The sequence below is a fragment of the Dromiciops gliroides genome, chromosome 1, assembly GCF_019393635.1.
Source record: "Dromiciops gliroides isolate mDroGli1 chromosome 1, mDroGli1.pri, whole genome shotgun sequence".
NCBI classification, from domain to species: domain Eukaryota; kingdom Metazoa; phylum Chordata; class Mammalia; order Microbiotheria; family Microbiotheriidae; genus Dromiciops; species Dromiciops gliroides.
In genome coordinates, this window is record NC_057861.1 from 240,879,337 (window position 1) to 240,951,425 (window position 72,089).

General features: G+C 38.8%; 1 non-coding gene across 1 annotated transcript; it reads left to right on the forward strand.

Annotated features, from left to right (window-relative positions):
* The first annotated feature begins 35,285 nt into the window (after positions 1–35,285).
* LOC122737611 lies at positions 35,286–35,392 on the forward strand. The gene has a single exon (XR_006354430.1). It is a non-coding gene; the product is annotated as a U6 spliceosomal RNA (small nuclear RNA).
* The last annotated feature ends 36,697 nt before the right edge of the window (positions 35,393–72,089 follow it).

The following is a 72,089-nucleotide window of genomic DNA, read 5'->3' on the forward strand; positions in this document are numbered from 1 at the left end:
AATGAAATCCCTGTGAGCATTTCCATTTTCATATTCTTCTCTTTTTTGTCCTCCTCTGTCTAGGGTCTACCCGATATGCCAGATGCCTTCTTCGGTTCCCTCATTACTGTTATCTTAAGGATAACAATGTACAGAGGTCATTCATCTTGCTACTTGACAGATCTGCTTCCTTTTCCAAATACATACACTTGCACTGAAGTCTTCCACATTACTTCCCCAGCAGAAGACATCATTTCTAATATGCTGCAGGTGGCCACACCCACTATGTGTCTTTCCATTGTCCTTTGGGTCACCTACAATTTGTATTCTTCCATGGTTGGGCTGTCCCTTCATCCACAACCCCATAGCATTACCAAAAAAATCCAATGCTATGGAGTTATAGAGGTGGCTTGTTGTGAACTTAGGCTTACTGAAGGCTTGGCAGTCTCCCAAATATTCCATTCCCAATATAATCCAGTATCCTTTTCCAACTCCTTTCTGGGCCCGGGTCAGTATCCATCTATAGAACTTGTCTAAGATACACAGATCTTCTAATACAATGAGCTATGTGCCTAGCTGTATGTCAGAATCATAGAATACCAGAATTTAAGAATGATAAGGGACATCAGCAATCATCCACTCCAACCCACACCTGAAAATAATCCCCACCATCACATCCCCAAGAAGTGTTCATCTAATCTCTGTCTGAAGACTTTTAAGGAAGAAGGACACCCCCCTGATCCAATGGCAGTCCATTAGACTGTTGACGGCTCTAAACTTTAAGAAGTTTTTCCTAATGAGTCTAAATTTAACCTCTTTTGCCAGTTTCCATCGATTGTCTTTGATTCTGCCTCCTGAAGCCAAATAAAACAAGTCTGGCTCTTCTTTTTGACAGCATCTTTGAAGATAGCTCTCACATCTCCATGAGTCTTATCTTCAGACCAAAGAGCCCTAGTTCCTGCAACTGGTCTTCTATGGAGTGAGCTCAAGACTATTCACTATCCTGGTTGTGCCTCTCCATATACTCTCTAGCTTATTTGGGCAATGTGCAGCTTTTGCCCTGTTTTTTTCCTAGTGTATATAAGGTGAAAATGGTGTTTTTTGAATGACTATGCAAGGCCGATAGACTCAGATGGACTCTGAGTCAGGAAGATTTGGCTTAGAAATCTGACCTTTCATACATCCTAGCTCATTTCACCTTTGGAATACCAATTTCTTCAACAGTAAAGTGAAGAAAATGACTATAGTATCTCCCTCATAGAGGGAGGCTCAAAGGAGATAATGTAAAGTTCTTTGTGGACATTAAAGACCTATACAAATGTCAACTATTTCACTTAGGAGGCTTTGTAGTGTACTGAGGCACAATGCAATTAGTACAATGTCAGCTGCAATTAGGGCATTTGGAGACCAACAATCTCTATGGGGAATCTTTCCCTCTGAATCTACACAGGATCATAATGCTGATGACCCCATTCAGTGGGCATGAATCCCAACTTTGTGGCTCACTTGATGTTATGCTCAGTGATTACCTCTGTGGTCACAGAATCTGTAGAGGACTTAGTCCAAAGGGGTCCTACACCCATTAGAAATCCTGAGAATATGCTTAAGAGATCCTAGGCCACAGGGATCAAAAGAGAAGGCCTGTGCTTCCAGGGACTCAGATACTATGAGCATAGTGTTTACTCCACATGCTGATGATTTCTGGGTATGCCTCATCCCCCACCATCTTGGGTAGAAGCTATAGGGTCAGCATTGAGCAATAGTTCAGTCTGGTCCAGAGCAATTGAACCCCAAATGAATATTTTTACCCATAGTTGTCCAGTGGTTGAGGCAAAAAGCCATGAAATTGAATGTCTTTCCTGACCCAGGGGTACTTTGCTCAGTCATTACTGGCACTGTAGGGTAGGAGCCCCAATCACTTCATTCCTCCCCCAACCTATGGTTAGCAAATACCTGTCTCCTGTTTCCATTATCCCTGTGGTCCCAAATGCCCTTCAAAGTGAAGGTCTTTTTCCTCTGCTTGATCTCCCTATATGTTCATCCCTATCCAACTCATTCTTATCCCTTAAGATCCTTGGCTGCCCTTTCATTCAGTTTTGTTCTCTGAAACCTCTACTTTATTGTTCATACATTTCCCTTCATCTCAGATATCTTCATTTGATAGTTTCCATCTTCAGATTCTCACAAAAACCTGGGTCCTTCTAGAAGATGCTACATGCCTTCTTACCTTCTTAGGTAGTGGGTGCTCCTTTTTGCAGGGCCCCTAATACTCCTCATCAAGAAGTCATCAAATCAAGTCAACAAGCATTCTGCTAAGTGCCCACCACAGTCAGGCACTGTGCTAAATGTTGGGGATCAAAAGAAAGGCAGAAGCTCTCAAGGAACTCACAGTCAAATGGGGGAAACAGCATGCTAACAATTTATGTACAAACAAGACATATACAGGATAAATTAGAGATAATCTGAGGGATGGCACTGAGATTAAGAACTGGGGAAAGCAGTTTTAACTCACCAGTGGGAAAGGCAACAAAGCAAGGATATAGGACAAAGGAAGAGGGATGAAGTTATTCCTTCCTAATAAAAGTCCATCATCCTAGGGCATCAAGACTCACTGCTCAATCACAGTTGACCTATTGGAGAAGATGAGACAAATGCTTAAATTAAGAACCATGGAAAGAATGTAGTATAAATTTGTCCATAGAGGAATATACAAAGATTCAGTACAAACTCACTTCCCAGAAATGTTTATAGTCAGATGTAGTATCTGCAGTTATTTCTATGTAAAGAGCCAACTGGGATATGGTGAGCTACTTTTTCACATACACACGGAGATCAGGAACATTCTGCTCTGCTGATCACCATAGATGATGATGATCTGATAAAACATGAAATGATGTTTATATTTTTAAATAACAGGTATAAGGTAGATTCCCTAGAAACTCAGGGAGAGGAAGAACTCAGATCCATATTAAATCAAAGTATAACCAATTTCTTTACTGCAATGTGTCTCAAACCACCCAGAACTGATTCATGCGTAAGCTGCCATTAAAGGGCCAGATTCCTATGGAGTACCAGCTCTGGGTATATTCTCCCGACCACTATTTACAATAGCAGGTTGGGACTTCAGAGGGAAGCTGACTGCCTCTCTCCTCAGAGGTCTGGGGTAACTCCAAGGAATGGGAGTCTCTTCCACTATCACACACAAGCCTCCATATGGTATATCCCTCCTGATTTATTAACCAGTTGATAAATCCACAATATCAATACCCAGCTATTATCAGTTCACTTTACTAAAGGGTATTTACTGAGAAGGCTAAGACTGTTGGGAACTCTGTACCTTTTTCACATACTCAGTCTCTGGGAAGGGGGCTCAAACTTGAAGCAGAAAGGAATGTTAGCACACATGTGGTCAAGGGATACCTCCTGGCCTCAGGAATCATTTCCTTCCTCCAAGTAATCTCCACCAAGTTCACTTTGGGGCATGGTACAACCAGTAGAGCAGTCACTCCCATGATTGCAGGGTACAGTGTCTCAGCTATTTATCTGTTGAGTCTGTTCACTAATGTTCACTTCTTAGGGCTGGCTCCCAACAACCCCTTCATAACCTGACCCCTTCCATTCTTCTTTCAACTTGCTCCTCTTTCCATTCTCTCATTCCAGTGACACTGAGTTCCTTGTTGTTATTTATACAAGACACCTAATCTCCTGAATCCTGGTATTTTCATTGACTATCACCCATACCAATAACTCTCCCCCTTCTCATCTCTACTTTTTGGCTTCCCAATTTCCCTTCATTTCTCAGCTAACGTCTTACCTTCTGCAAGATGTCTTTCCAGATTATCATCCTCACATGCCTTCCCTCTGAGATTATGTCTAATTTGTCCTGTATATATCTTATTTGTTTACAAGTTCTTTGTACATTATCTCCCTCACTAGACTGTGAGCTCCTTGAGAGAAAGGATTTGCTTTTTTTCTTTTTTTTTGTTGACTTTCCTTCATGTCGACTGTTCTTAACACAGTAGTAGGTATTTAAAAATGCTTGTTGACTTGGCTTGGCTGCAGTAGCTACTGTAGCAACTCCAGTTGCTAGCCTCTGATGGTTCTTCCAGTCTTTCAGAGCTCACAAATTCAAAACCTGGTACGTTTCATCTCACTTAACTAAGATCAGGGGGGAAAATAAACACAAATGACACTGGTACAAATGACCATACACTCAGAGATACACACCAGGTGGCTAGAAAATGGCCAGCTGTCTCTCTCTTCACCTAGTGGTTAACAGAAGTTCGTCTTCCTTACTCAAAAGTCACCAGGGAAGAGAGAAAGATTATCCACTCAAACCTTTTGGATGGCTTTTTATCATTATGTAGTAAAGTGACACAAAGATAGTACCTGAACTGAAGCTCTAAAGTGAGAAGAAGGGTATCTGCATTATGCAGAATGTTCTTGATCTCCATGTGTGTGAATAAGTAGCTCACCATGGTCCAGTGGGCTCTTTACATAGAAAGAATGACATAAACTATATCTGACAATAAAACATTTCTCAGAAGTGAGGTTATACTGAACCTTTGTATATTCCTCTAAAACAAATTTATCCTATATTCTTTCCGTGGCTCTTATGTTTTTGTCTCATCTTCTCCAACAGGTCAATTGTGATTGAGCCATAAATGTTGAAGCCATGGGGACTGGAACCAGGAAAGGCATAGTTTGCATGTTCTGGATAACTTACCAAGAAGGGCAAGTGTGTGTATGCTCTAAATAATGGACCCTAGTTAGTCAGTCCTCCATCATACTCTTCTACCCATTAAAATTATCCATCCCTAGTAAATCATTTGGGGTTCATTTTGAACTCATGTATAGGCAGAAATCGCAATTTGTTCCAAATCCAGAGTTATAAAAATTCAACAAACCCAAGATATTTTACACAGTTGATCAGAAGCAACTGCTTGCTTGGTACTTAACTGGGGCTTGTCCTGGTACTTAAAAGTTGTCTCAACTCAAAGGCAAATAGAAAAGGAAAAGAAAACCAGGTTGCCTATCTCTGAAGAAAACACATTCCCTTCAGAGCTTCCTAGAACACATGGGACTCTCCCTTTAGGGACTTAGTACCTGGGGTCAATTAACAGTCATCCCCTTACCGTAAGGTTAAGAACCAAACTATTCTGTGAAAATTTATCCATGATGCCCTCAGCACAAAGAGCCATCCAACTGCAATCCAGACAAAATCTCTAGGTGTTCTTTTTCACACTAGGCACATCAAATTTTCTCCTTACCATAAGTGATCCTCTTGGAGGTTTAGAAAATTTTCCTCTGGTTCCCTATGCCAAAGGGCACCCAAAATTTTCCCAATGGATTTCTGTCACTGGAAGGGCAATCTGTGTAGCATTCCAAACACACCTAACAATAGGATAAGCAGATTCAGTTTGAGAAGAAAGAAAAGAGGATTGGGGTGATGGTGGTGTGGTAAAATATGAAAGTTTTTAACAGTCGGTTAGGATAACTGAAAGACGCCAGTTTTTCAAGGACCACCCTTTTGGGGAGGAGATGAACAGTCCGCCTGCTGCGCATGTCAGACTGCCTGCCGGGTTTTTTGACTTCCGGGGTGGAGAGAACGAGAGTAGCCTTTTTGCCTGCTTGGCGGGACTCCTGGCGGTGCGGCACAGACGGTCTCCCTCACTCCAAAGGTGGCCTTTTCGGTTTGGTGAGTTTTTATAAGGAATATAGACTAAGCCTAGATTTAAGACGATTTGTACTGTATTTCTATTTTCCTATCCTTCTAATCAACAACACCTTATATACAATAAAGGCTCTATCTAGAAAACCAGAAGCTTCTTCCATTTACTAGTCTGGGAGATAAATTAAGGGAAAAGTTAAGTAGGGGAGATTTATGATCTAATATCCAATTTTAAATCTCACAGTTGAAAGGGGGATTTTTTTTTTAAATCACTAAGTTCGAACCTCTTGGAGGAGGGAGGGGTAGGACACCATAGCCACCTTTCTCCCTTCCCTCACCCCAGTTGCCATGTAACCATAAATGCATGGTCCCTTTGTTTCTTTTCTCTCCTGTGTTTATTCTTTCCAGATCATGTGTAAGTGAATATTCAGAAATGGAAATGTCCCATTTGTGACATGAACTTCAAAAGGTTCGAAGGGCCATCAGAGGTCCAGCAACGAGAGTTGGTAACAAAGTCTGCTGTCAATAGCAGCGCTAACCATACCAGCAAGGAACCAGTCCAGCCAAGCAAGGGTGCATCTTGTCCTTGGGCTATACCACTCCGAGAAGTGAAACTGGTGGGTAATGAAAAGGGAAAAGGACTTCCAAGATCAGGAGGTGGCCCATAGACACATGTATGCCTTACATGGATGATTCCATACCTTTCTTCTTCAAATGAGCCTGTTATTTGTAGGGGAGAGCACACCTCTCCAGTTGGGGGTGGGGGGGGTGGAGTATGTTTTGTAATAGTTGCCCTTGTTATATACCTTCTCAATCATTTGTTTAAACTAATTTATCTAGTGCTTAACACAGTGCCTGGCATTAATAACTGTGTTGACTTGACAATTTCCACTGGTCAGTTCATATTGTAGAACACAAAAGATGACAGCTTCATGAGCAATAATAACAAAAACTGCAACCTCTCAGGGTTAGCCCCTAGGACCCTGAGGAGAGAAAGAGAAATAGTTAGCTGCCTTCTGGGGACCTAAGGAACCTGGGCCAAAAGGAGTAGAGAGAGTGAGGTCAGAGAGGAAAGCTGAACCTACAACTGCAAATGGGAGAGAAAGAGATAAGCAAAAATGATTTCATACTGATAGGAAAAAAGTAATAGAATGATCACATTTTCTCAGTATCTGACTTCTTTAAAACAATAAATTTGAGGCTTAGAATTTGTTTATATTTGCCCTTAGTCTAATTTCTTTTCTCTTATTTTTCCCATTTTATTTTTGTTTCCTATTTTTTTCACTTTTATCCTTTTTCCTTTCATCTTTCCTTTGATTCATCTTTCTCCACCTCACTTTTTCTCTTCTTTCTTCATCTTTGTTCCTTTTTAATTTCCTTTTCTACTCTTTCTTTCTTTTCTGTTTCCAACCCCCACAAATATATTTCTTAACATCCATTTTACTCTCTCTGTCTTCCAATTGCCAACCAAATCCTCACCAGCTGTGTAACATGTCTAGCCCCTAGCTAAATGTCCTTTTTTCTCTATTAGAGATCATTTAACCATAATGTTGAGGTCTCTTTACTTCCTTCTTCACAATACCATAGCTGACAGTTTCTCAGAGGCAATGTTTCAAAATAAAGGTGTATAATATAATCAAACTGAAGGAAAGTGGTATCTCCCAAGTGGTCAGGTAAAATCTTAATGAACTGACAAGTGTATGGAATGCATTGACAAATTTGTACCAATAATCAACACTTAACAAGCATTTCCCTATTACATAATCATTTCCCTACCATATAATAATTATGTTACATATTATATATAATTATATTATTATAATGGTAAATAATAATTATTTCCATACATAATAATAATAATCCCCTACTACATACCAGACTCTGTGTTAGATCCTAGGGATGCAATAACAAAAATGAAACAGTTCCTGAAGGAGATTACATGCTATCAGGAGAGACCACATGTATATACATATACACACATATGTGTGTGTGTATATATATATGTGTGTGTATGTGTGTGTATACATTGATATATGTATGTAAATATATACATATAACTCCCAAATATATTCAAATTAATTTGGAGGGGAGCACACTAGCATCCAGGTGGATTAGGACTTTATGTAGAAGGTGGCAATTGAGCTGAGATTTGAAGGAAATTAGGAATTCTAAGAAGCAGAGGTGAAGAGACAGTGCAATCCAGGCATGGAAGACAGTCTATAAAAAGGCACATAAACCAAAGATAGAATGACATGCATGAGGAACAGTAAGAAGACTAATTTGGAAGCAGCAAAGTAGATAGGGCCTTGAGTCAAGAAGACCTGAGTTCAAATCCAGCCTCAGATACTTACTAGCTATGTAACCCTGGGTAAGTCACTTAACCTCTATTTGCCTCAGTTTCCTCATCTGTAAAATGGATATTCATAATAGCCCCTACTTCCCGGGGTTGTTGTGAGGATCAAGTGAGATCATAATTATATAGTACTTATCACAATACCTGGCACATAGTAAATGCTATATAAATGTTAGCTGTTACTACTGATTTGACTAGCCCATAGAGTATATGAAGTGGAATAGTGTATAAGAAGATTAGAAAAGCAGGTTAGAACCAGGTTGTGTGACAAAACTAATTAACACAGTGGTAAATATAGGAAAATCTTTCTGCAAAACTTCATTTCTTATGGATGAAACACACCTACCCACATACCCATACACACACACACACACACACACACACACACACACACACAAGGACCTGAAATGGCCACTAAATAGATTTCTTTCTTGTAAGGTATGAATTCATTGGACAAATTTTTGTGCAATGAGGAAGATGCCAATCAGTTGTGTAGGCACAAAGATGTGTGTGCGATTTACCTCCTATTCTTCCATTTCCTGCCCTTCTTTTCCACTCCTCTTTGATATATTCATGAGGACCAGCTTATGCCACAAAGGATTATGATTTTATGGCATGCTTCACTTATTCCATAAACTTGTTCATCAATAACTTTGTGCATTATAATAGGAACACTTACAAATATCTTGGGGATGACGCGGAAATTCTGAACACTTCAGCCATTCTGTCAATGTTTGGGGGAGAGAAAATTCCTGACCCAGCTCCAGCTGAAAAAGCAACTTGCTGAAACATCACCTCAAACAGGAGGTTCCAATTCATTGAAACTCAACTTATTACATGCTTGAGCAGCTCTTGGAACAAGAAAAAGCTGTACAAAATTTTGCAGGCCAGTGTGTGAGGAAGGAAAAGTAGATATTCTTCTAACCTGTACTCTATGGAGTCTGACAGCTGTTTGGGAAGTCATTGCTGACAAGGCAGGTGTGACAGAGGTGTTTGCCACTGATCAGGTATTGGCAGGCCTCACTCAAATAAATGTCAGCTTAATTTGAAGTAAAAGAAACTCAGGAGGTATGGAGCTGAGGAACTCCACTGATACCAGATTGGGATGGTATCAGGAGGAAAGTAGTGTTTCAGTAGGGTAACATTACTTGAGGTATGTGTGGATGGCAGGACAATATTCCAACCCTATTTGGTCATGTGAAAATACGTCTGAGACTCAAATGTCTGTTTTCTATGAGTTACTTTATCAGGTTGGTGCACTGAACACAGAATAAACCTATTTTCTGGAAGGAATCAATCAGGAGCCTTCAATGAACCAAAAGTCTTGCTCACTCCCAAATGTCTTTGCTGGTGACCTTGCTGAGATGAGCACCCCAAATCAGCCTAAACAGCCTTGAGGTCAACTGTTCCTGCAAAACATCTGCTTTTGTGTCCCACCCGCTCCTCGGAAAGACTGTCCCTTCTTGTCACTCCCCTACAAGCAAAAATTGCCCCATCTCCCTTATGCTCTGGGCTCCTTTGTACTTTGTACTGGGGTGCCTCAGCACTGGTGTATGATTTTCTTTCCAATAAAACATTTCTACTTTCAACTCAGGTGGGACTCCTCCGCATTTTGAGAGGTGGGTTTTGCCCAATTGACAGCCACTATAGGAAAACTGAGGGGAGCAAAGGTATGCAGGGTCTTCAAGTTAAATAATTTACTCTCAGTGAGGTAACTGACTTTGAGGTCATTTTCATCCTCACTGAATGTGTTGAAGACATCATATTTAAAAGCTTGGGAGCAAACACACAGCTCTGTTTCATTCCATTAGTGACTGGGAAAGTGTGCAAGCATGCCATCATGAAACTTATGTACAGTACTGATGAACTTCTCCAGGAAACCACATTTTTCCATAATTTTCCACAAGGCCTCACAAATGACAGTATCAAAGGCCCTGGTTAGATCGACAGACATTGTATACCTCTGTTCTGCTCCTGACAATTCTCCTGGAATCATTGGGCGGCAAACACCATGTCAACCATTCCTTAGCCCTTTCTGAAGCCACACTGGTTCTAAGGTAGATGTCCATCTTCCAGGTGAAGGATTAGTCAATTAAGGAGAACTCTGGCAAGAATCTTGCTGGCAGTGACCAAGAAAGAAATCCCACTGTGATTGTCAGAGGTTAATATATTTTCTGTTCCTTTATGGATATGGACAATGGAGCTATCCTTGAATTCCTAGGGGATAACCTCCTCTTGCCATATAAGTTCAGCTAGAGAGGAATGAACTTCTACCTGAGGTATAAGGTCAACAGCTTCAGTATTAGTTTATAATGGTCTGTTGAGGGGCAGCTAGGTGGCACAGCAGATAGAGCACCAGCCCTGGAGTCAGGAGGACCTGAGTTGAAACCTGGCCTCAGACACTTGACACTTACTAGCTGTGTGACCCTGGGCAAGTCACTTAACCCCAATTGCCTCACCAAAAAAAAAAAAAAGATAATGGTCTGATGGTCTGTTGAGCCCATCTCTCCAGGATCATGTCCATATCATTAATCGATGTGGCTCCATCAGCACTGAGTAGTTGAGGTGCACCATAGATTTTGGCCTATAAATAGCTTTCAGGACATCATAAAAGTGCTTTATATTATTACTATCAGGGTATACTAGGTGTTCAAGGAGAACTATCCCTTTTCAGGGCTGCTCACTCACCTTTGGTGTCTACCTGATACCCAACTCTCACTTGTGGCACCAGGAAACTGTAACATACACAGTGTCCACACCCTGGTAAAATTATTGGGGCAGATGGGCCAAACCAGGTTGAGGGTAAGCAGTAAGCCACAAATCCACTGATGAGTAAAGGAGATATCTACCCCAAGCATGTGAAGACTTCCCCCGAGTGGAATAGGCAGATGAAAACAATTTGTTCCAATGGCCATGAAGATGCCTGAAGCAGGTGCTAGAGAGTGCTTAGAGTTTGGTGGGCATTGAATACAGCAAGGTCATCCACTGCATCCTAGGCCATTGCTGGTCAGCTTGACTTTTGTCTGGCCACTGGATTTCAATGACTGGAAGAGAGTGAGGCTGACAACTTTGTGCAATTCCACCTCATTGAAAGCCAATCCATTACAAGTCAAGACATCATCCTATAATGTTATTGGTCCTCCTCAAAAAAAAGGACAAACAACATCAGCATAAAACTGAATTTCATCTGCCTTCTTACTGAGCCAAGAATCCTGCATCTCTCTAAGCTTTGCTTGCACTTTGCTTTTGTTGGGGTTTTTTGTTGTTTTGGGGGGGTTTTGGGGGGGAAATTGCGGTTAAGTGACTTGCCCAGGGTCACACAGCTAGTAAGTGTCAAGTGTCTGAGGTCAGATTTGAACTCAGGTCCTCCTGAATCCAGGGCCAGTGCTCTATCCACTGAACCACCTAGCTGCCCCTGCACTTTACTTTTGATGGAGCTAAATGCTAACTTTTTAGAGACGGATGAACTCTCCTGCTGGGAAATGCTGTGGAGCTCTCGGTTTTCATTTAGTAATTTCTGAATTTCCTCATCATTTTCACCAAAACAGGGACTACATGGAGTATGTGAAGATTTGTCCTATCCTGAGCATAGGTGGATATGGATCATGAGATGGGCATGTCTTGACATGAATGCAACTTTGTGAGCTTGAGATGTCCAGATATATTGTGTCTATCATAGCAAAGCTGAGTTAAAATGTGAAATGTCAATGTAACAATCCAACATGTTTTGTTTTTATATTTTTAACTTCCTTGAACAGTATAATAGTAATTCTATATTATTATAAATTGTTTTAAGACTTTCTATCAATGAGTTTATGGATTGTGTATATAATAAGCATTTTTCTTTGTAGAGGAAATAAATAGGCATCCTATATATAGTTCATATTGTAAATTGGTTGTGTAATAGCGGGTAATGGGGAGATTGATCAATGGTCCCAAGTCTAACGATTGTGCTCAGCTGATGATTATAGAATATCTGCATATGCTCCAAAATCGTTATCTGCATATGCTCCAAAATCTACGATTTTGGAGCATATGCAGATATTCTATAATCAGTTCTGGTTCACTAATTATATGGGAAAGCATTTCATATGGGGGAGCCTTTATAATTACCTGTATAGCTGGATCTGGGATACATTCAAAAAGCCAAACTGAGCCTCTTGGTCTACCTCTTTTTGACTTGGATGCCCTTTGAACAAAAAGGAGAGTCAGCTGTAATTTGTATCTGATTGGGAGAGGGACCATAGGACCTTTCTCCTCTAATGCCTACATAGAAGCAAAAATATAGAGCCCTGACATTGTTTCTGTCTTTGTTATATCAATTTTTCTTGCTATTGTATCTGTTGTGTTGTATTATTCATCCTTTGTTTTCAAAGAGGACCAATGACATCATGGATGAAATATTTTTAAAATTTTTATTTATTTTCAATTTATGAAATAAAACAAGCATTTCAATAACATAGTAGAATTTTTAAAAAGATGATTGCACATGAAACTGAAAATTCATCATGTACAACTTGTTATTCCTTTTAAATATATAATAGTTATCATGTACATTTTTTTCTCTTTTTTTTCTTCCCTCCCCTCCCCCCTGAGATGTCCTGACCTGTGCCTAAATTGCATTTAAGTGAAACAGAGTTACACAAAATTGTCAGCCTCACTCTTTCTTCCACAGTCACTGAAGTCCATTGGCAGGACAAAAGTCAATATGACTGGCGATGGCCCAAGATGAGCTTGGTGTCTTCAATGTCTGACCAAGCTCTAAGCACTCCACAGTGCTTGCTTCAACCTCCTGCGTGGCTACTAGAACAAATTGTTCTCATCTGCCCTTTCCACTGGGGGAAGTCTTCACATGATTGGGTATACATCCCCCTAATTCACCAATGGGTTTGAGGTCTGTTGGTTCCCCTCAACCTGGTTTAGTCCATCTCCCCAGATGGTTGGTGGGTTGCTGTGTAGGTCACAGCTTCTTGGAGTCACAGGCAGTGTCAGGTAGACACCAAAGGTGAATTAGCAGCCCTAAAAAGGGCTCTCTTGGATAAAGGAGTATTACAATTAGCTGGGACCCTGTGAGTTGATCAGGAGAGTGAATCATCAAAAGTCTGGAAGCTAGAGTCCATTCTGAGACCTGCTAGTTGCCAGATAATGAGAACCTGCTTGACCCAGACTAGTAGTAGCAGAGATTTGGACTCACCCTTCCATGGTAAACATGTTGGGATCAATTCTACATAGAAAGTGCCCACTCTCTACAGGGACTGAGACCATTTAAAAGAGAATGTGCCCCCAGGTGTTGAGAAGGAAGAGAAGACTTTCATATTTCTGTTCTATGTCTTCACAGTAAATATCTCTTTGTAAAAACTAATTGAATTTAATCCTTAAATGGAACTGAAGAAGTAATCACAATTTGTTAACCCTGGAGGGAACAACACACTGGGTTAGAAGATTGAACCAATACCATTAGAGAAAGCCACCCCAGTGCCCCTCAGGGGTACTCCAGAATCCTGAAGAGAAGATGGATCCAGACTTGCTCTGAGAGTTTGAATGTAGAGTGTCACTAGAACTATCTTTCTACAAACCCCTCCCCCACTACTTTGGGGAGAACCTAAATATAAGCCAAATCTATGCTGCAAGTAATTTTCCCTGGACACAGGTAAGTTATTAAAAAAAAAAAACGGGGCAGCTAGGTGGTGCAGTGGATAGAGCACTGAGCACTGACCCTGGAGTCAGGAGTACCTGAGTTCAAATCTGGCCTCAGACACTTAACACTTACTAGCTGTGTGACCCTGGGCAAGTCACTTAACCCCAACTGCCTCACTAAAAACAAAACAAAACAAAAAAACCCAAAGAACCTAAGAAAAGGAGGCTAAGCCCTCTGACCAGAAGTCAAGCTCCCCAGGAACCACAAACCCTGTCACACCTGGAAAGAAGGTGTTTCCAGCACATGGGCCCTTTAATAAAGAAAAAGCACAGGGGACAGCTAGGTGGTGAAGTGCATAAAGCACCTTCCCTGGATTCAGGAGGATCTGAGTTTAAATCCAACCTCAGACACTTGACACTTACTAGCTGTGTGAACTTGGGGAAGTCACTTAACCCATATAACCTCACAAAAAAAAAAAGAAAGAAAAAGAAAAAGTACAGATAGTACTCCAGAGCCTATTGGATCCAGCAGCAATCATAATTATTAGGCTCATTTAGGAATTTGTGTAGAATCAAAGGATTGTTGTTAGGAACTCTGAAGCAGCAGCTAAGATAAAATCATCACCACCTCCATGATCTCCAAAGCTTCGCACTTCCTAAAACCCCATGACCCCCCTCAGAATAAGCGAGGGTAATGTCACAAACTGTAGGCACTTCCAAGGCTTGGATTGAACTGAGGATTGCTTTTGACCAAAATAACTTTTTGCAAAGGCACTTGATTTCACATATATTCCTTAGCTAGCTTTTGGAAAGATGAATCAGAAAGAAAAGGGCACTACTTCACATCAGGGGTTCTTAACCTTTTTTGGTGTCTGGACCCCTTTGGTCACCTGGAAAAGTCTATGGGTCCTTCTCAAACTAATGTTTTTAAATACATAAAATAAAATACATATAATTACACTACTTCAGGCTTAGAACCCCTGCTTAAAAGCAATTTTTAAGGTAATTTACTATCACAATCATTCAAAATCATTTCTAAGAGTTGTATTTATTTTTAATATTTTATTTTATTTTGTCTTTGGACCACTGAATATTTATTTGCAGCATGATATTTCAGTAGACTAAGCCCTCTAGATCAATGGTATTTGCATAATTATTAGGATTATTGGATTATTGGCAATTATGATGATTAAAATGAGCTGTCCAAAAATGAAATGGGCTGGCTTGGGTTGTAATGAGTTTCCCATCACTGGAGGTCTTTGAACTGAGGCTGGATAATGACTGGGATATTGTAGGCTAGATTAATGCATTAGGTGAGGGTTGGAATAGGTGACCTTTGAGGTCCCCTTTCTATTCTAAATTTCTATAAGGCTATGTTTACTAAGCTCCCACAATGTCTAAGCCACTCTATAGCAATACTAAAACATCTTTTTTTTTTTCTTTTCTTCTCTTTTTTTTTTTTTGTGAAGCAATGAGGGTTAAGTAACTTGCCCAGGGTCACACAGCTAGTAAGTATCAAGTGTCTGAATCCGGATTTGAACTCAGGTCCTCTTGAATCCAGAGCCAGTCCTTTATCCACTGTGCCACCTAGCTGCCCCCTTTTACTAAAACTCCTAATTCAAAAGTGTCCATGAGCTCCCAGTGTATTTCACCAGTTTCTCTTAGGAATTTTTAACTGATCCCATCTTTTAAAGTCTTAATATCATAGATTAAGAATAGAAAGGACATTAGAGTTCATCTAAACCAAAACCATCATTTTACAGAAGAAATTATTAATTGTAAGCTTTGCCTTTTCTTTCCTTTTTTCTTTTGCCTTTTTCTCTTTCAGGAAAAAAATAATTTTTGTTACTGTAGTCTAATTTCATTTGGGAAGGGTGGGAATAATCATTATTCAGGTTAAAGAAATTTGTTAATGAATGACCACACACTTAAAAAGAGTGTGGTCATTTATTTAATTTTAGAAATTTAGTCTTTTCGAGTTGATCAAATGTACACATATAACACATAATGAAAACTTCAAAAATTAATGTTGTGGTTGGTATCTATTTTTAATATGCTTGTTTGAATATTTATGGCAATATATGCTAGGCTATCTGAACAAGAATACTACTTTTATCCATATATAATAAATTTTTGATGAGTCAAACACTATTTAGTTTGCAAACTAGCCAGATCCCTTGGGCCTAAAACTCTTAAAAGAGAAGTAAGGGGGCAGCTAGGTGGTGCAGTGGATAGAGCACTGACCTTGGATTCAGGAGGACCCGAGTTCAAATCCAGCCTCAGACACTTGACACTTACTAGCTGTGTGACCCTGGACAAGTCACTTAACCATCATTGCCCTGCAAAAAGAGAGAGAGAGAGAGAGAGAGAGAGAGAGAGAGAGAGAGAGAGAGAGAGAGAGAGAGAAGTAAGCTCAAACAGATAGGAGGGTCCCAAAAATGAAATTCTAATAGTCCTATTTCAAATGGCTCCATTGAAGGAGAGAAAAAGAACAATGTGGCTGCACAAGATGCTCATAAAGGATCCAAATTTGTAAAATAACACATACAAAAAAAGGCAGATAACCAAGGACAAATACAAAGAATGAACCTGTGTCATCAATATCAGTTTATCCTAGGCTTTAGCTATAACCCAGATCACGTTCAAATGCATAATATTTGTAAAAGTGCTTAGCATAGTGCCCAGAACATAATAAGTGCTTTTCTTCCATAAATATATATATGCATATATATATATATATACATTTTTATGTGTGTATATATAGATACAGAGAGCTGTAGATATAGATATTTGTCTGGAAATGTGTAGATCCAATCAAGAGGTTTGTAAACTAAAGGAAAGAGAATAATGTTCAAAGAGATAAGAAGACAGTGAGATGGGGGTGGATAAGGAGAACAGACAGACAGACAACAGATAGGGAGAGACAGACAGACAGACCTACCAAGACAGAAAAAAGATTAGTGGATATTACAAAAAAAGAATATCAATGAGAAGAACAAATATTTCACAGAAAACAACACCATGCAAAGACAGGATCAGCAATAAAACTCCTAGATTCAGATATCTATGCAGAGGCAAAAAGTAGAGAAAATCAATAAAGTAAAATAAAAATCATAAATTCAACTTCTTACGAATCACTAAGTCTTGGTGGGATACAGAAATTATGAACAGAATATATGTATGGTAAAGAATATGGTATTCAAATAGATATGAGATAGAAGTAATAAGCATTGTTTATGAAAGTGTGGGGACCAATTTTTAATTGGGGAGTGCTAGCTAAGCGGCTCGCTGCAATATTGGGGCAAGGAAGGAGACCCGCAGCCTCCCTCAAAACAGAACAGGATTTATTTTAACAAGAACGAACTTAAAAAAAAAACAAACACAAAAAGGATCAGTAGGATCAAGGGAAAGGAAATAAAATGGGGAAAGGGAAATTATACAACCTCAAAAAATACCACTGCCCAGGAATCAGCTGAGAATACGCAGCAGACCTCCTGTCCTTCCAGAGTCTAGCTAGAATGCCCAATTCTCCTCCCCCCATCCCAAAAAAACCCCACACAGCCCCAGCCAATGGGATGGCTGCTGACAGTCACATGACTGCCCTCACTAGGCTTCCAATCATTATAATTTTTCCAGGCCCATGTAGGTGTCCTTGTGGTGATGTGAGGTGCCAGCGCCATGGCAATGGCTACAACCAGTGGGTGGAGCACCGTGCAGCTTGCGGAGCCCCAGGCCAGTGCATGCTGAGGCATAAAAACCTCAAATAACAATGAATTCTTTACAAAAGTGATATGCTTACATGAAAAAAAAAATCATAGGCCAGAAGGAAGCATGGTGGAGAGCTTTTGGGTCAGGATTTAGGAAGTAGTGATAGAAGTTCAAATCTGGCCTCAGACATTTACTAGCTGTGTGATCCTGGGCAAGTCTCTTTTTCTCTGTTTGCCTCACTTTTCTTATCTGTAAAATGAGCTGCAGAAGGAAATGGCAAACCACTCCAGTATCTCTACCAAGAAAACCCTTAATGGGTTTGGACATGACTAAAACCAACTGAACAACAATAATGAAAGTGATGTTGTGATGGGAGTATAAGAAATGGATAAGATGATGAAGCAGACCACAAACTTCTATGGAGGTTGACAATAGTGATGAAGAGTGATTTCAGCTATCTATCAAGAAATCATAGAAACACCAAATCCAAATAGAAATGGAATTTAGGGAATATCTGTAACAACCCAAACAATCCTAACCAAGAATCTCCTCTACAGTATTACCCAAAAGTAGTTATCCAGCTTTGCTTTAAATACCTTGAGAGAGAATCTCACTATTAAAAAGCTGAGATCATTTGAGAATTAATATTAAAATATTATTCTTGTATATTTGATCGGCTTAAAATAAAACACTATACCATTTTCTCCTCCACCACCAAACAAATACTTCCCTCTTCTTTATGCAAATACTTACCTAATTATTTCCCTCATTCTATTTTTCACTTCTTTGAAACTATAAGTACTGCAGTTATGGATGTTTTGGTTTGTTTGTTTTAATTTACAAACTTATTTTGCCCTGGCTCAAAGGAATAGAATAAACAGAAAATTAAAGGGAAAGCCAGTTGCTTGCTAGGGGCCTAGTGGATAGAGCATTTGTCTTAGATTTAGGAAGACCTATGATAAAACTCTTCCTGTGATATTTGCTAACTGTAGGGCGCTGGGAAAATTACCTAACTTCTCTGAGCTTCAGTTTCCTTATCTGTAAAATGAGATTAGACTCCATGGTCTCTTAGCCCCTTCCAACTCTAAATCTATGATCCTACAAGCTCCAAGTCAGCCCATTCAACTTTTGAATAGTTCTAATCCACTCATTACTCTACTATTGTCTCAATGATTAAAGTTTTCCTATTGTCATTTATTTCTGTTGTGCAGGCCATAAATTCTGCTTTCATATTTGTTATTTCTCTTTGAACTCACTCAAGGACTTCCTTCTGTGACACCTTGTTCTCATGGGAATCTATGGGATTCTTTGGCTCATTGATTCATTTTCCTTTTTTCTTGCAATGTTTATTTTTAGATGTCTGGATTCTTTTAGCTTATCTGGAGGCCATATTTCTTTCTGTTATTAATATCTTCCCTGTTGGTTTGTCTACTCAAGGTCTTAATAGCATCTCTTTTTTTTTCTCCTGAAACCTTCAGTAATTTCAGTCATTTTTCTTTATATATTTCCTTATGTACTTTTTATCTCACTTTCTGATGGCAGTTTCCCCTGGCCTGGATCTCAAAGCTACTTCAGCCTCCTTCCAGGCCAAGCAAGTCATATTTCAGCAGCCTCAATATCTTCCCCAAGTGACTTCTGAGGGTGCACCCATTTTATTTATATATTTATATACTTAGTTGATGTATGAGTTAGTTGGGCTGAACTGATTTTTTTTCTCCTCTTTTATTTTTGAAGTTCGGTCCCTCTATGTGAGTTCAAAGCTGAGATCCTGGGCAAGAAGTTTCCATCAGGATAAGCAGTTTGTATTTTATACCATGAGTAATGTGTAGACAATTTTTTTCCATTGATCAAAATTGCACAGAAGGAAGATAACCCTGGCAGACATATGAAGGAGAGATTAGAGAATAGAGAGACTGGAGCCAAGAAGATTGATTAGGAGTTTTTCCAGGCAAGAGTTCATGAGCAGTGGAGTAAGGATAGTAGAAGTGGTAGTGGAAGGGAGGGAAAAGATCCAAGAGACAGATGGGACTTTGCAGGATACAGAACTTAGCAATTGATTAGAAGACAAGAAGCCTGGGGAGGAGAAAGGCATTTTATAAGGGAAGAGGATAACTTCAAACATGCTGAATTTGAATTGTTAGCAGGATATAAAGATGGAGATGGCCAGCGAGCAGTTGTAAATGTGAACTCAAGAGAGTGACCGAAATATAGATTTCAGAGCCATTTGAATAGAGATAATAATTGACACAATGGAAATGTTCCAAATCCACAATAGGAAACACATAAAGAGCGACAAGTAGAGAGCCAAGGACACAGACTTAGCATACTCATATAGCAACCCAACAAGAAACCCCCAAAAAGGATGTAATCTTAGAATGAATGAACATAAATGTCATTTCTAACCCTAGTCATGATACAGTGGAAAAAGTGACAAGTTTGCTGTCAGAGGTTCTGAGCTCAGATACTGACTTTGCTACTTACTACCTGTATGACCTTTAACAAGTCACTTAATGTCCCAGGGCTTCAGTTTCCTCATCTATAAAAGGAGGTGGTTGGGCTAAGGTCTTTTCCATCAAATAATTTCCAACAAATAATATAAGATATTCTCATTTTCTGGAGTGCTGTGTCCAACTCTGGGCATCTCATTTTCATAAGAACATTGACAAGTTGAAGCAATAAAGAGTAAAGAGGATGGTGAGGAGACTACTTTGAAAAAATGGAATAACACTGGCAGAGGATGGAGCTACTGAACTCCTGGATTACTTTTGTCTATTCTATTAAAGAATTTTTTTTCACTTGAGAGGTTCCATTTTTTAAAATGGAACTGGGGCAGCTAGGTGGCACAGTGGATAAAGCACTGGCCCTGGATTCAAGAGGACCCGAGTTCAAATCCAGTCTCAGACACTTAACACTTACTAGCTGTGTGACCCTGGGCAAGTTACTTAACCCCAATTGCCTCACCAAAAAAAAAAATGGAACTGGGGCAGCTAGGTGGCACAGTGGATAAAGCACTGGCCCTGGATTCAGGAGGACCTGAGTTCAAATCCGGCCTCAGACACTTGACACTTACTAGTTGTGTGACCCTGGGCAAGTCACTTAACCCTCATTGCCCTGCCCCCCCCCCAAAATGGAACTGAAGTTTGAGATAGGTGAACGTGATACTTTCCACACAAGAGGTCTATTGTTTATTAAAATGTAATATTAATTTAATAAGGATATAATAAGAAAACAGCTGTTCACTTAAATGAGTTAAAATTTCTATAGTGAGCAAAAGGAGATTGCAGGCATAATCTCAAAACCCCCTCAGAAAAATCATGAAGAAGTTATTTTAGGTAAATACCTGGATAAGTTCAAGAAAGGATTATCAAATAGATAATTCGTAAGCAAATAATTTAACATGTGGTGATCAGTAGGAGGTACTAAGATTTTACTAAAAACAAAATCATATCAAGCTAACCTGATACTAGATTAGTAATATAGAGAATTGTCAGAGAAATAACACATCTTTATTTCAGCCACAGGATTTTGCCCTGCTCTACGTGCAATAAAAATAGCATAGATAGCGGTAAATCTCAAAATGAGCTTGGGCTGATAGAAGTCCCATATCCACAATACATAAGAAACTAATTCAAATTTTTAAGACTAAGAGCTATTCCCCAATATATATGTGGTCAAAAGAGATTGATAGACAATTTTCAAAAGAAGATGACCAAGCTATCAAAAATAATATGAAAAAATACTCTCTAGAAATGCTTTAATCATTTGAAAAATGCAAATTAAAACAACTTGGATATTCTACCTCACACCTTTCAGACAGGCAAGGATGACAAATGAGGAAATTAACAAATGTTGGAGGGTCTATGGAAAAAAAGAAAACCTAGATCACTGTTGGTGGAATTCGGAATTAATCCAACCATTCTGTATTTTAGATTGATATATATATATATATATATATATATATATATCTGAAATTCATGAAACAGAACAATTTATGGATAATCAAACATGTGGATCATCCAAAAAGTAGCCAAGAAAGGCAAGGCAAGTGTGTGTGTGTGTGTGTGTGTGTGTGTGTCTGTATATATATATGGGCTACAGTATACTAGCAAAAAGTCACATAAAAAGATAATATCTAGAAATTATATAATCAGACAAGAAGATGGGCCAGTTACATTGTAAGACTAGAGGATGAAAGGTAGGCAATCCAAGTTCCACTCATATCCATGGAATGTTTAAAAAAAAAAAACTAAAAGACAGTACATGGTGTGTTAGGAAGATGGTTAAGGAAGAAAAAGGGTAGGACATTGAAAACTCAAATGGAATAAGAGGATATGAATCAACACTGTTGGAGAGAAGACCCACATAAAATCATGCATCCATTGAAGTATTCCAATTTTATAATCCTCTTAACTTCGACATTTTAGATCTATGTCTCACGACTAGCTAGCATTTATATAGCGCTATAAGGTTTGCTGAAAAAGAACTAAAGAACTTTGGAACTGATTGCATTGCATTGGGAAACACTGGCAAAAGACAGCCCAGTGTGGTGTACCCGCATCAAAGAAGGCACTGTGCCCCATGAGCAAAGCAGAATTGCAGCAGCTCAAAAACATGAGATGCACAAATTTAGAGAATTCACCACAAATATTCATATGAACTACTTGTGCCTGACCTGTGGTAGGGCTTTCTGAGATAGTATTGGTCTGATCAGCCACAGTCAGACACGTTGTAACTTGACTCAAACATGGTGATGTCATTCTGGTCCTCTTTGAGAATGAAGAAAGACAGCCAACCATAAGGTTAGCAAAACCCTTTACCTATGTTATCTCATTTGATTGTCACAATAAGCATGTGAGGTAGGTGTTATTATTATCCCCATTTTATAGACTAGGAATATTAAGTGACTTGCATAGGGTCATACAGCTAGTAAGCATCTGATCCAAGAGTTGAATTCAGGTGTTCCTAACTCCAGTTCCAACACTCCACCCACAGCACTTTTTCAGGTTCAGGTAATATATGAAACTTGTGGGAATATCTGAAGCCACCCCTCTGCCTTTGCATTTCCCTACCTCCATGACTGTGTTTTCAATTCTCTTTTATATAAGGTCAAGCCATGGGAAATTTTTCTCCATAAACTGAGATTTAAATGACACTTGGGGGTACTATTGCTAGTTTTCATGAGTACAATAACTGATTCATTATTATATTTTTTTCTTCTCTGTTCTTGTTTTAAAGAAAAGCCAAAAGGGTAACAAAAGCAATTCCTTTCCCTGTCCTTCAACCAAGCTCCTTCATAATTCAAACTAAATTATTCTTTGTCAGGCATGGAACATCCAAGTTCTTCTCAGTGTCCTTCCATAGCACAAAACACTCATATGCATTCCTCCTGTTAGTAAAATTGGCTAGCCAAATGATGAATAGTAAACATGAGTGCTAGGAAAGGCAATATTAGAAGTGCATTCTCAAGAAGACATACTCGAACCATTAGGAACTTTCTATATCCTTGATCAAAACTTCCTGTAATTCAAAAAGGCTGAAGGAGACTCTATGAAGTCTAATTATTTCTGAACAAGATTTATGTCTCGGGCTTCTAAATCAGATGAATCATTGATCATAGAATATTTAAGCTAGAAGGGACCTTAGAGATCATCTTCACTTTAAAAATGAAAAACTGAGGTCCAGAGAAGAGAAACAAGTTGGCCAAGGCCACTTGAAAGGACAAGAACTAGAATCCAAGATGAAAACACTTAGTCCTCCAGCAAAGCAATAGATCACCATAGAAACAGATTTTAGTTCCTAATGCATCCAAAATAGCTCCTTGTTCTTTATTTGTTGTCATCATGATCAATATCATCACCAAGGCAGTTAGGTGGCACAGCGGGTACAACACTGCATCTGGAGACAGACCCGAGTTCAAATCCAGCTTCAGACAATTATTAGCTAACATGACCTTGGGCAAATCGCTTACCCACTGTCTGCCTCAGTTTCACCATCTATAAATTGAGATAATAACAGCACTTACCTCCCAGGATTGTTGTGAGGATAAAATGAGATAAGACATGTAAAATGCCTTGCAAACCTTAAGACATTCTATGAAAACTGGTTATCATTATCATCACAGAGCCAAAGAATCACAGAATCTCAAAGCTGGAAGGAATCTGAGGCCACTTTGTCCAGTCCATATGTATGAGTCTGGCAGCACAATGAGACCACACACATTATAAAATAAACAACACTGCGCAGCTGCTTTCAGCTGGTGGGGAACTGCCTGTGCATGGAATTTGGGGCAAAGTCTGGGCCCTCCTGTAGGCAAGTATCTCAGGGAATGGACCTCTATGGAAAGAATATAGGGGCTTCTCCACCTCCCCCTTAGGGAACTTCTCCCACCCCATAAAATGACTGTACTGCCTGATTCATCAAGAATTATTGAATGTATTGGGAATGGGAGGGGCGTTATGGCAGGGAGAAACTTCACTCATTTAAAAAACTACCATTTAATACTATATTTACAAAGAGTCCCATTTGTGCCGGAGCTGGTCAAACAGGGAATGAGCCTCCATACTTGCATAAGAATTCCCTTGGTATGGGTGTGCCACAGGGCTCTTTCCTGAGGCCACTGCTCTCTCTCTCTCTCTCTCTCTCTCTCTCTCTCTCTCTCTCTCTCTCTCTCTCTCTCTCTCTCTCTCTCTCTCTCTTTCTCTCTCTCTCTCTCTCTCTCTCTCTCTCTCTCTCTCTCTCTCTCTCTCTCTCTCTCTCACCAGTTCTGTACAGGTTCAACATATTAGGCAAGCGAGGACCCAGGCACACAAGAATCTACAATCTCCTAAAATTGTCCTTTCCCCTTTCTTGGACATTTCTTTTTTGTTAAGAAATTTTTCTCTACGTCACATCCAAATTTTCCTCTCTGTACTTTCCATCCATTGCTTATCATTATCACCACGTTTTTTGGCCTAAACATGTGATTTTAATTAATGTAGAAAACTGCCAGTGAACAGAGACTCTTTCCTTTATTTATTTGTATACCCAGACACTTTAAAGTAGTGTCTACTACTTAATAACTACTTTTTTATTCATTCCTGCTTGCATACATCTAGCCATCCAATGCAAAGTGGCAACAATTCTGTACCATCTTGCCTTAAGGATTACCTGGAGTGTGGCAGCTAGGTGGCACAGCGGATAGAGCACCAGCCCTGGATTCAGGAGGACTTGAGTTCAAATCTGGCCTCAGACACATGACACTTACTAGCTGTGTGACCCTGGGCAAGTTACTTAACCCCAATTGCCTCACCAAAAAAAAGAATTACCTGGAGTGGGGGCAGCTAGGTGGTATAGTGGATAAAGCAATGGACCTGGATTCAGGAGGACCTAAATTCAAATACGGCCTCAGAAACTTGACACTTACTAGCTGTGTGACCCTGGGCAAGTCACTTAACCCTCATTGCCCCCCCCAAAAAATAATAATTACGTGGAGCACTAAAAAATAATACTTGATCCCAGATCTTCTTGCCTCCTGGGTGAGTTCCCTATCAACTATACCATCCTGCTTTTCCTTATCAAACAATAATCATTAAATATATAAATACAACATGGCTGTGATGAAATTGTTTCAGTATCCTAGGTCATAATAGGAAAGAGAAAACAATGACAAATAGACATTGTAGAAGGAACTACAGCTATATCCAGCTGCACAACTAACCAAAACGAAACACCCTATGCAAGAAGTATCTGAAAGATGAATGACTGGGGGCAGCTAGATGGCACAGTGGATAGAGCACCGGCCCTGGATTCAGGAGTACATGAGTTCAAATCCGACCTCAGACACTTAACACTTACTAGCTGTGTGACCCTGGGCAAGTCACTTAACTCCAATTGCCCCACCCAAAAAAAAAAAGATGAATGAGTGAATGAATAAATGAATAACTTAACAAATGTATGAACAAATCAATGAATACTTCTCTAGGCCTCAGGGTGCATTATGAAAACAAATAACCAAGAAAACATATATATTACTGGATAGATAGATAGATAAATAGATAGATAGATAGAGATAGGTATAAACATAAAAATAGATATAGCAGCTAGGTGGCACAGTGGATAAGGCACTGAGCCTGGAGTCAGGAAGATTTGAGTTCAAATTTAGCCTCATACATATACTAGCTGTGTGACCCTGGGCAAGTCACTTAACCCTGTTGCCTCAATTTCTTCATCCATAAAATGAACTGGAAAAGGAAATGGCAAACCACTTCAGTACCTTTGACAAGAAAACCCCAAATGGCATTTTCATGAAGAGTCAGACACAACTAAAGCAACTGAACAACTTTCTCTAGATCAACAGATATAGGGAGCCAAGATGGCAGAGGAAAGACATTAAACTCACAGAGCTCCTGGCACAATTACCCCCAAAACAGCCATAAAACAACCCCTAGAGCAGAAAAACCCACAAAAAGATGGGCTGAGGTTATTTTTTCCAGCCAAAGACAGCTTAGAGGAGGCCGTGCTGAGCTGCAAGAAGAGATGAACCCTGTGATCACACCGACACAGACTCCAGGCAGGCTGTGCCAGAGGAACGTACCCCTGAGCCTCTGAATCAGCTGCAGCACCAGTGTCTTCTGGAACTAAGCTTACATTCAGGTGAGAAGGCTGAAAGGCTGACTGGCGTGGAAAATACAGGAGTGTCTGCAGGACCTAAGGAGGAATTCAGCTATCCCACCCCAGTGGGGCACCAGGAAGAAATCTTGAGCAATGCCCTGGTGGGGGAGGGGCACAGGCTCATCAAAGCTAACAATCACCACAGCACACAAAGTTCTACTGGCTGGTTAATTAGCAAATTATCTTTGGACCAGAGAACAGGCCAGGCAAGAGAAAAACCTTCCCTCCCTCAAACCGAAACACCTGGGACCCTCTGAAGCTTGGGACAGTGTAGCTTTGAAGTAGGGCCCCACTGTAAGAGGGAGTTAAAAGTCAAGTAAAAAACAGCAAGATGAGCAAGCAAAGAAAGTTGAGAATTGTAGAAAGTTTCTTTAGTGACAAGGAAGATCAAGGTGCACCCTCAGAAGAGGATAGCAACCTCAGGACCCCAACATCCAAAGCTTCCAAGAAAAATATGAATTGGTCTCAGGCCATGGAAGCACTCAAAAGGGACTTTGAAGAGAAAGTAGAAGAGATAGAAGGAAAATTTAGAGGTGGAAGAAAGAAGGAAAAGAGAAATGAGAGTGATGAAGGAGAGTCATGAGAAAAAAGTCAACAGCTTGAAAAGCCAAATGGAAAAGGAGATACAAAAGCTCTCAGAAGAAAATAATTGCCTAAGAATTAGGATTGAACAAATGGAAGTTAGTGACTTCATGAGAAACCAAGACACAGTAAAGCAAATCCAAATGAATAAAAATATAGAGGGCAATATGAAATATCTCCTTGGAGAAACAGCTTACCTGGAGAATAGATCCAGGAGAGATAATTTGAAAATCATTTTACTACCTGAAAACCATTATCAAAATAAGAGCTTAGACATCATCTTCCAAGAAATTGTCAGGGGAAATTGCCCTGATATTCTAGAAGCAGATGGTAAAATAGAAATTGAAAGAATCCACCAATCACTTCCTGAAAGACATCCTAAAAGGAAAACCTCCAGGAATATTATTGCCAAATTCCAGAGCTCCAAGGTCAAGGAGAAAATATTGAAAGCAGCTAGAAAAAAGGAATTCAAGGGGGCTGCTAGGTGGTACAGTGGATAAAGCACTGGCCCTGGATTCCAGAGGACCTGAGTTCAAATCTGGCCTCAGACACTTGACACTTACTAGCTGTGTGACCCTGGGCAAGTCACTTAGCCCTCATTGCCACACAAAAACAAACAAAAAAAGGAATTCAAATACTGTGAAGCTACAGTAAAGATAAAACAAGATCTAGCAGCATCTACATTAAAGGACCAGAGGGCATGGAATATGATATTCTGGAGGGCAAAGGAACTGGGACTACAGCCAAAAATCACCTACCCAGCAAAACTGCATATAATCTTTCAGGGGAAAAAATGGTACTTCAATGAAAAAGAGGACTTTCAGGCACTTGTGACGAAAAGACCTGAACTGAATAGAAAATTTAACTTTCAAATACAAGACCCTAGAGAAGCATAAAAAGGAAGCAGGAAAAAGAAATCATGAGGGATATTAAAAGATCAAACTGTTTACATTCCTACATGGGAAGATAATACTTTTAACTCATAAGAACTTTTTCAGTATTAGGGTAGCTGAAAGTAATACACTTAGACAGAAGACACAGGTCTGAACTGCATATAAAGGGATGATATTTGTAAAGAATTTATTTTTTGTTTATCCTTGTTTTTTGTGGGGCAGGCAAGATGGGGTGGCTTATGTCTGGGGTCGGATTTGGGCTTGGGGCCTCCTGGGTCCAGGGCTGGTGCTTTGTCCACTGTGCCACCTAACTAACCAATGGTGAAATCTTTAAAATAAAGTTAAGGAGTAAGAGGAAGAAAGGGAAAGGGAGAGGTAGACTGGGGAAAAGTAGCTCACATAAAAGAAGCAAGAAAAAGCTTATGGAGAGGAGGGGAAGGGGGGAAGGAGTGGGGGAGTGAGTGAACCTTAGTATTATCAGAATTGACTCAAAGAGGTAATAACACAGATACTCAAGTAGGTATAGCAATATATTTCACCCTGAGGGAAAGTGGGAGGGGAAGGAGATAAGTGGGGAAAAGGAAAGGCAGGAAGGGCAGATTGGGGGAGGGAACAGTAAAAAGCAAAACACTTTCGAGGAAGGTGAAGATGTTTTTGTAACTGCACATATATGACATTGAATTGCTTGATTTCATAGGGAGAATTGAGGAGGGAGGGAGAAAGAAAATTTAGAACACAAAATTAGCTCAAAGACCTTAATCTCATCAGAGTTGGCTCAAGGAGGGAATAACATACATACCCAATTGGAAGGAGTAAACTACCTAACCCTACAGGAAAGTAGGAGGGGAAGAGGATAAGGAGGTGTGATGTTTAAAATCTGAACTGTGGTCGCCTTAAATTAGAAGCTTCAGCACCAGTCTTTGGGCATTAAACATTTAATTAAAGCATACAGGTATTCACAAGGAGTTCAGAAAGTTAAGAAAAGGTCTATCTAGCCTAGAGTTCCAGCCTGGTTGGGTTCTTCCTCAAGTCCTCCTCCACGAGCCTGCTTTAATCAGGAACTCTCTCCAGCAAACTCATTGTGGAGGCTTTTTATAGGTCTGGAACAGAGGCGGTCCTTACACACTGCTTCAAGCTGGTTGGTTGGCATCATCCAAATCCATTGGTTCTGAAGGTGTTCTCAAGGTGTGATTACAATCCAGTTAACTTGAAGTAGGCTAATCAGCAGTTAATCCCTCTCACTTGATTCAATCAGTCTAGATTCATCTCCAGGTGGGTCTTTGAGTATCTGCTAAATCTCATTATTTCATCATAGAGGGAAGGGTGAAAGAAGGTAGGGCAGAGCAGGGGAGGGGGCAGTCAGAAGAAAAATGCTTTTGGGGAGGAATAGGGTAAAAGAAGATAGAAAATAGAGTAAATACCATGGGAAGGGAATAGGATGAAGGGAAATAGTTATGATGATTAATTATAATGGCAAAATGTATGGTATCTACTTTCCTGGGCTATTGTGAAGAAAATTCTTTGTCAAGTTTAAGGTACGATATAAAGGTTATGATGAACAAGATGCTATCAGAAAAACCTGGAAAGACCTACATGAACTGAAACAGAGTGAAATGTACTGTATACCAAAGAACAGCAATAATGTAACATTATCTGCTGGGAAGCACATGGTTATTTTCAGCAAGGCAATGATCCAATATAACTGAAGGACTTATGAAAATTGTAAACCATCTACAGAGAAAGACCTGATGATATCTGAAAACAGATTGAAGCATATTTTCTTTGATAGCTCCTTAATCTGAAGTTTTGTTTTTGTCTGTTTTCTCTCACAACCTGGCTAATGTGGAGATGTTTCCCATGACTACTCATGTATAGCATATTGAATTGCTTCAGTTCTTGGGGTGGGAAGTGGGAAGGGAGGGAAGAAGAGAAGATAGAGCACAAAGTTTTAAAAAATTGATGTCAAAATTTGTTTTTATATCTAATTTGGAGAATAAAAATTCTAAATGCAAAAAAATAAAATAAAGATAGATATACATGCATTATGTCTATGTGTATATATGTATATAAGTATGTCCTTCATAATGTGTGAACAGTCTGTTGGAATGAGCTAGTAGTTGGGTAGATGATAATCTCTAACACTTTGGGTCACCAGAGGTCAATAGATTTCTCCTATGAATTGAATTCCTCTGAGGACAGTAAAACAATAGAAAGAAGCACTTAGGAAAAGCATCTGTAATGACTGATACATGAGTGGAATATACAAAAATCTCAGAGGCAGTGTGGTGTAGTGGTTAGAGAGCTAACCTTGGATTCTAAATATCTGGGTTCAAGTCCTACCTTTGACACATACTGCTTATGTGACTCTAGATAAGTCACTGAACAGCTCCCTCAGTGTCTTGGGCAACTTTTTAAAGCTTTAAATTGTAGAACAGTTTCCCATCCATTCCTATTGGTAGAAGTTCTTCCCCGAAGTTTGATTTGGGGTTTTTTTTAAATGGAAGTAGATATATATCTCTACAGAAATTAGCAGTATACATTTTTTCCATTCTACAACATCTTCTTGCACCATTTTTTTATTGGATTCATCTCACATTGACTATAAGGAAAAAGGAAAAACTTGGCAAAGTTGAGTCCAGTCAAGATGCATGTTAATTGCAATGTTATAATACTAATTTGTGCATTCTTACTCAACCATAGGAAACTCATTATTGCCTCATTTAACATTCTGAAAACATTTTTAGACCATTTATGGGTTTAACTGGAAATAAATATGACTGCCCACATAGAATTGCCATTTTAATCAAATTAACTTTACCAATTAGAGAAAGAAAGCGTCTCAAGATCAGCCATAATTGGTGCTTATGGAAGACCATAGTACAGCTTATATCACTTGGAACAAAACCCCTTGGAACAAGAAATTGTGGGTATTTGGTTAATGAATGTGCCCATCAGAATTTAGCACTGGTGATTTTTAAGCACAAATTTTTAAAAACAATAATAATTTGAAATTGGCCTCTATTTTAAATCTTAAAGAAAAAAAGTCAAACTATTTGAAAATCTAAAGATGGAATGTTGGTGGTGAGAGGATATGTGAGCATTCTGCCAAGGAACATTGCCTATTAACAAGGGGAAAAAACATTTGGAATTTGTTTGTCATAACAAATTAAAATCTGAAACTCCTTCGGTCCAATTGGGTAGAGGCTGGTCTATCCTAGCAAACAAAGGAAAGGCCTGTAACACCTAGAAAGTGTAAATAAGATCCAAATCAAAACACAATGTTGATAATGGTCAGCTTGAAGGGTTTAATAGTCTCATTAATAATGGATTCATAAACTGTGTCCATTTAAATACCAAAGTTGAGTTACTTAAGCAGAATAAATAAATATACTCTGTGGAATCAAAGACTTTTTAGGATGACTCATTACTTTCAACCCTGACATTCAGCTAATGATGATACATTACAGTGCATTTATATCACATCACATTTATATTACATTAGGAACAATCTTTATGACCTGCTGCCCAATTTTTCCTTGATATTTTCTCCAATCTGAGTTTGCTTACACAGTTTGTTTGTTTTTAAGACCCGAATGCAAAAAGAACATAGATCTGTATGCTATAATTAACATGTTGCCTGAGGTGGATAAAATTTAGGAGCAAGAATTTTGAGAGCTCCTGATGAGATCTGACCACACAAGACAGATGGTGGGTGATCATCTCACCAGTAGGTCCAGCCATGTGGGTAGGCAGAGCTGATATAATCTGAGGGATGTAGGGGGCCTTTCTTTATCCCTGTCCCTCCCCACCTCAAAACCTACCCCACTGGACTTCATTGTGCCAGAAATTCCACCATTACAGATTTCTTTCCTTTGGGTTTAAGTTTGCATTTTATGCTAAAAGTATTTCTTCAACACTTATTTCATTGGGATGAAATGCAAATAAACCTGGAGAGATAGCACATTAAACTGTCATTAACACCTTACCAGGGTTGGTTTATTAGAAAGCTATCAGAAAAGGAAAGGAGCTGAATGAAATTCTACCAAGGGAAGGACCCTCGGCACCTGGTGTGCAGTAGATGGGTTCTGAGCATCAAAAAGGAGAGCTCTGAAAATAGACCTTAGTGGTCAATAGCTGGTCCATCTTAGCAAACAAAGGACAGGCCTGTAACAGCCAGAAAGTGTAAATAAGAGCCAGACAAAGGCACAATGTTGATAATAGCTTGAAGAGGTTTCTGCCAATTTTGCCAATTTCTGTAAAAGGCCAATACCACCTTTCAGACATTGTTAAATAAGTTGGGATCAAATAAGACAAGTTAGAGTGATGATTTCTAAGGGCAGTTGGGTCATTCTTAATGGTTCATTACATTTTAGAAGATTCTTTCTTTACTCAATTTCTTTACTCAAAAAAACTATTTTATGGTACTGAAACATAACCTATCATATCTCACGTAGGAGGTATCACTTAATAATACCTAGCGTTTGGATATAGTACTTTAAGGTTTGAAAAAAACTGTATACATATTGTCTCATTTGAGACTCTCAACAACCCTTTGGTGTAGTTGCTGTTATTATCCCCAATTTTACAGATGAGGAAACTGAGGCAAAAAGGGTTAAGTACCTTACCCAGGGCCACATACCTAGTAAGTGTCTGAAGTCATATTTGAACTTAGGAAGATGAATCTTCCTGACTTCAGGCCCAGCACTCTGTGCACCACCCCTGATACACACCCTCATTATCACCTGCCTGGCTCATTAGAATAGACTGCTAATAGGTCTTTCTGTTTCAACTTTCTCCCCTCTCTGATCCACCCTTCATATTGCTACCAGAATAAATTTTCTTATAAATTTCTAACAGAGCAGCCCTGGTGAAGGGAAGACTAAGGACACTGTCTCTCTATAAGGTGTCCCAAGGGTTTGGACTAGCCACCCTATTGACTGCACCATCTAGCTGCCTCACGCCTAAACGAAATTTAGAGCTGGATGAAGGGAAATAAAAGTCATGAGACTGATGACGACACAACATATCCTGAAGGAAAAGAAAACATGCCATTGGAACTGTATGCTTATTCCCCCGTAGGAAGATTCCAGACATCCTGAAGAGGGAGCAGCATCCCATGCTTCACAGAAACCTAAAAAGGATTCAGAGACATTAACAGGCAAAAGAAATTCTGGTATTTGCTCCTTCTCCCAGTTCCCTTCCCCTTGAGAAAGAGTCCTTCCGACCTCCTTATCATGACATACTTATTAGACGTTAAAAACTGGGTGCTTCGTAGACAGGTACTGTGCCTGGAAGATGGTTGTGAGTCTCCTCCCTGATAACCTTACTCAACATTCCTGTAACATTCATGACCATGATATGTGTGTGTTTTCTCCTCCTATTAGAATGCAAGGAGCAGATTGGTGGTGTAGTGGATAGAGTGTAGGGCCTAGAGTCAGGAAGACTCATCTTCCTGAGTTCAAGTCTGGCTTCAAACACTAGCTGAGTGACCCTGGGCAAGTCACTTAACCCTGTTTGCCTCAGTTTCTTCATCTGTAAAATCTTTGACAAGAAAAAAAGGGTCACATAGAGTTGGACGTGACTGAAAGAATTAAACAACAAAAAATTAGAGTGTAAGCTCTTTGTATAGAAGAAATTAAGATCTGTTGATGGGGAAGAGGTCATGACCAAAGAAATGATAGAAAGGAGCACATTAGATAAAATAAACAATTTTGGTTATATAAAATTTTTAAGTTTTTGTATAAACAAAACTAATACAGTTAAAATGATAAGGGAACCTGGTACCTAGAAGAAAATAAAATCTTTGTAGCAGGTTTCTTTAGTAGAAGACATACCAAAGATACATAAGGAACTGATTCAAATGAACAAGAGCCATTCCCCAGTGGATAAATGGTCAAAGGATATGAACAGATAGTTTTCAAAGGAAGAATCTAAACTATCACCAACCATATTTTTAAGAGCTCAAAATCAATAATAATTAAGGAAATGATGCTATGCCCCTCACTATTTCACAAACAAGACATTCCATCTCCAGACTCATGACATCTTCAATGACCATTCTCTAAGCTTAGAATATTCTCCCTCCTCTTTGCCTCCTGGCTTCCTGTAAGTTCCAACTAAAATCTCATCTTCTATGTCTTTCCCAATCCTTCAAAATCTTAGTGCTTTCCCTCTGTTGATTAATGCCTATTTAACCTATATATATAGGGGCAGCTAAGTGGCACAGTGGATAAAGCACTGGCCCTGGATTCAGGAGGACCTGAGTTCAAATCCAACCTCAGACACGTAACACTTACTAGCTGTGTGACCCTGGGCAAGTCATTTAACCCCAATTGCTTCATCAAAAAAAAATTTACACTAATCTATATATAGTTGGTTTGTATAGTTATTTATATCTTTTCTTGCCCATTAGCTCATTGAGAGCAGGGGCTGTCTTTTGCCTTTCTTTGTATGCACAGTGCTTAGCACAGTGCCTGACACATTGACTGACTGATTGACCAAGTTAGGGACATGCAAGGGTATAATCTCTCTATTGTAGAGAAGGGAACCAAATCCCATTCCCAGAGAACTATCTTATATATAAAATAAAGAATTTTTTAAAGAAAAAGAGGAAGAGGAAAAGTCACCCAAACCTATTAATAAATTGAAAAAAATGAGAATGCATGTGGTGCTCTGCCCCTGCAAAGGTATAGAGGGATAGGTATCTTTTGAGATCTCTTCTTTGGGGACTAGTTTGTTTTCTGTAATTTTGCAACCTTGAATATTTGTTGTCTTGTGGTTATATGAACTGATGCAAAGTGTACTAAGGAGAGCAAAAAAAAAAAAAAAACCCAACACATATAATGGTATAAATGGAAAGAAACAGTTTCTTTAAGTGATGTAAAAGAAGTCAATAAAATTTATTTTTATAAAATATTAATGAGTAGGGTAGAGGCAAGGTGGTGGAATAAAGGCAAGGACTAATCTGAGCTCTCCCCTCCAAACAACTTTAAAATAACACATAAAAATGAATTTTGGAGTGAAAGAACCAACAAAAGATCAGGGTGAAACATTTGTACAGCCCCAAATAACTTAGGAGGTCAACAGAAAAGGTCTGTTTCACTGGAGTGAGAATGGAGTCCAGTGCAGACCATACCATGGCAAACCAGCAGCAGGTGTTGGGAGAGACTTTATCAAAAGCAATGGATTCTAGAGTTCTCAGTCCACAAACAGCAAGAGATTTAACAACTGATCAAAAGGAGATTACAGGGAACCCTTTGCTGGCATTACATGCATGACTCTGTCCCATTGCCCCTATGGTACTGTGCCACAGCTTCAAAGTAAGGAGGAACACTAGCACACTAGAGCATGCAGCAGCAGAGGAATGAGGACCCTGTTAACAGTTCCAGGATAGAAAAGCATTCTTGTAATCACTTACAGACCAAAGCACAGGCCCAGGAGAGCAGTGACCACACCTCTCCTTAGATCATACCATCTTGGAAGAACTGAAAACTGACAGATGCCCAGTGCTAGCTCTCAAAATATCCATCATAAAAAACCTGAAGCTTGGGAAAGTGCCCCCTCCACCCCAGGAGTAGAGCCCAACTGTAGCATAAAGTTAAAAGATAAGAAATAGGCTGTATAAATGAACAACAACAACAAAAACAAAAGGAAGCTGAAAAAAGTTATTATGGTTCCAGGGAAGATCAAAACTGAGAAGACAACAAAGACAAAACAGCTACATCCAAAACCACAAAGGAAAAGTATAAGTAGGTCTCAGACCCAAAAAGAATTCCTTGAAGAGCTCAAAAAGTATTTTAAAAATCAGAGGGGTGTGCTTGCTTCAGCAGAACATATACTGAAATTGGAATGATACAGAGAAGATTAACATGGCCTTTGCTCAAGGATGACATGCAAATTCATGAAGCGTTCCATATTAAAAAAAAAATCAGAGAGGTAAAGGAAAATTAAGAAAAGAAATGAAAGTGATGCAAGACAATCATGAAAAAGAAGTCAATAGCTTGGTAAAAGAGGCACCAAAATACTGAATAAAATAATACTTTAAAAAAAAGAATAGAGGGCAGCTAGGTGGTGCAGTACATAAAGCATCAGCCCTGGATTCAGGAGGGCCTGAGTTCAAATTTGGCCTCAGACAACTTAACCTTCATTGCCCTGCAAAAACAAAAAAACAAACAAACAGAATATACCAAAGGGTAAAAGAGGCATAAAAATCCACTGAAGAGAAGAACTCCTTAATAAAAAAAACAAAATTAGCCAAATGGAAAAAAATGTACCAAAATTCACTGAAGAGAAGAATTCTTTAAAAATAGAACTGTCTAAATGGAAAAGGAGGTACAAAAGTTCACTGAAGAAAATAATTCCTTAAAAAGCAGAATTAGGCAAGTGGAAGCTAATAACCCCATGAGACATCAAGAAACAATAAAACGAAATCAAAAGAATGAAAAAATTAAAAAGGCATTAACAAGAAACAGGGAGATGATAGAGCTTCTCAATTTTTATCTTTCTTCTACTTCTTTAGCAAGAATGAGATTGGGGCAGCTAGATGGCGCAGTGGATAGAGCACTAGCCCTGGATTCAGGACTACCTGAGTTCAAATCTGGCCTCAGACACTTAATACTTACTAGCTGTGTGACCCTAGCTGTGTGACCCTGGGCAAGTCACTTAACCCCAATTGCCTCACTAAAAAAATAAAAAAACAAGAATGAGATTAAAAATATAAGCAGAAGAGGTGGAGCCCTGAACCTAATTTCCCTATTAGGCATAAGGATAGATCTGAGATCACATTCAGCCTCAGACACTTTCTAGCTATGATATCCTAAGCAGGTCACTTAACCTTATCTGCCTTAGTTTTTTCATCTGTAAAATGAGAATAAATAAAAGTATGTACCTTCCAGGGATGTGATGAGGATTAAATGGGATCATATTTGTAAATATCACTTTGCAAACCTTAAAACACTGAGTAAATGTTAGCCATTATTAAGAACAAACAATAACAGACATTTATACAGTACTTTACGTTTTTACCAGGATAGTTGCATATGTGTGTGGATCCTCACAACAACCTTATAAGGTAGGTATTTTTTCAGTACTCCAATGGGTCTGTGATTCTGTCAATGTATACACTCCATCCACAGGTTCTGATCACCATTAGTCCATGCCTTCTCATTCCATGCTGAGTATATCTGTGTCTTTTCATAAATTCTCCACAGGGTTTCCCCTCAATAGACTTTCCTCTAGACCAAATGTTCTTCATCTTTTGTATGTCATGGAGCCTTCTGACAGTCTGCTGAGACCTATGTACTCTTTCTCAGAATGTCTTTAGAAGTATAAAATAAAATACATAGGATTACAAAGAAAGCTAATTATATTAAGATAGAAGGGTGTGTGGCACAGAGGAAAGAGCACTTGATTCATGGCTTAAGGATCTGGATTAGAGTACTAGTTCTACTAGTTACCACCTGTGTGACCTTGGGCAAGTTACTTACCTCCTTTGAGCTTCATATGAAGAAAGAAGGGGGGGCAGCTAAGTGGAGGGGGCAGCTAGGTAGTCCAATGGATAAGGCACTGGCCCTGGATTCAGGAGGACCTGAGTTCAAATCCAGCCTCGAACACTTGACAATTACTAGCTGTGTAACCCTGGGCAAGTCACTTAATCCTCATTACCCAACCAAAAAAAAAACAAAAAACAAAAAACAAAACAAAAAGTGAGAATTGGGCATCTAGGTGGTATAGTGGAGAGTTCCAGGTTGGAGTTAGGAAGACTCATTTTCCTGAGTTCAAATCTGACTTCACACACTTAATAGCTGAGTGACCCTGAGTAAGTCACTTAACCCTATTTGCCTCAGTTTCCTCATCTGTAAAATGAACTGGAGAAGGAAATGGTAAACCATTCCAGTATCTTTGCCAAGAAAACCCCAATGGGGTCACAAAGAGTTTCACACAACTGAAACAACTGAGAGTTGTGAGAATATTGGACTAAATTACCTCCCAGCTCCCTTACAGCTTTAAATCTATGATGTTGATTTTATGTTAAGTAAAAAGAGTATAAAGGACCCCTGGCTATTTTAAATTAATTCAAATCTGCAGGTTCAAATAAATTACATCAGAGGAATTAGGGAAGTTATATAATATAATGGAAGGAGCACCAGCTTTGAAATCAGAGGGTTTTCGCTGTTACTATTGAGTCTTTTTAGTTGTGCCCAATTCTCCATGACCCCATTTGGGGTTTTCTTACTGAAGTGGTTTGCCACTTCCTTCTCCACCTCTTCTTACCGATAAGGAAACTGAAGCAAACAAGCTTAAGTGACTTGCCCAGAGTCACACAGCTAGTAAGTGTTTGAGGCCAGATTTGAAATCATGAAGATGAGTCTTCCTGATTCCAAACTCAATGCTCTACCCACTGTACCACCTAGCTATCCTGAAACCAGAGGACTTGCACCCAAACTCTCCCTCTGACTCTACCTGTGTGACCTGGGGCAAATTACTTATCATCTTTGAGTTTCAGTTTTCCCATCAGTAAAATGAGGTCAGGGTTGATCTATGTGGCCTCTGAGATCCTTCCCAACTCTAGCTCTAAAACCCTATGAGCCTATGATCCTAGGGATAGGAGCAAAGGTAGATAACCAAGGGAAGGAATGGGGATGAAATTTTGCAGATGTAATTTCAGAGCTGATATCAGGAATAGTTGAGGGGCAGCTAGGTGGCACAGTGGATAGAGCGCCGGCCCTGGAATCAGGAGTACCTGAGTTAAAATCCGGCCTCAGACACTTAACACTTACTTACCCTCGGCAAGTCACTTAACCCCAATTGCCTCACTAAAAAAAAATTTTTTTTAATTAAATTAAATTAAGTTAAATTAAAAAAAGAATAGTTGAAAAGTCATAGAAAGTAAGAGAGGTGCCAAAATACTGAAGATGAACAAATGTAATGATTTTCAAAATAAGGAGAAAGAGTGGATTCCAGAAGTATCAGACTGGCAAGTCTGTTGTAAAAATCACCCAGTAGGTGTGTGTGTGTGCGTGTGTGTGTGTGTGTGTTTATATATATATACACATATATATATACATACACACACATATATATATACATATATACATATACCTCTTTGCGTCTAATGGTAGTCATCTCGTTGGGGGGGAGGAAAGGAAAAAAAAGAAATTTACATGATAATTTTGTTATATATTTGAAAGAAATAGCAAGTTGTGAATAGTAGATTTTCAGTTTCATGTGTAATCATCTTTTTTATTGGATTTTTCCATAATTCTTGTTTTTCCATAAGTTAAAAACAAAATTTAATAATGATTCAAAAAATAAAATACTATTCTCTTTTTCAACTACACATCTGTGTAAGGCTAGATTTTCCTCAGATGCTTAATCTAACATGACATTGCAATGTATCGCCGCAGTTGAATGTGGAAAAAGATGGAGAATCTAGTTCTCTTCTACTTACCGAGACATTAGATAAAATGAATTGTTTTATGTGTTTTTAAAATATTTTAGTGGTTTTCAAAATTTTAAATATGTTCTTAAATGTCACTTTTCTTACTAATTTTTGTTTTGGAAAATGTGGTTATTTTTAACATAAATATATTTATGTTAACATGTAATGGGTTTATTACTATTATATTAATTAATTAAGAAATATTTTAAATATCTATGTTTTAGTTCTAATATGGAAAATATCAGTAGCTATAACCCAGATAGACAAAAGCTCCTATAGGCTGGGGAGAGTCCTCAATAATTCTTAGAAGTGTAAAGAATTCCTAAGACCTCAAAGTTTGAGAACCATTGATATGGTACTTCTTGGTTTACAAAGTACTTTGCATCTATTATCTCACTGGAAAAAATGAAACAGCTGGATAATACTTGTGGTACTTACCTCACTGAGTTATTTTGAGGCATATATTGTCCTATTAAGCCCTTTGTAAACTTTAAGGAGCTATAAGCACATGACACCCTTCCAAATGGCAGCTGTCCAACCTGCTCCCACTTCCCAATTCTTCTCTGCTCCAAGCTAAGGCCCTCTAGTTCCTGAGCTCAGAGCTTTTCACTGTTCTTATCTCTCTCCTCTATATGCTTTCCATTTTGGCAATGTACAGTGTTTCCTAATGGGGACCCAGCCCAGAAAGCAGAATTGAATACAGTACTCCAATTGTGATGAGAACAGAAGAGACAGAATACAGTGGGACTATTGCTTCCCTCATTCAGGATACCATATCTGTTTCAATGAAGCCCAAGACTACATTCTGGGTTTTTTGTCTGCCATATCATACCACTGACTCTCATTGAGCTTTTAGTCCCAGAACCCCCAAAACCTGGTTTAGATCGAAATGGTGTCTATGGATAAGAGCCCCCAGCCTCCAATTTGCAATTATAAAAATTAATTATTTAAAGTATTATTAACCCACAAATTAATAAATAATTAATAGTTAATGAATTGATTATTTAAGATTAATTATCAAATTAATTATTTGATGCCAATGTAAGACTTTACATTTATCCCTATTAAATTACTTCTATTCTTAGATTTAGCTCTACTTTATCATCTGTCAAGATTTTTTTTAAATCCTGACTGACATCAAATATGTTAGCAGTCACTCCTAGCTTTGTACCATTTGCAAATTCACTAAGTTTGCCAAATATGCCTTTATTCAAATAATTGCTAAAAAAATTTAAATAGCATTAGAACAATTCAAGAGGTGAAGAGGGTGGCTATAAAGCAATTTGTCTGAATTCCAAAACTGATTTTTTTTAATGGTTTTCAGGCATTTAGCAAAGAATGCAGTGATCGCTAGGACCTAAGAGGGTTCCTTAGAACAAATCATGTCAAATTATTTAATTTTTTTAAAGGTTTTAGGCTGGCAGATTACACAAACACCATAGACATCATATATTTTGTTTTTTGGCAAAGTATAAACAAAATATCCCATAAAATTATTTTTTTGTGTGGGGCAATGAGGGTTAAGTGACTTGTCCAGGGTCACACAGCTAGTAAGTGTCAAGTGTCTGAGGCTGGATTTGAACTCAGGTCCTCCTGAATCCAGGGCCAGTGCTCTATCCACTGTGCCATCTAGCTGCCCCCCTCCATAAAATTATTTTAAATAGATAGTGAATTGTATGGCAGATAATTGTATGGAATTGTATGGAAGATTTGCAGTTGTCTGAGCAACTGTCCCAAAGGGAGTTAATTAATGTCCTACAGAAACATGAAAGGAAGTCTCTAGTTTAGTTTCACTTTAGCCTGGTCCTGTTTTTCAGTAATATATAAAGTCATTGATGACAAATCAGATTTTCAAATGTCACAAAGTTGAAATTTATAGTAAATATGCTGAATGATTGAGTTAGCATTCAGAAAAAAAAAATTTTTTTGAAAGGCTGGGGCCCAAACCAATAATATTCATTTTAAGAAGAGCCAATGTAAAGCTCTACATTTAGGATCAAAAACTCAATTGCACAGGTATATAGTGGGGAAGTTCTACTTGAAAATATGTTTCCTATTCACTTAATATTACCCAATAGTTTAATGCAGCTGCTATAAAAGCCAATGGGGGGGTCACCTAGGTGGCACAGTGGATAGAGCACCAGCCCTGGAGTCAGGAGGACCTGAGTTCAAATCCGGCCTCAGACACTTGACACTTACTAGCTGTGTGACCCTGGGCAAGTCACTTAACCCCAAATTGCCTCACACACACACACAAAAAAAGCAATGTGTTCTCTCTATGCTTTGTGTCAGTCATACAACTTATGGAACACAGGGTTTAATTCAAAGCACCATATTGTGAAGGAAGCATGGAGAAGCCAATGACTGGCAAGAGGAGGACAACTAGGATGGTGAGGAGTCAGAAAACAATGCCATATGAAAAACAGTTGGTGGTATTATTCATGTTCAACCTGAGAGAATTGGTTAACAGAATGGAAATGGAGTGACAACTAAGGAGAGATACTACTCTCAAATAATTAAAGTGCCTTAAGGTAGGAGGAAGAATAAGTCTATTTTTTCTTACTCCTGGGCCAGAACTAGGACCAAATGGGTAGAATTTACCAAGATGTAGATTTGGTTTGACCTAAGAATGAATTTCTTGCCATTTATACCTTTCCATGGAATGCCTCATGCTGTATTGAGCAAATCATCAGTGTAGACATTATTCAAGCAGTGGCTAAAAGAACCTTTTGTCAAGAAGGCTTTAAAAGGAATTCTGGCGTTGTATAAAATATTGGATTGGATGAACTCATAGACACCTTCTAACTATATGATTCTATGATCCTAATAATCCTCTTTCTGTTGGAATCATGAGGCTACAAGGCACAAGAGATCAACCATACCCCTGGGCTAAATTCTAATTTATGTTGACTTCATCCACCCCAATCTCTGGCCTGCAAATTAACTTTAAATTAGTCTATATATTAATTTACTGTGATTTTCAATTATTAATGGGATTTAATAATTATATTAGGGGTCTAAGAGTCAAGAATAGTGGGTGCTATTTTTGGCTCAAATATTCATTGTATTTGACATTGAGCAAATCATTTAACCAATCAGTGCCTGGGTTCCATACTTGTTGAGCTAGAAGCAAATACTATTTTTGCCAATGAGTTTTGATATCCTTCATCAAATAATTTTTCTAAGTAAAATTATTCTCTTTCAGTCTTCCACAGTTCAATTATAATCATCTGACTGTAGATGAACTTTTAATTTTTATTGCAGTTATAGAATTACAATAGAGAATGAGAAAATTTAGACATATTGATTCTTGAGAATTCTTCAATATTGAAAAGCCCAAACCTTCAGATAACTCCCAGCCAACAAGAGGAAATCAAACTTTGACTAAATTGAAAATTATAGAATGAACATAAAATGTAGATTTTCAAGATTTGTTTGCTTGGTAGAAAAAATATACACTAAATTTTAAAAATAATTACTGCCATTCTGGATATGCTTTAAAGTTAGTGGTACTTTACATATGCTATTTCATGTGTTTTTTTAATGTAATAAATATTTTTATTTATAGTTTTGGGTTCTAATTTTTATTTCCTCTTTCCCTCCCTCCCCTCTCCCTTCCCTGAGGCAGCAAGCAATCAGATATGGGTTATACATGTATGAATATGTAAAACATTACCATATTTGTCATTTTGTACAAAAAAAATGTGATTAAAAGAAAAAAAGGAAGAAAGTGGAAAAATAGCATGCTTCAGTCTGTATTAAATCAATATTAGTTCTTTCTTTGGAGGAGGATATTATACTTCCTCATTAGCCCTTTGGCATTGTCTTAGATCAGTGTATTGCTGAGAATGGTTGTCATTCATAGTTCTTCATCAACCAATATTTCTGTCTCTGTGTACAATGTTCTCTTCGTTATGCTCACTTCACTATACATCATTTCATACATGTCTTTCCAGGCCTTTCTGAAGTCATCCTGCTTGTCATTTCTTAAAGCACAATAATATTCCATCACCATCATATACCACAGTTTGTTTAGCTATTCCTCAATTGATGGGCATTCCTTTGATTTCCAATTCTTAGGCACCACAAAAAGAGCTGCTATCAATATTTTGTACAAATAGGGTCTTTTTCTCTTTTTGGGAGGTCTTTGGGATATAAACCCAGCAGTGGTATTGCTGGATCAAAGGGTATGCACAATTCTATAGCCCTTTAGGCATAGTTCCAAATTGATCTCCAGAATAGGTGTCATGTGTTTTTTTTAATTATTATGGCTACTATATTTTATAAATTAATTGTTATTTATATATTAATTGCTATTATACCCATTTTAGTAGTAAGCATTTATTATTAATTAATATCATATATACCAGTAAACAACTGACCTCGTGGCAGTTAGCCCAAGCAGGAGAAAAGCCCCAGACCCATGCTGTCTCACAGCATGCAATCTCAAGGACAGTTTCAAAAAGTCCTACAAAATCTACACTACCCTAAGAGGAAGAGCTTGCACCAAGAGACAGCATTCAAGTCAGGGAGCCAAGAGAGCGCCTCTCACATGGTCAAGGTTTTATCCTCTTTTGATAGAGGCGGGTCATTAAACATTGATCAAAGCTAATTGGTTAACATCATTCAGTTCCAGTGATTGACATGACTTGAGGGTGGTCCAAATTAAAATGACCTCTATGATTACAGAAGAGAAGAGACTCTTGCTGAAGGGCAAAGGGGAAGTCCAGTATCTAGGTGTGGCATAATCCCATCAGCTCACTGAGCTAGATAAAAGAATCATTCTCCTTTTCTTTTGCTCCCTTGGGCTTGTCCTATATAAGAACTGAACTTTCTGGAGTTGTGGGGGGGCGAGGGGTGGGGGAGGAAAAAGGGACAAACTGATCTCTGGATCCCCTCAAGTAATTCATTATTAGTAATTATTTTCTCACACTCATGATACCCCATGAAATAGGTACTACAGGAAATTTTATTGTCATTTTACAAAAGAAGAAACTGAGGCTCAGAAAGATTAAATGGGGATCAAACGCAATGATCTCTAGTTCTAATTATCTGATGCCATATTCCTGTTTAACCAGCTAGTCTATATGAAATTCTCCATCACTATAGCCATGATCTAAAGAGGGATGGTAAGCTGGGCATCAGACCTTTATATTCAGTCACTTTATAAATGTTGTACAACATGTCTAAGCATTTTTAATCATGGTATGTGGTCCAAATTATTAAAGGAGTTTATCTATATGTCATGGTAAAGTTGGTTAAACCCTTTCCTTTCATTTGACAGACCCCATTGACATAACAAATATCTTACCAAAATATTTTCTTGGGTAAATTTTATCATTCAAGATGAATAATTCCCATATATACCATTTTGTTTCTTCACCCAAAGAGGTATTTGCCATGAGGAAGACAAAGGCACAATCTAATAAATATCCTCTTACACATTGGTCAGTACTACCCGCCTGACCAGCCTATTCAGTATTTCAAACTCCTCTAGGTCCTAAGGTAATAAATGTATGCGTTTCTGTGATTTATTGTTACACTATTTAGACAACAGATGTTCTATTGGGAAATGATTATCGGAATGTAAATGGAGTGACACTAAGAAGACATATTTGAATTCCAATAAGACAGTTTATTTTACCTGGATGTCTTTGTGGCTGAGAAAGCAAAGGACATTTGTGCCAGCTTGACAAAGTCAGGTATCATCTGAAAAAACAGTGCTTAATCTTTCCCTCACAGCTCTGGGCATTCAATAAATATTAAACAACAATAATAAAAACCACCTTGGCCATGACCTGCAATACCCCAGCTATTCTCTCAGCCTCTCTTGTACAAGCACTGTCTAACCTGCCTAATGGTGTGATATTTGCAAGGGGAAAACATGGAAACTGAAGAGAAGAGTCATTTCTATACTTAGTAGACTAGAGAACTATTGTTCTCATTATTCAAATTAAAAAGTTCCAATTTTCCCTTCCTAAGTCTTACAAGAAATTAAATCACTTCTCTGTGCTTAGGTATTCAGTGGACTCAGCCCAGAATGTTATTGGTCAGCAAATCTTCAGTAAAGACTAGTCCAAATGAATGTAATCCAAAAATTCGACCTCACTCTCTAACTTTATGTATGCTGAGAGACCTGGTCAGAGACCAGGCTGGGACATGTTGTGAAATGAAGTGCCTCAAAAATCACAAGGCTATTCCATCCATTTAGTCAGCTCAGTCACCTTATAGCACAGGAGAATATAATGTGATGGGGAAGCTAAAAGATTATTTCTCCCCCAGTATCACAAAGGACCTTTTCCATCTGAGGAAGAAGAACTTTGGAGCTATTTGCCTAACCTGGTAGTTATAAGAAGACCTAAGAATTAAAATGGGGTTCTCACTTAAGACCGTTTGAGTGAAAGACTCCGGAAAAACAATCGAGGAAGGAGTCACTGAGTTTGGAAAACGGTCAAATGGAAGAGTTCCAAGAAGAAATTGGGACTGTTACCTTTTGGTGAAGGCCGGCTGAAAGGGAAAATTTCATGGCTACTGTCTCAGAAGGCTGACTGATGAGAGCTGTAGCCTTTCTCTGCAGGGGAGATGCTGAAGGCACCAGTAGTGAAAGGAGAACAGAGTTGCAGATGGTCCTACAGATAGTAAAGACTATAGGAAGACAATTGGGGGACAAGAGACTCAAAAGGCTATACCACTTATGTGCAGGAAAGAGGCTTGTTCAACACAATTCACCAATGACTGATGGAAGTGCCTGAGTCAATGAACAGACATGTTAGCCCTTCCCACAAGAGAGAAACTTACTAACCACAGTTTCGTAGGAGGATGGTGAATAGGGTAATTGGTAACCATTGAGAGAGACAGAGAGAGAGAAAGAAGGAGGAGGAAGAGGAGAAAAAAAGAAGGAAAAGGAGAAGAAAAAGGAAGAAGAAGAAAAAAGAAGAAAAGAAGAAAGAAGAAGAAAAAAAGAAGGAAGAGGAGGAAGAAGAAAAAGAAGAAGAATAGTGGTGGTGGTGGTAGTAGCAGAATTGCACAACAAGGACAGTTTAGGTACAATACATGGGGGGGGCGGGAGCAGGGGAGTCACTCAACAGAGAGCAAGACCTGGTGAGGAGATCAGTTAAGAGAAGCACAGTAACTCTTGCCAGAAGACACCCACAATATTTCAATGATGGGGTCATGATTTTCCCCTCTGATGACATATATTGCCTTCATATGTGCCCCTCCCCACAAATACTCTGGGCACACTTGTTCTCCTTGTGTATATAGCTCACATCTAATCCTTATGTAATTCTACTGCACTGAGAATGTGTGGATTTATGAGAATGATTTCAAGATTGGGGGGGGGGGGGGCAGGTTATATTAAGTTGCTATTTTATTACTATGCCACTTCAGAAATAGAAGAATCAAGGCATAGTGGATAGAGAGCCAGCCTCAGAGCCAGAAAGATCAGGGTTCCAAGTCCCTCTCTGACTAGGCTGTGTGGCCTTGGACAAAATTATTTAATTTCTCAGTGCTCTAAGTAATTCCAACATAGAGAAGGGGTTGACTTAACCTGTTATAGGAAGTTTTCTTCCTAAGACTTCCCTATACCAATTAATTCACAGGTACAATTCTATCACTCACCTTTTTTTTTTTTTAATAAACTCTGTCCTCCAGCTAACTGAACTCAATCTATTGACAAAGATTTATTAAGCACCTACTATGTGTCAGAAATTGTAACGGATACTGGGAATACAAAAACGAAAATGAAATATTCCCTGTCTTTAAGAAGTTTATATTCCATCTAAAGAAGCAAAATGTGCACACATACACACACACACACACACACACACACACGCAAGTAGAACAAAATAAAGGCACAAAGTGACATTCGAGAAAAGGGGACTAGTCCCTTATTTGTGGGGTCTATGCTATACAGTTTGAGACCAACAAAGTATCTAGAGCCTGATATAGCTAACTGGAGGGCTTACTGGTTAGGCCAGCCCCCTGAACATATATTTCATATTCAGTCTTTAAAGGAGGATTATGGGGCGGCTAGGTGGCACAGTGGATAGAGCACTGGCCCTGGATTCAGGAGGACCTAAGTTCAAATCCGGCCTCAGACACTTGACACTTACTAGCTGTGTGACCCTGGGCAAGTCACTTACCCTCATTGCCCTGCCCACAAAAAAAAAAAAAAAAGAGGTTTACAATTCATTGTAAAAGCTAAAATTTAAATTAGGCTTTAAGGTTTACAAAATGGCTTTATCTCTAGTATCTCACTTGGTTCCTCACAACCTTTATAAGGTCAGGTGCTATCATTACCCTTTTATTTATGGATAAGGAAGGGAGGAAAACAGAGAATAAGAGGAGATAATTAATTACCCAGGATCAAACAGCTAATATGTCAGTCAAGATTTGAAACTAGGTGGCCCTGATTTCAATCCCCCAACACATCTGCCATGCACTATACCAGGCTGCACCACACAACTTGGTTTTTGTTTTTTTGTTTTTTTGTTTTTTGTGGGGCAATGAGGGTAAAGTGACTTGCCCAGTCACACAGCTAATAAGTGTCCAAGTGTCTGAGGCTGAATTTGAACTCAGGTCCTCCTGACTCCAGGGCCAGTATTTTATCCACTGTACCACCTAGCTGGCCCCTGCACACACAACTTGCGATCGGATTTTTCCCACTGGTTCAAAGTCACATCAGACTCAGCAACAAACCATTTAGTACAAAGAATCTGGAGTTGTAACCGGAGGGATGACACAGGGCTCAGCTCCTATACAGGGTGTGACTGCCCCCTCCCCAGAAGCCCTCACACTCTTTCCCCCTAGAGTTTTCTAATATTCAACAATGATTAAGGTTTTGTTTGGGTTTTAATGTACTTGGGACAGGGAAACAAGAAGTGAGTATTCTTAAAGACTCACTGTGTTATGAGATAATCTCATCTCTATTGTCCATACAAAGCACTTTTCAGTGGAAGAGAAAATTTATTTTAAAGGCAGTCTTCTTTCTGAAATTATAGTTGTTAACAAACTGAGAAAAAAGAGAGGTAATCAAAATGTGTGTTTGCTTTCTGATAAGGTTTAACTGTGGCCAGGCATAGAGTAGATATAAAAAGTAACCACTTACCACCAGGATGAAGTGTACTGGGGGGGAAAGTCCACAGAACACAGTGAACTTCTACAGCAATCTCTTGTAGCTGTCAAGAGAACAGTCACATGGAACAGTTAAGTATATTATGTCATTATTTTCACTTAGTACAGAGGCCTTGGTACATAGTATTGTTTTAGTAAATGTTTAATGACAGATTAACTATTGACTGATGGAATGTTTATCATAGCTCTTTTATAGTCTTGCCCACTAATTTGGCTAACTTTCTCTATTTGACATGTTTATTATAAAAAATCATAAATTAACACATTTTAGTAATTTAATTTGTTCATTTCTTCTTCAAGACATGAAGACAGCACATGTAAATGACATAGATTGAGTATTTTTACATGCAAGTGCTTTTCTTGGGGAAAATTTTTCAATTCATTATTTGACAAACATACAATGACATAGGAAAAATGCCTTTTTTACAAGTAAGCTCAGTCATAATTCAATATTTCTCAAGGTTTGTTGTCCCCACCCCCCTCCAAGGAGCTCTTTAGCAGCCAATTAAATTTCACAATCCCACTTTCAATTTTTTTTTTTATAAAGCTAATATAGAATCTGATGAGAGTCAGAGTATTGAAGAGAAGAACATTAGACTTGGAATACAGAAAATCTATGGACAAATCTTGCCTCAGACACTTGGTAATTGAATGACCAGTTATAAGTCACTTAACCTTTCTAATTTCGTCTATTTATGACAAGGAGTTGGACTGGGTGGCTTCTAAGGTCTTTTCCAAATCCTATCTCTTTGAGATCCTTAGGATATTGTTTTCTCCTTACATTAAGTTGCTACCTTCCACAGTACCTTTCCCTCCCCTGGTTTATCTGGTTTGTGATTACAAAAGATCTCAGATCTATTTAAGCAACATTCCTTTATCAATTCAGATGATAAAATCCGGTATGAGGAGTTGGGTTTAGCGCAGCCACTTCCTCATAGATATTTTGACTTATTTTGAATAACCTTCCCCAAAACTTCAATCTCACATCTTGCTACTTGCTGCCCCTTAGTGCTGCATATTATGACTGTCTGAACATATTAAATAATTACTTCATCATTCACCACAAAACTGCACTTATTTCTAGATTGTCTAACCACATTCCTTGCCCTTCATGATTCTCATTCCAGATTTCAACTGTTTAATTCCCAGTATAATTACTTCCACTTCCTTGGGAATACTTCAAATTTATTGTCTAGTGGATACATTATATTTTTACTCATTTTTCTATTCCATGGATTCTTGAATCATCTCCTAATGACCATACTGCTAAGGATGAGGGGTATTTCATCATTAATATTTCGATATCCACATTATTTTCCTGATATTCAACTTTAATTATCTCTGCCTTATTGCCAATTTATTATTCTAATGACACCTCTCAACTCGCAACATCATCATTTTTTTCTTCCTCAGACTGGATTGACACATGTAATAAAAAATTTCCTTTCCTATAGTGCTTCTAGGTTTACATAGCACTTTTCCTAAATATACCTTGTGGTTAGGCATTAGGAAGAATCATTATTTCCCATTTTTCAGATTAGGAAACTGAGGTTCAAAAAGGGTTTAAGAAACTGGCCCATATTTACAAGCCAGGGCAGTATCAGAGCTAAGTTTTGAACCAGCTCCTGTGGCTCCAAGGTCAAGACCCTTTCCCCCAGGAAGTCCTTGACATAATTATAGTCTATGTTATAAGAAAAATAAATTGAACACAAGCCTTCTACTGATGCCTGATTGGAAAAGTACCAATCCAGAAAATAATGCCCAAGGTAGCCAGGCAACAACTTCAGAATCACCACATGGCCAAGGAGTAGGATGGATATAAAAAATTCAGGCTGAGGTGCATAGGTATAGAACATCTCTGGAGGTGATGTCTTAATATTAGCATTACAAAAATGTCTCAGGTTCCCCAACCTTAAATACATAATTTGTGAATAATATTATGGGTTTGCAGCTGGCAGTGAAGTGTGATATATTGTTAATGCTTTTTGCAAATGTTAGCAGGAATATCTATCAAGGCTCTATTGTCTCCGTTGGCATTCATATAGCATAGCCCCCAAACACTTCAATCTCTTTCTAAACTGGAGATGTTACTGATCTTCATGTCATTTGAATTTTTATTGCAACTAAAGAATAAAAGCCATTATTGGGGTCAATTCAAATCTACAGAGTTTGCAATTTTCAGATTTTTCTCCATGGATTTGACTGTACTCTCAAGAATATAAGCTTTCATTTTGAGAAAAGTGAACTTTATATAGCTTTTCAGGAGAGGAAGGCAAGCCCGGGCAACATTTAATAAGGTGCCTCAAAGCCCAAGAATATCAGGTTCCAATTAACATTTGAATCCAAAATCTGTCTCCACTGTACTTGGGTTGAAGGCACTGGGGCTGCACCAAAGGGCTGCATTATAAAGTGATTCTCAGATTTTCTCCCATCACAGGGAAACCGGTAGCGAGCTTCTCTCACCAAACCTCTGGCATTGCTTCGGCAGCAACAATCTCTTCCTCTCGAGCTTGTCACAGGCAGGAGAGTTCTCAAAATTGTGGAGGAGAAGCTATGATTTATAATGTGCTACATAATTGCTCTCAGCACAGAATACAAATTCAAATATGATAGTTGATACCAATCTGCATGTATTTTGGAGTAATCCTCCGATTGCTTATGAAAATCCATGATGGTTTGGGGAGACATTTTGTCTACCAAATAGTCACTCTGACTGCACAGAGAATTTAGGACAGGATTTTTTAAAATACAGGAGGGGATTTCAGGATATAATTAGATTTTTTTTAATATGCTGAGTATTGAAGATATAGGCATCCTTGCTTTAAACACCAGGACCACAAAAGAATTTGGACAAAGGGGCTCTCCCATACAGTCTTGTCCTCTACAAAGGCTTCTGGGAGTTTCAGTAGAGCACACATTCGAAGCTTTGTGTATGTTAGGAAATTGGTTCCAGGACCAAGCGGCATAAAAACCATGAGCTGTGTCTATACTGGCTCAGCAAAGACCAGAGTGGGAAACCAAAGCCCAGCTCAGGTGTCAAGTCCTGTGTTCAAGTTCTTTCCTGGTTAGGCCAGTCATTAGCATCCTCTCTCTCCTCTTAAACACACTTATCTCATGCATGTTGGATTCCTCTAGTAGAGGTCTAAGCTCCTTGAGGGTAAGAACTGTCTCATTACAGTCTTGGTATCTCTATTGCCTACTATGATTCCTTACCTAGAGTAAGAACTTCATAACTGTGTATTGCAACTGAATGGAAAATCAAGTCTAGAGCAGCAGTGTACCCAAACTGTCATACTCCACATTTTGTTTAAATCTGTACATCTGAATAAAATTCATTATCAACAAGGCAGTGGCTTCAGGCAAGGATCTAAGTATGGGATAGGGAGTTGGAAACAGTCAGGTGCAGATGGCTTCGTAGCTGTGAATGCTTTCAGCAACAGCCGCAAGTAAATCTTCCCCCCTTGTCAGGATTTGTTTGGGGTCTTGTGTCAGCCACTTTAACTGAGTGATGTCCATTGAGAAGGAGCTGGTGACTGAGGAACAAAGAAGCAGGTTCATCTTTGTTGATGAGTGGATCTGTTGCACAGAACTTGGAGAACAGCAGACTCTACCATTATTATTGTCTATTATGTAAATCTGTTGTCTAATTATAATGATCTCATTTGAGCTGTACAGCAACCCAGTGAGGTAGATGTTATTATTATCCCCATTTTACAGATAGGAAACTGAGGCAAACAGGGGTTAAGTGACTTAGCCAAGAGACTCATCTGGCTCTCAGCCTCGATTTGAACTCAGGTCTTACTGACTCCAGGTCCTGTACTCTATCCACTGCACCATCTAGCTGCTCCTGTATGTGGGGGTGGGGAAGATGGACCAGTTTCTAAGATGCAAATCATAGATTATCTGTGAACACAATACTAGCAAATGGGAACGTAGATGTTATGCCTAATCTCCAAATATTTGAAGCCTGGACCATCATGTGGAATGGGAAGGAAATTTATTTTGCTTAGTTCCGGAAAACAAAATAAAAACCACCAAATCCAGGTCCAAGAGTAGAATGGACCACTCTTGAGAAGGAGTTGGATTCCCCATCACGAGAGGACTTGAAACAGAATCTGGATACAATTTGCTTGGATATTATAGAGAGGGAGGGTGTATTAGTAGGATAAGATGACTTCTGGAGTCCTTTCTAATTCTGGGTCTAATTCTGAGAGATTGTGATAATTGTATAGTAGCCTCCCACCCCACTAAATGAAGAAGCTGGAGGAAGCTCAAAATCCCTGATTCTCTCTATCAACATAACATCCACAGTAATAGCCAAAAAGCCCCTTTCCTGCTGGTGGAGATTTTGAATATCACCTAGTCTCCAATTCCCCAAGTTTTCCCTGCCCCCCACCTCACCACTAAAAAGAAATCAGGGGGCAGCTAGGTGGCACAGTGGATAGAGCACTGGCCCTGGATTCAGGAGTACCTGAGTTCAAAATCCGGCCTCAGACACTAGTAACACTTACTAGCTGTGTGACCCTGGGCAAGTCACTTAACCCCAATTGCCTCACTAAAAAAAAAAAAAAAAAAAAAATCAGACCCAGGCCCCCACATCTAGCCTCCTCACTCCCATCCACCCCCAAAAACTGGTCTTGTTAAACTCAAATAAAAACTCTATTAAAAAAAACCCACCAAACTTTGCTGATTGGGGTACCCCATCCCATCCAGTGCCTCACAGTGCTCATCCAGTCCAGCCTTCAGTGGACCTGACCTGCTCTCACCATCTATGCCTCTTCAATAAAGCTGGCTTACTCTTCTGTGTAGTGGCATGCTTTGCATCTCCTTGTGCTGTACTTTGGCCTTCTGAATTGTTTCTAAACCCGAATCTAGAACAGAGGTCATGCTTCTTATTGCCCAGAGTTCTCACTTTCTTATGGGATCAATACTATGAAGTGGTTACTATAGATATCTGTAATTTAGTGGGTAAGAGGCATGGTATTAATAAGGTACAAGTCACATAGCCTGAGCAACAAATAGGCCTATTATAATCAGTTGGTTTCACTAGCCACAGACTGTACCCTGGTCCCCTGCTAATTATCTTGCATATGGGAACTATTGGTCACAAAGGCAACCCAGATTAGGGCCATGAATCCACCACCCCTACTGAGGCAGAATTAGGAGGTAGCTGAAGTTTTATCCCAAATAGTCTGCCACTTGCTTACTCTCCCTGTTCCAATATTCTGCTCCCAAGAATTTTATCTACTGGGTGTCTATCCTTTCAGTCCTTGCCCCATCTACCATTTCCCACCCAGCCCTGCCCTCCTGCTCAGCACCCTCATACTCCTTCACCCCATCAAAATCCCCCATTCCTCTAGTGCAACAATATCAGGTAGCATTTAGGGGGGAAGTAACTAATCAAACCAGCCCACATTAAGGGGTGAAGAATGATACACAGCTGACTATGTTAACTCCCTCAGAGACGTTTGCATTTTGAATGAGAAATATGCTAATCCAATTCAACTCAACCACATTTAAAGTGCCTACTCTGTGCTAGGTTCTGAAGCTAAAAAAGAAAAATTACTTAGTCACTTCCCTCGAAGAGTTCACATGCTAACAAAGGGAATAGGACTTGTCTGTTAATTAGTAGAAGATGAGGTTGGCTGTCATTGGAGTCAAAAAGGATATGTGAACAATTTGCTTTAGAAAAATTGGAAGGAGAGATTTATTCTAAAGAAATGAAGTGCTAAAGATGGCATCTCTAGGAAGCTGGGGATGTGGGGAGAGCAAGAGATCCTTCATTTCAAAGTGTATCATATAAGTAATTCTCTCTCCAAGCTTTGCCTGGGACAAAAATTCATAGCCGTACAAAGAATGTACTTAGGTCTGAACGGTGACACCTCAAAGTATCAACCAATGACCCCTCGCCCTTAAAAAAGCCAAGCATCAGGGAAGCTAGGTGGCTCAGTGGATAAAGCACTGGCCTTGGATTCAGGAGGAGCTGAGTTCAAATTTGCCCTCAAACACTTGACACTTACTAGCTGTGTGACCCTGGGCTAGTCACTTAACCCTCATTGCCCCACCAAAAAAAAAAAAAAAAAAGATGTTTCATGTTGTCTAATGTTCAATCCATTGCTCCTGTTATGTTCTTTTTGATGGCATTTACAATGAAGGAGGGAACTAGGAAGTAGGAAAGAGAAGGGAAATGCTAAGAGAGTAAGAATAAGAAACAACAGGCAAAAACCAGAAGGGATTAAGGAGAGAGTGGAGACAGAGAGAAAAGAATAAAAGAGAATGAAAAGTGAATAAAAGAAAGAAATGAGAGAAAAAGAAAACATTAGACAATGAAAATGAAAGAATGGGAGAATTAAAGGATGAGAAGAGACTAAAGAGAGAATATGAGTGAGAAAGAATGAAAGAGAATAACAGAAAGAATGAAAAATAAAGCCAGTGAGAGGGGGGAAGGTGAGGCAAAACCCAAAGAGGCAAAGGATGACAGAGGCAGGGAAATGAACAAGAAATAGAAGCTAATGGGATTGAAAGCAAGCTGGTGCAATTTCGTTCCCTGCACACTGTGGATATGGCTTGAGTGGTCTCTGTCCCCCAGGAGACCTAGGCTGTTTGTTTAAAGGGAGTCAAGGTGAGGGCCACATCGATCCCAAATGCACACCACTTCTGCTCTCATTGCCACCACAACTGGATCTCTATTAACGAGGTAACAAGAAAGAGTGATTTGTTTGGACTTAGGGCAATCTTTTGTATTACATACAATTTTGTCAAAAGCATATGATTACTTTGCTAAAAATAGGATTTCACTCTGCTACAAAAGATACCTCATCATCTCCCTAAACTAGCTCTCTCTTCCTAACATCTCTAATTTTGTTAATGGTTCCATCATTTTCTGAAGCACTCAGGCTCAAACATCTATGTTTTGTTGTTGTTTCATGCCTTACTGTTCATGACTCCATTTGGGACTGGTTGTCAGTCCCTTCTCCTGATCATTTGACAGATGGGGAAACAGAGGTAAACAGAGTTAAGTGACTTGCCCAGGTCACACCGCTAGTGTCTGAGGCCAGATTTTAACTCAGGTCCTCTTGACCTCCAGGCCCAACACTCTATTCACTGCGCCATTTAGCTGCCCTCAAAACACAAGAGCCATATTTAATTTCACCTCCCCGCCACCAAAAAAAAACTACTGTTTAAACATAAAGTCTCATCAGTCCCTCCTTCACAATATCTCTTTAATCCTTTCTCTTCTCACCACCTTGGTTCAGGCCTTCACTACAGATTCAACCTGGAAACTGCTCTCCTTGCCTGTCCTCATCTCCTCCATCAAATCTATCCACTGCCAGATTAAGTCAGAAATGTGAACATGAACGTGACCCCTGCTGGATGGCCAGAGTAATTCAAGGCCTTCTCTGCCCTGGCTTCCATCCTACCTTCCTGGATTTATCTCTTCTTCTAGAAGAAAACAACTCTCTGAACAGAACTATTAAGTATCCCTCCAACCCAGTTTCCCTAGTGATATCCCTACCATTTTCTCTGCTTAGAAGGCTCCCTCCCCCAGCTCTGTCCCTTCTGGTCCTAAATCAGATGTTCCCTCTTCTTGACAGTTGTCCCAGTCACATGCTGTCAGAAGCAGCTCCGCCCTCCTCTTCAATCCTATAGCTCTTCGGTCTCCTTTGACACTTCACTCAATAAATCATAAGCATTTATTAAATGCCTACTATGGTACCAGGCACTATTCCTGAGGGCTGGGAATATAAAAAAGAGACATTTGCCCTTCAACCTTGTTTTTTAGGTCCTATAATTTCTTTCTTCTTTCTTTTTTTCTTCTTTCTTTCTTTCTTTTTTTTTCTGGGCATTGAGAGTTAAGTGACTTGCCCAGGGTCACACAGCTAGTAAGTGTCAAATGTCTGAGGCCGAATTTGAACTCAAGGGCTAGTACTCTATCCGCTGCACCACCCAGCTGCCCCTTTAGGGCCTATAATTTCTTAACTCCCTTACTGTATAGAAGGCAAGAACTCTCTCTTACTCAACTTACTATCCTTCATAGCATTCAACATAGTTAGAGCTTCATAAATATCTGTTAAACTTTTAAATTAGAGGCAGTATCATCTAATAGGTAGATTGCTAGACTTGGAATATTGAAGTTTTCTAGTTAGCCTAGACTCAGATTCTGCCTCCATCTCTTACAAGCTATAGGACAAAGGATGAGTCACTAACCTCTTAGGGCCTCCATTTTCTCTTCTATAAAATGGGGATTGGAGCAGCTAGGTGGCACAGTGGATAAAGCACTGGCCCTGGATCAGGAGGACCTGAGTTCAAATCCAGCCTCAGGACACTTAACACTTACTAGCTGTGTGACCCCAGGCAAGTCACTTTACCCTCATTGTCCTGCCAAAAAAAAACCTACTACTATAAAATGGGGATTAAAATATGTGTAGCACCTACCCCCCAGGATTTCCAAGAGGTTCAAATGATATAATGTACATAAAGTGCTTTGAAAACTTTAAGGTGCTATTTAAGTGTCACACATTGTTAAAATTATTATTTTCTAATCTGTGAAATACTGACGGATCACTTATGTTATTGTTTTATGGAATTCATTGTCTTTTGATATTATCATTTTAACATTAACCAACATGCTTCTCAATTTTAAATAAAGACTTTTTTCTAGCAAAAATTCACCTTATCGTGTGGCTTTATTCAGCTTCAATAATAGGTGGGAAAATATGTTTGGGTTGAAATTGATCAACACATCATTTGTGTGCTTCCACTTCCAAGGGGAGGGGCATCCTACAAAGGGATGGCAGGGGCATACAGCACACCATTTCAGTAGTCTGGCTGAGAAAATGACTGCCCAACGATGGAATGTATTATTTTTGAATGTCAATCAAACCATATTGCCACCAATATATTATTTCCATTCACCACCATTAAAAATATTTATATAACCAAACCTTCTGTCAGCTAGAAAATAGCCTGATGAAGTTTTATGTCATTTCAATAAGGGTGAGTCAATTTAGGGCCCTTTGTTGTTTCTAAAGGCAAGATTTTTCTCTTGGGTTATCACAATACCATTGGTGTCAATCAAAGAACCACATATGTAAGACCAAGAGAATATCAGATGAGATCCATCACTCAGATGAATTTTGGCCTGTATTTGCAAATGATTTTCCTCAGCTGTATCATCAATCACAAATTCATCTGCATGGAGAGGATACTTCATTATTGTTCTATGGGACTCCAATTAAATAGGACAGGAGGAACAGCTATCAACTTGACACCCCATACATGGTAGTCAGCAATTACACAAAACCATGGTCTGTGAATAATATGGGCCTTGGCTTCCCTCTCACATGAAGAATGCCTGAGATAAGGTATTCCTTAGATAAATGATCCTTCTAAATTTCTTGTTCCCTTCAAGAAATAGGTAGCTTGTAGCAGAGTTAACACTGCACAATTAATCATTATGGGCTATGGAACTCAGTGGCATCTTGGTGCGAAGATTTATTGTTTATTTTGGGGGAGGAGAGGTCCAGATTTTTATTTCAATCATATGGAAATTCCCAGTGCGGAAATATGCAGATTAGAAATTTATCTCTTAGTTTATAGTCTAGAGAGTTTCCTGAGGGCACTCAGAGGTGTGATTTGTCTCTAAACACACAGCCAATATGTGTCCAAGCAAAACTTAGTGACTACAAGGCCCCTCTCGGTCTGCTCCTTTTTTTTACCCCAACCATATTTTTGCTATCAGAACTACAATTTCTGCATTCTCCCAACCTAGCCTTTAGATACTATGAGCTGAGAAGTGAAGCCATTCAGCCCTGGAACTCAGGCCCCCTGGGAACATGCTATCCCGATCCATAAAAGGACACCAGTTAGCAGGGCCCAGACTGGGATTTCCTTCCCCCATCTTTTTGCCATCTGTCCTATCCATCCACCCTGCTGCTTTCTATCTCTTTTTTTTTTTGAGGCAATTGGGCTAAGTGACTTGCCCAGGGTCACACAGCCAGTAAGTGTTAAGTGTCTGAGGCCAATTTGAACTCAGGTCCTCCTAACTCTGGGTCCAGTGCTCTATCCACTGTGCCATCTAGCTGGCCACCCCCTTTCTATCTCTTGCTCTGAAAGAATAGATGTTGTTTCCCTCTATTAAAGGAGTTCCTAACCTGAGTCCTGTGAACTTGTGAGTGTGTGTGTGTGTGTTTTTAGCTCTTTGATAACCATACTTCAATATAATTGTTTTAATCTGTAATCCTATGTATTTTATTTTATGCATTTAAAAAAATTATTCTGAAGAAGGAACCAAAAGCTTCAAATTACTGCCAAAGGAGTCCATGACACAAAAGAGATTAAGAAACCCTTGCTTTGTTAAAATACAAACCCTTGAGGGACAGGATTACTTCACTACTCTGTTGGAATCCAGGAATTTAGCCCAATGCCTGGCACTTAATAAAAACTCCTTTATTCATTCATTCATTCATTATACTACGCCATCTTTACATGTGTGAATATAGCCTTCTGACAATGAAAATAGTTTTTTCAGTGTTCAGAGGATGATTTTAGGTTTTTATTCTCTTCCAAGCAATGACATAACGGATGAAGAACCAAGACCTTGTTTCAAGTTCTGCTCCTTAAGTACACTGGCTAGGTGATCCTGAACAGGTCATTTAACCTATACATGCTAAGGCCAATTCTATAAGACTATAAGTTGCAGAAAAAAATGCCTGACCTGTGTTTCCTTAACCAGGAATTTCCTATCCCATTGAAGTCACAAATATGTCTCTATCTGTCAAAACTATTTCAAATCTTTAAATGCTGCATGATTTTCTAGGCCCAAGACTCAAAAAAAAAGTAACCAGGTTTTAAGTACAGTGTTTAGAAGTCTCAATCATCATTGGCTTGCTCTTAATATTTACGGAACAATATTTAGCCACTGATATACACTGGGGCTAGGGTGTTCCATCAGAATGAGAGGTATTTTTCAGATCTTCAGGGAAAGCAAAGCACAGTGGCATTTAATTGACTGCCTTTGATTGACTAAGGTGATTTGATTTCAACTAATAACTCACAAGTGCTGTTAGGAAAATTGGATGGTATTTATAATTCTAATTTGTTGTACTCTGTGATTCTAGGAAACATCATTGCAGTAAATATATTGAAATGTCAGGGTTATCACTTTCCACACAAAGTTTATTTTATTTTTTCTCTCCACTGAACAAATGCCAGTGGCTTATCCTGCTGAGCCTGAGCTTATGTGAACTAGTGATCCAGGCAGCCTTTGGCTGTACAGAGTGGCCATTTGGCCCACCCTTGCTTACACTGCATAGCCTTCCCTGGGATGGCCATCCAACTTCAGTTTAGTCAGGGACGTTTCAACACCACTGGTGACATTGTGTCATCCCATAGCAGCAGGCGGCTATCCCAAGAAGCTGGCTCATCTAACCCTTCTGAAAGGGAAACTTGAATGCCACATTGGCAGCTCTGTGTGCACCATCCGCTCTCTCCCCATGGTTCTAGGAAACTTTTGAAAATGCTAGGAGCTTTGGTTTAGAAACTCCCTCCAGAAGTCGTCCTGAGGGAGAGACTGTTTCTAAAAGTTTAGACACACTCTTGTTCCCTTTTCTGAAGATACCTGAAAACCCAAGAAAAAGACAGATGTTTTTTTTACTACCTTTTCCCAGATCACAGATGAACATTTCTTCAGAAGAGTAAACGCAATGGTGACTACCACATCGAAGCTCCAAAGCCAGTGATTTCCAAAAGGACAAACTCTCACAATCCCATAGATTCTCCGTGAATAGTGCAAACATTCCCTCTAAATCAAAGCTGCTTAAACTGTGGGTCGAGACACCACATGTAACTGAATGTAGGGGTCACAACAAATTTGCCAACAATAAAAGTTTAGGTATATCGATTTTATATACCTATACACCTGGGGTCACAATAAAAATTTCTCAGGCAAAAAGGGGTTGCAGATGGAAAAAGTTTAAGTCCTGATACATAATTTGGAACTCTGCCCAAAGGAACTATCAAATTGTGCATAACCTTTGATTTAGCAATACCACCGCTAGGTTTATATCCAAAGACATCACAAAAAAAGAAAAAAAGACCTATTCATAGCAGCTGTTTTTGTGGTGGCTAAAAATGGAAATCGAAGGAATGCTCATTAATTGGGGAATGGCTAAACAAGCTGTGATATATGATTGCAATGGAATATTATTGTGATATAAGAAATGACAAGCAGAATGACTTCAGAAAGGACTGGAAAGACTTATATGAACTGATGTATAGTGAAAGGAGCAGAACCAGGAGAATGTTGTGCACAATGACAGCAATATTGTTTAATGAAAACCTGTGAATGACTCAACTATTCTCAGCAATACAATGATCCAGGACAATCCCGAAGGACTAATGATAAAGCATACTATCTACTTCCAAAGAAAGAACTGATGTTGATTCCAGTTTCCTTATACAGAATGACTAATATGGTAATGCTTTACATAATTGCACATGTATAACCTATATCTGATTGCTTAGCACCTTAGGGAAGAAGGAGATTTAAATTGCTATCTGCCTCAGTTTCCTCATCTATAATTGAAGACAATATCACCAACCTTACAAGGCTGTTCTAAGGAAAAAATGAGATAATATTTGCAAAGTACTTAGTAGAGTGCCTCATAGCAGGGGCATTATAAAAGCATGTTTCTACTCCTCCATCCCTCCCCATGTGGCAAGGCTGAAGATCCTGCTTCCAGGAGAGACATTTGTCATAAAAATGCCATAGATAGACCTTGGAGCATGCATAGATATTCTGTAACTGGTTCTGGTCTGATAACCACATGGTTTGGAGAAGCCTTTTCAATTGAGTGTGTAACCATAACTAAGGGATGTTTTTTGAAAAACAGCCAGATTCTTAGTCATTCTCATTTTGATAGTCTTTAATGGAATAAGCTGTTTTCTAATGGTTCTACTCTTTTGCTGAGAGACAATGGTATGAAGGGAGAAGCCTTGGTCCTTCTCTTCTCACAAAGGCTGACATGTGGCATGTGAATACAAGCCTGAGTTTTTTACCTGCTTAGTGTTTGTTCTTTTGTTTTAGGGGGAAAATTTGGAAAGTGCCACAATGTGACTTTTGAAGGTTCAAAAGGGCTAGCCTCCCAAAGTCCAAGTCCATTCTGGATTTGCAGCTAGCTCAGCATCAACATCCCAAGGAGCAAAGAGTGATCTCCAGGACCCAGTTCAGAAATATCTAAGATGAGGACTCATCTGGCAGTCATATCACATCTTGACATGAACTTGGTTGGCCAGTGTTATGTGAAAAACCATGCTAAGAATGTGGGCAACTAGGTGGCACAGTAGATAGAGCACTGGCCCTGGAGTCAGGACAACCTGAGTTCAAGTCCAGCCTCAGACACTTGACATAAGCAGTGGGACTGTGGGCAAGATCACTTAACCCCGATTGCCTCAAACATCTAGGGCCATCTCCAGTCATCCTTGATATATATCTTGCACCTGGAACCCGATGGCTCTGGAGGAGGGAGTGAAGTGGTGACTTTGCACAGACCTCCTCACTTAAATTCAAATTCACTGTAAGTCATGACATGTACCTCCTGATATCATGGTCCTCTTCAAAACACAAAAGAAAAACAGCAATGCCAAGCATGAGTTCACCTCTCCCCCCAAAAAAAATGGATGTGGTATTGGAGAAGACTTGGGGGACGTGTTGGCCAACCCAGGTGTTGGGGAAATATCTGTGCTTTATGGTCTTGCTTATATCTTTTTTCATAGGCTAGAGAAACATTATTTCTTAATTTCTTTTTATTTTTTTCCATTTCTTTAGAATTATTTTTCCCAAATTACATGTAAAACAATTTTTAATGTTATTTAAAAACTCTGTGTTCCAAATTCTCTTCCTCCTCTCCCTCCCCACTTCCCCTTAAGAATGCAAACCAATTCAATATAAGTTATGCATGTATAGTCATGCAAATATTTCCACATTAGTCAGGTTGTAAAAGAAAAGAAAAAAATAAGAAAAAGGAACTACAAAATTAAGCTTCAATCTGTATTCAGACACCATCAGTTCTTTCTCTAGAGATGGATTGCATTTTTCATCTTAAGTCCTTCAGAGTTGTCATGGATCATTGTATTGCTGAAAATAGCTAAGTCATTCACAACTGATTCATCTTACAATATTGTCGTTATTGTGTTACAGTACCATTTCAGTTCGCATCAGCTCATGTAAGTCTTTCAGGTTTTTCTGATAGCATTGTGTTCATCATTTCTGATAGCAAAATAGTGTTCCATCATAATCACATACAATAATTTTTTCAGCCATTCCCCAATTGATGGGCATCTCCTCAATTTGTAATTCAACTCTTTGGGGATTTTATCTTTTTTTGGATACAGATCTAGTAGTGGTATTACTAGGTCAAAGAGTTTGCATGGTTTTGTAGCCCTTTGGCCGTAATTCCAAATTGCTATACAGAATCAGTTTACAACTTCATCAATCTTGCTTGTATCTTTAAAACAGAAATCCCTTTGTAAAAGTTAATTGATGTTGGGGCAGCTAGGTGGCGCAGTGGATAGAGCACCGGCCCTGGATTCAGGAGGACCTGAGTTCAAGTCCGGCCTCAGACACTTAACACTTACTAGCTGTGTGACCGTGGGCAAGTCACTTAACCCCAATTGCCTCACTAAAAAAAAAAGTTAATTGATGTTAAGTGATTAAATGAACCGGCACCTAACAGTGAAAGGAACACAACCAGTGAAGCTTAAACTGATAACATTAGAGAAAGACCCCTTCAACCCTGTCAGGGTACCTCTAGAATTTTGAGAGGGGAGATGAGCAGCCTGGATTTGGGGGAGTGAGCCAGAGCCTTCTCACTACAGATAATTTTGTCTAACTTTTTTCCATCTTTTTATTCTTTTTTTAAAATTAGTGATGGTTGGTGATGAGGAAGACGAGAAAGAAAGAACAAGAAAGAATAAGCATTTATATAGCACCAGGGGAATTATTTAGTGAGAAATACAGGTAATATAAAAATAAAAAGTATTAATAAAAATGTTTTGAAAAGAAAAATTTTATAAATGGATAAACTGGGACACACTGAAATTAACCAACTTGGACAAAGGCAATCAGCAGCCAAACTCATAGCCTTTAGGTTTCTAAGATGTTGTTCTGTCTACTTAGGCAGATTGCATCGCTAAAAGTCAAATACACTTGTCATCTATGTTTCTCCCATTCCAGTCACTTCTCATATTCTCACTCCCTTAGTTCAGACCCTCACCACCTCTCACCTGAAGGATTGAAATGGCCTCCTAATAGTCTCTGCTTCCAGTTTTCTCCTCTGCTTCAATCTGTCCTTCACACATCAGCCCAAACTGATATTCCAAAAGACACAGGTCTGACCACATTACTGTTCTATTCATAAAGCTTCAGCGGTTTCCTATGTCTCTAGAAGAAAATAAAGAAGCTTTTGTTTGGCATCTGAAGCTCTTCATAATTTGGCTCTAACATATTTTTTCAGATTGATATTATAGTACTTATCATGCTTATATTATAGCTAGAGCAAAACTCACTCTCCCAGAGCAAAGTCAGGTACATCTTCTCCTTTGGGCTCTAGATGTAACCTTGAGGGGTTGGACTGTCTCTTTTCTGTTAAAGGCTCAAGCCCCCATTTTAAATGTGCCTCCCCTATTTGTCACTAAAATATGACACCCTGGTTCCATTTACTCAATGAGATTTCTGAGAGCTATTTACTTCAAATGATATTGAAAACATAGAAATGCAAATGTTCTCCACCCCATTTCCAAAATCTGGGAGGTGCACCCTACATCAGTCCCTGGGGAGAATGAGATCAGAATTCATACAGTTCAGATCCAAATGTTGAATTGCCACTGAGTGAGCAGGCACCTCAGTTACCACTGGTCTCAATCCCAAAGTTTTGCCTTGGGAACTTCAGTGTCAGACTGACTTCTTGGTGTCCCATTCTTCTGACCCTTCAGAGCTCACAAGGTCATAGCCATCTCTAATCCTCTTCATCTAAAAGAAAAAATAATAGATAAAATTGTGACAGAAGCACCAGCAGGGTCATGCCCTCATGTGGGCACTGTGGAGGTAGAAGACTGATTCCTCTTTCCCCACTGAGGGTTTAGCCCTTGCTCCTCATCTGAAAATGCCAGACAAAATAAAGTCAGACCAAGGAAAGGCCCAAACCTCTTGAATGCACCCTAGCTCCATATACAAGAGATTCCTCTTCCATCTGTGCTTAGCAGATCAGAACCAGTCATAGAATAGGTTCACATGCTCCAAACTCCATGTGTGGATTATGTCAGCTAAGAAATCTGAGAATTCTCATAAAGGACTGGGCTCATTGGTCTGTTACACAGTCTACTTCCATTACATATGTAACACTCTATTTTCCATCTCAAGGTCTCTTCTAGGGGACCTTTCCTGATCTACAGTTTTTAGTGCTATTTCTGTACCAGTATTTCATTTCTATTTATTTTCTATTATCTATGCACATGTAGATAGTATTCCACCATTAGAATATAAACTCCTCAAGAAAAAAAGACTATTTCACTGTTATCTTTGTACTTCCTAGTACAATGCTTTACATATAGTAGGCACTTAATAAATGCTTTTTAAAATAATAATAATTCATTTAAAGTTTTGAGTTCCAAATTCTATCCCTCTATCCCTTCCCCCTTGCCCCCAGGCACTAAACAATCAGATATAGGTTATACATGTGCAATTATGTAAAACATTACCATATTAATCCATTTTGTATAAGAAAATTCAAATAAAAGAAAAAATGAAAGCAAAAAATATAACATACTTCAGTCTGTAGTCAATCAATATCACTTCTTTCTTTGGAGGTGGATGGTATACTTTGTCATTAGTCCTTTGTGATTATCTTGGATCATTGTATTGCTGAGAATAGTTGTCATTCACAATTCTTTTTTTTTTTTTGCAGGGCAATGAGGGTTAAATGACTTGCCCAGGGTCACAAAGCTAGTAAGTGCCAAGTGTCTGAGGCTGGATTTGAACTCAAGTCCTCCTGAATCCAGGGCTGGTGCTTTTTCCACTTATGCCACCTAGCTGCCCCATCATTCACAGTTCTTCATCAAACAGTATTGCTGTCACTGTGCACAATGTTCTCCTGGTTCTGTTCACTTCACTATACATCAGTTCATATAAGTCTTTCCAGGACTTTCTGAAATCATCCTGCTTGTCATTTCTTTTATAGAATAATATATTCCATCACAGTAATATACCACAGCGTGTTTAGCCATTCCCCAATTTATGAGCTTTCCTTTGATTTCCAATTCTTAGGCACCACAAAAAGACCTCCTATAAATGCTTTTGTATAAATAGATCTTTTCTCTTTGAGGGGATGTCTTCGGGATATAAACCTAGCTGGATCAAAGGGTATACACTGTTTTATAGCCTTTGGGGCATAGTTCCAAATTGCTGTCCCAGAATGGTTGAATCTTTTCACAACTCCACCAACAGTGGGATTAGTGTCCCATTTTTCCCATATCCCCTCCAACATGCAATATTTTCCTTTGTTGTTATATTTGCCACTCTGATAGGGGTGAGGTGATATCTCAGTTGTTTTAATTTGCATTTCTCTGATCAATAGTGAATACATGCCTTTTGAATTGAGTTGTGCCCTCAGTTCTCTATTGAGAAACACGTTTGTTATCATTCAATAATTGAGTCCATTCTATATTCAAAGATAAAAAACTGCATCATTGAACACAACCTTGTAAGTGCAAGCTTCCAGGATACACTTTGTGTACATAATCGAGGGAAAGAGAAAGGCTACCCTACGATGGATGTATTCCTTGGTTTTAGCTTTGGGTGGGACAAGGGCCAGCCATTTGTTCTCTTAGGCATTTTCCAGTCCCTGGAACTCTAAAACAGTTCAATAGTTCATATAGGTCATGAATGTGTTCCATCTCTTCAGCTTAACCCAGAAAACTGATTACTGTAAACAGCTAATATTACTGTTGAACTTTATTCTCCCTTTCATGGATTAAAAAAACATTTTCTACTCATAAGCTACCCTCCTTTGAGACAGACAGATGGGAAGTCATGCCTAATTACTATCTGTATATTACAGATGAAGAAACTGAGATGCAAGGTAAGTGACTTGCCAAGGGTCACACAGCTAAGAAGTGTTTGAGAAGAGATTAGAACTTCTCGACTTCAGTGCAGTACTCTATCTACTATGCCACCTACTACTACTCCACAACTCTAATTCATATAGAAGAAAATGTGAACATGTTATAAATATGTGTTTGCAGATATTAGGGCAGAAACATACAAACTCAGTCCTAGGTTCTGTGACTTCAAATACCTACTGTGTTCAAGGCATGGGTGCTAGTCATAGAGGCTACCAAGACAAAAATAATAACAAAGTCCTCTTATTAGGAGCTTACATTCACTTTCTTGTTTTGAAAGATTTCTCCCTTTTGAAGAGTCTAGTCTAACATAGAAGCTAAAGTCACTGTTCTTCCTGTTCTTTACCTAGCCATCATGGTCTGCCCAGGGTCATCCCTGGGAAAGTCTGGTTTCTCAGTAAAGGAAGTAGACTTTCTATTTCCACATTCATTATTAGCTCATTACCCCCAACCTTGGCTTTCTGAGGAAAGCTGCTCATTGTAATAGTTATAACCCCAAAGTCTAAAGGGTTACTCAGAAAGAAGGAAGTAAAAGAAGTACCCAGTGCGAATCAAGTTTAGGGCAAGTCATTTATTCCCATCCCAAAAGCAATAATAAGGGTAAAAGAATCACCACATGCATTAACAGAATGATTTAAACAGGATTCAGTATATTAACTTATTACTATTAGTATAGTTAGCTGGGAGGATAATATTCAAGCCTCATTGGAATATAAAACCATTTTTGCAAGACTGCTAATTAACTGTGTTACATTTCACCTCCATTGGCATTGTCTGATCAAATAGCTGAGCTTGTTCTTTCCAATGGCCTCTTTGCAGTACTAATTCTTCTCCTGCCACTGCTTAAGCACCCTCTCTCCCTCTGCTGCTTAGGTACCAGAGAAGGCAAAGCTACCAGCTTCTATCCCTATAGCTAGTTGAGCTATACATTGCCAATGCCCAGCAGATCTTTCAATGTTCAAGGCTCTAGTCTTTTTTTTTTTTAGTGAGGCAATTGGGGTTAAGTGACTTGCCCAGGCTCACACAGCTAGTAAGTGTTAAGAAGGCTCTAGTCTTTTAAGGGTTGATGCTAGAGAAAACAAACTCATAAGAGAGGGAGAGAGCCAAGAACACCAGTACAAGCCAAGCTAGTTGGTCCCATACTCATTTTGAAGTGCTGGCCCTTGATACCATTATGCCTAGGTAGAATATGTCAGTCTATCACCCCGCACAGAAGTCACATCATACATGCTGGAAGGCTACATTCAAAAAGAAGCTATCAGCCAGAAAAATCTCTCCCTGCTACCAGGTATGGCACCCTATATCTTCATCTCTTCCACCTCAGCATCCATCTCAGTGGATGAGACATACATGACCAGAAGCTGGTCACCCAGAACTCCCACAAATTGATTAGAAGCAGGCAGAGAATGCCTAGGCAAATGCTCTAGAAAAGTCAGGAAATGAAGGGAGGAAAGACCCCTTGAATTCTACTGGTGAATTCCCCCATGTAGAAAAGTTCATCTTGAGAATCCATTCATACCATACAAATCATTGCCTTTTTTATTTACATATGCTCTGATTGATGCAAAGCCCAGTCTGAGACTTTCAGTTTTCTTTACACTATATCCATATATAATCTCTCTTAGTCCTTCTTGGTGGGCCAGTTTCCATAGTTCACTCAGTTTCATGGGTCCTTGATCCAAATGGGCTGGTCTACTTCGAATTTCCCTATAGCTAGTTGAGCTATACATTGCCAATGCCCAAGAACCATATTGTTTTGCTTGAAAATCTCTGTCAAATAGTTCCAGCATTTTCTCTCTTCATCCTTTCAGCAAGTTAGCTCATGATATTGACCTTTCCCCCCCGACTTTTATACACTTTAGTGAACAATTAGAAACAAGGTAGGAGCTTTCATTTGCATAATTTATCTCAAATAAGGGTCTTTAGAATCCTATCTGAAAGAATGTAGTTTCCCTAGTGATATTCCATAATCTCAATCATTTTCCCCTAATCATTAGTCTACAGAACTTTGATGACTGGTGACCATTTGTCCATAGTTTCCTAATAGTCTCCAGAACATAGTTATAAAGGACAGTCATTATTCATAAAATTAATTTCATAATACCCATAATTTTATAGTCTGAGGTTTGGAAAACTAGTACCTTTTAGACCTCTGCCTGAAATGTGGATAAGTTGCTACTAACAGGGCTGTGGCAGGTTGGTACATGGCTTCATAGTCTGAACAGACAGGCAGCCCACAGTCATGACTGTAAGTAACATGATGGGGACATATGATTCCACTCATTATGCTCTTCCTATTTAAATATCCTTATTAGAAGCACAAATATACCACAAACTAATCTGTAATTGCTACATGTGTAAAGTACAAAATTTAAGGTACAATTAGGTACCTTCTCACCAATCTTAACAATTTTCAATCAAATTAATGCCTTAGAGGAGAATCACCTGCTGACACCCCTTGAACCTTCTCTTCAAAACCTTTTCTCAATGTAAACACAGAAATAGCACTGTTTCAGAGCCTCCAGACAGCTTCATGCCTAAAGCCCTTATTAGTGGCTATTATTTTATTTTTACAATAAAATGATAATATTTTAATAATTCATTGAAAAACACAATTTCATCACCATGCAAATTGCAACTCACTAACATGCTTAATTTATGTTTTTCTTATACATGACATTCAATAAATTTTCTAGAGAAAAATCTATGTAACTTCTTTGAGGCTTTCTATTTCTCTTTTAAAAGAAATATTTTATCTTTTAGAAGAAAAAAAATTATTTTTTAAGGAAAATGTCAGTCACTTCCAAATAACTACAGTTAAGGAAAACAAATCAGCACTCTGGTCATATCTGAAATTCCATGCTATATACCACACCTGTAATCTACTTCTTTGTCAACAGATTAGAATCCTTTCATTGTCAGTCCATTGAAATTATTATTACTAACAGTATACTTTTTATTTTTTTTACTTTTCACAAATACCAGAGCAACTGAATGTCATCTTATCTAATCAATTTGTTTATGTGACCAGTACACAACTTTTTTTTTTTCATTTCTCAGGTTGTTACTATAGTATAATTTATGGATATTGTCAAGGAGATTTTTTAATTTTTAGGGTCATCAAGAATTATGATTCTCGGGGCAGCTAGGTGGCACAGTAGATAGAGCACTGGCCCTGGAGTCAGGAATATGTGAGTTCAAATCTGGCCTCAGACGCTTAACACTTACTAGCTGTGTGACCCTGGGCAAGTCACTTAACCCCAATTGCCTCACTAAAAAAAAAAGAAAAAGAATTATGATTCTCCAGAAATTGTTGTATTTCATGATCTATAGTAGCTACTATTTTAATTATGATACTTCTCTAATAGAACAGAAAGGACTGATCTGTGCTCACATTTATTGTCTCTGTCAATCTGTCTATCTCACTCAATCATTTGTTTATAGTCAGTCTCCCTCAAGGGCAAAACCAAAGAATAGTAAAATTATCCTACTATGTACAGATTGTCATACTATGTATTTGCACATCCTCATTGTGAAATCCCTTTCCAAAAGGGGTTTTCACTGGTATCTAGCTTTCCTAAATCATTCTAACTTTCCCCTTCCCATTAGACAGATTGAAATGAACTTAATCGGTTCCTTTCCTGACTTCTTTGGGTGCCCTGAAGTTTTAAGTCTGATTCCTGACATAGACCTCTAACATAGAAGATTGCTTTTTTTTTCATTGAAAGGACTTGGAGATACTAAAATCATAGTTTATATGTCAATTTTAAAAAACTATGCATCATAGCATAAGGTTCTTAAATAGTTATAAAATGATTTCCATCATAACTTGCCTCAAGTATTTTGGATTTAAGATAGTACTGTATTAAAAAAGCAGATCTTGGGTAAATATTCTGACACAATAAGCCAATTTTCTTGTTTTGCTTTCACTTGGAAACATTTGGATTTATTATGCAACCCTCTCTTACTCCTTTGGTGACAGAGAAATGCTTCCAATATGGTACCATCAAATCTAACCTAATTGGCCATATCCTCATGCTGTTTTCTCTAGCCTTACAACCTTGATAAATTACTAGGCCCACCCATGCTTATCAGGCAAAGTGTACTAAACAAGAACCAAATTTAACAATCCCTACCCAAAAAAGCCTCAATATATCATAATTTATGATAAACTATCCAAGAACATCCACTTTGGCACAGAGGAATCAGTTCCATCAAAATGGAAATGTATAGGAAAACACTAGCCAAACCATTGCCTTCATTAAGTCAAATAGAATTAAATCTTTGAACACTTGAAGAACTCTAAAATGTAGCTTCAGCATAAATGCAATAATGGCTACCCAACCTAAACTTGTTGTTTTGATTTAAAATCAATGGCAGTTCCCACCCAATCAGCTTAAACACTTAGCACTTGTCAAATGTTAATTATTAAATAACAACCATTTTTCTATTCAGGCAGGGCAAAAATTTCAGACTATGCTTTCCCTTCAAAACAAAAATAATGAGATATGTCTTCTTCTATTGTCTAGCTCCAAAATTGTTCATATCTCCATTTTGATTCAAATTAGAGTGTATATTTCTGTTATAAGTTAAATAATTATCATCTAATTGAATGGAATTTGATTTAGACAACCCTTTCAGCCCACACAATACTAATGAATCAGTGAACTCTAGACCTCAATCAATGCAATTCTATAATTCTGTAACTTCTCTACACATACTAATTTCATTAAAATCTGTTTGAAATTACAAAAGTTATGTCCTTTGAAAATCTTTATAGACTGGACACACATTTTAATGTAGTCAAGTTCCCCACAAAACAAATGTGAAGCATACCCTGGCAGTACATCAAATTCAATCAAAATCAAACCATCTCTTTCCAAAGTTATTGTGTCAGAGACAGAGAAATGTGAACTATCAAAGGGGTCAAGTTGAAAGAGAGACTATGTTTCATCTGGTCAATTATCTGGTGATTTCAATGAATCAATCCATCATTAGGCACTTATTAAGCACTACTAAGCAATGTTACATGTGTCAGGCACTATGTAAAGTCTAGAGGTACAAAGAAAGTCAAAAACAGACCTCAAGGAACTTACATTCCAATGGGGGAGATAACACACATAAATCAAAACATGCAAGATAAATACAGAATAGATGGAAGGTAATGTTAGAGGAGATGGCATGAGCAGCTGGGGGGGGAGTGCAGGAAAAGAAAAGGCTTCCTGGAGAAGTTGCACTATTTTTTGCTCAATAGTTAGAACATCTTCTACCTACATTTTTGAAGCTGTGTTCTCCATTTGGATTATGTAAATACAGATAGCTCATTTATTGAATTAAATGGTGGCCACAATTAATATTAAACATAGCTCCTTCACAGTTAGAGCAATTTAATTTATTTTGCCGGTAAAAGCAAGCACTGGCCAGGACAACATGTCATGTCCATACCATTTTGGGAAATGTGCCACAGGACCTTACATTTCCACCAGATTATTCACAGGGGACACCAGTTTAACATCTCCTCCACATGACTGCACTTCCAATTACAAAAGCACTTTCTCTTCCTCACTACCCTGCTGGTTCAGCACAGAGAGCAAACCCAAGATTTTGAGTGGTTGTAGAGGCAGCTTCATACAGTCATCAAAACAAGAACACCACCAGATAGTCCAAATCCAGAAATTCCCTTCTCCGCAATCTCATAAAAGTTAGAGCATCTGATCACAAAGAATACAAAGCACATCATAATAGGGTCATTAAGATCAACCTTAAAGTACATTCCCAAAGATCATGACAACATTGTGGATACTAAGTGCTATCTTAAAAACTCACTCCTATCTAAGTGCTAGTATGAGGCAAGGGTGCATTCTG